Source organism: Saccostrea echinata, unplaced genomic scaffold (assembly GCF_033153115.1).
Source record: "Saccostrea echinata isolate AGI-Se365-2 ecotype Australia unplaced genomic scaffold, CSIRO_AGI_Sech_v1 ptg000001l, whole genome shotgun sequence".
Taxonomy (NCBI): domain Eukaryota; kingdom Metazoa; phylum Mollusca; class Bivalvia; order Ostreida; family Ostreidae; genus Saccostrea; species Saccostrea echinata.
Window position 1 is genome coordinate 34890992 of NW_026889750.1, and position 72089 is coordinate 34963080.

The following is a 72089-nucleotide window of genomic DNA, read 5'->3' on the forward strand; positions in this document are numbered from 1 at the left end:
TTTGGGATCAATTAGTTATGCTTCTAGAAACAGTATTGCAATTACAGCAATGCCCTCAGAACCTATGACAACTGATCAATCTGCTAGAACAAATAATGAATCATCTACACCAACCAGTAAACCAATTGGTACCATGACTGATTTTACTTCAATAACTGCTATATCTTTTACAGTGAGTCCTGAATCCACAATTACACCTCAACAACCAACAAGTACTTCTGTAATAATAACAACAACCATTGAACCTTCAATAACAATTTCTCAGTTAATTGGACCAACAAATGTACCTTCGATAAGAACTTCGGAATCTACAACATCAATATATGAATCATCAATACATTTTGAATCTGCAACATCAAATGCAAAATTTACTACAATCGCGGCTGAACCTTTTACAACTATTCAACCTACGTTAGCTACTTCTGAACTGAGATCAACGCTTTCAGAACTTTCCGCCTTAAGCATCAGAACTCCTATATATATGGCAACAACTTATGGATATACTACGATACCTTTCGAACCTATTTCAGCCACTACTGAAACTACTCTGTCAATTCTACCTCAGAATCTCAGAACTACTGTATCTACTGTCCATTCAACTAAACATACCACAGCCTCTACTGAAATTACATCAGTCTTAACACAAACTTCCACAGCGACTACTGGACCTTCAACGGATATAATTGAACAATGGTCAACTTTGAGACCTACCAAATCCTTTTTTAAAACTAATTTTTCTGTCAGGTCTACAAAATGCTTTGACAGTTTTCCATCGACAAGTGAACGTAACACACCTTCATCAAGATCTTCCATAATAGCTATTGATACTTTTAGAACATATAATGAACCTCCTACTAAAACTTCTGTGCTTCCAACATCTAGTATTGCAACCACTACTGAACCTACATCATCTACCTATGGACTAACGACTACCGCAAGCACTTTTGAAATTGTTACCACTAATGAAATTACCATAACAACTACTGAATCTACAACACTTCCTATAGAAATAACTGAACCCACAATCAAAATCAATATTACCTCTTCAAGGCCTACCACAGAAACAAATGAAACTATGATAACAACTGAACTGACTACACCGACTAGTAAAGACTTATCAACAGCTAATGTTGAAACAACAACACATTTGTTGTCTACAATAGACCATAATAAGTCTACTGCAAATACAAAAGAACATTTTTTAATCCTTACTGGTGTAAAAACCACCCCAGTGTCTCCTAAATCTGAAGGAAACCGAAATGGTGGAGTCTTTAATGGTATGTTTGATTTTCAATATCCTTCTAGGTTTTTCTTTTAGTCAAATGCTTGGGTATATTTTAAATAATGCTGCTGATAAAAGACAAGTGCTAGAAACTTGTAAATGTGTGTATTACTTTTGGATTTTTCTTCTGATTCGAATTTCTTTGCTAGAAAAAAATAAATGTAAAACAATTTAAAAATTTTGACATTGTATCAAGAATAAACTGTAAACAAGAATGTTTAAATATATTAAAATCACCTATAGAACATTACGCTGTCATTATCTCAATCTTGAAGTCTAACAATACAACTATTTACAAGAAACATACTGCACAGTGTATCAGTCGGTTCGATTCATTATAATCAAAGCTATCTTTTTGTTAAACGCTTACTAACTTAATTTTGTTTAAAACGCTAAGTACGAAGTTTATTAGATATGTAAAATAGTTTTCCATTTAATAAAAAATTCCAGTAAATAAGTTAAGAAATGAAAGATCGACGTATGTGGTCAACTTTATGCATATTTCCGTTATACATGTCTCTTTTTCTGAAAGTTTTATCCTAGGGTTAAAGAAGTACTGCATGACGTGTGTTGCCCCTTATCACTGATATATTCAGAGTCCAGAGCTTGTCTAGTTTTATTCCAAACAATTTGAACCAAGACCTTCGTGAAAATATCTAAGTTAAGCTTACGTACATAAGTGAACAGGTATACCGGATATCTATTGTGTTTTGCCCTTTATCACTGATATATTCAGAGTCCAGAGCTTGTCTAGTTTTATTCCAAACAATTTGAACCAAGACCTTCGTGAAAATATCTAAGTTAAGCTTACGTACATAAGTAAACAAGTATACCGGATATCTATTATGTTTTCTTTCTTCTGATCTCGGGGTCATGAAACATCTAAAGCTTAAGTCTAAATGTTTATAGCAATGAAATGTTTAAGAAGTCAAACAGTCCAAATTTAAAATGCTTTTCAACATTGCATCATAAAACTGCTATTGTATGCACAATAAGAGCTCGAGTTCATACATGTACGTAATAAACATCGCACAGATGATTGAAATCTTGACTTAAGCCTGTCTTTTTAATGATCTAGGGACAGACTTAGACTTTAGTCAAAATTTCAATCATACATAAAATGTTCTAAACTTAATTTACTTATGACAGAAGATTGATGATCCGAAATTGGAAATCATTTTCGTTTTGGACTGCTAAACTTTTAAATAATTTCAACGCCATATATATATATTTTTTTAATTATACTTAATATGATTCAAGATCCTGGGGCCAAGTCTCTCTTTTTTAGGTACAGAATGAAAGTACTTTATTTGTTACAATAACCACATACTATGTTATCTGTTCGGGTCATGTTTTAAAAGCATTTGCTTGCCCTCTCCCGACCCAGGGTAAAAAATTGGGTAGGTAGGTAGGGGATTTTTTTTTTTTTTTAAAATTCAGAAACACTTGTAAATATGTAGTAAAATAGTTACATGTATTAATGGGATGAGAATACTTTCGAATGAATGAAAAATAATAATTAGTTCCTGGAGGTTAAAAATAGTTTCGAGTCGGACCGTTTTAGTTACAGGTAGTCCGTCCGGAGAGGGCAAACAAACATTTTTTTAAAGATGACCTCGATGTTCAATTTATTTGGGACAATTTCATAACATTGGTCTTTACAGATGGAAGTGATGTGTATATATACACAGGAGTTGGAATTTCAGTTCCTTTCTTGTCCTTCTTTTGTTGTTTCATTTGCTTCTTTATCAAGAGAAGAAGACGCAGAAAAAATAAGGAGAAAGAGGTTTTACTAGATGGAAGCAGGTAGTTTTTTTTTACTTTTACTTCCCCCTAGTCACTTAATATCAAGAATTAGTGAAAATTTAAGTTGTTTTATGACATATTAAGTTGTCCCATATGGTGGGATTCATTTTTGTATGAATCCGATGTCAACTTCCTGTCTGTGCGTCTTTCTGTATAATATGCAACAAATTTTCGTAACAGTTTTTAGCAACTACTCTTTGCAGGTGCTTGAAATTTTAGCACACTCTTTGTTACTGCATGTCATATGTCGGGATTTATTTTTGTATGAATCCGATGTCAACTTCCTGTTTATCTGCCTGTCTGTCTGTACAATATGTAACAAATTTTGTTACAGTTTTTTCAGCCACTACTCATTGCAGATGCTTGAAATGTTAGAAAACTCTTTGTTTAGATATGCAAATTGGTGGGTTTCATTTTTGTACGAATCTGATGTCAACCTCCTGTTTGTCCCTGTGTTTGTCCGTAACTGAAATAATGTATATTCACGTCTGTGTGTGTATATTTACATCAGAGCGGGAGTATTAAACATTTTCGGAATCTAAGACACCTGAAAACGAACGACGTACAGCGGAACTGCAAACAATAGACGACTTGCAGGAACGTATTGAAATACGTTTTCAAACTTACTTACATGTAGTATGTACTGTACTGAGAACTTTCTCATCTTCTATATCTTTCAAAATTGAATGAGGATAAAATAATAAACAATATCGTAAATATAGAGATTTGTGGAAATAAAAAAAAATCGATTTTAGGGCATTTTACAAACAAAATAAATGCGTGAATTTATATATATATATATATATATATATATATATATATATATATATATATATATATATATATATATATATATATATATATATATATATATATATATATATATATATTTGTGTGTGTAAATGAACATTTTCAAAAAAGGTAGATGTGGTGAAAAAGAGAGACTTGTGTAAATGGAAACCGACCTTGTTCAGTCCAACGTTATGCAGTTGATAGAAAATTTCGATTTTTCTCAAGTGTACATGGAATATTGGGGAAAAAGTGATTTTTCAACATTTAATTCACATCGGCTCGGTTAAAATAAATTAAATATAGAAACCAGTCAAACATTTCTATTTGTTTAAAAAAAAAAAAGTGTTGAAAAATAGTTTTAGTATTGTATTATATATCTGGCTTGTTCAAGAACGAGGCGTTGAAAGCAAAACACTCGATCTGAAAGATAAAAAAGTGTATTGCTAGGCTGATTTAATTGAGTGATTTTAATTACTCGAAATGAAAAGAATCATGAAATATTTCTTCTCTTTTTTGAGATAGATAATATATATACGTGCAAAATATTGAATAACTTTAAGCATAATTAAGGCGATTTGTTGACTATGAACAGTTTTGTTGAATATGAACTATTATATTCATGTATATAAGACTGATAGTGTTCATGCAATTCCCTCGATAATTCAAATTGCATTATAATCATGGCAAAAGTCTAAATACAAATTCTTCATTGTAATACACCGATGCAAACTTAAAATAAATGCGTTTTGTATTAAAAAGTCTGTATTTCAAATCCCAGAATTTAAGAAGATTCCTGGATCCAGTGGAAGACACAAAGCGGCCCCAGATTTTAGATATTTGCCTAACAAGAAGCACACTTGGCTTTTCCAATGAGAATGTAAAATTCAGTTACTTTTTAAAAGAAAAAGTATTGTAAAATAGTTTTTAATTGGGTGTTATTCAAAGCTCTTTGCTTTGGTTTGTAAATGTTATTTTCTATTCACTCTTTCCTTTCAAGTATATCTGGATCCGCCTATGATATGTGGGGTATGAAAAAAGTTGTAGGTGATATGTATGTGGCATGGGGTAATGTTTTCTTTTTCCCCTAGACCAGGTATTTTTTCTTTAAATCAACAAAACATTTTTTCTAAGAGTATGCCACTTACTGCTTAGACAAAATTTTATTCTTTTTTATTACAAATTGTGCAGTCAGTAAGATTTTAGTCTTTTTTTAGTCCTAGACCTTGACCCACGGGTTTGATGGGAAAGGATGGTATATTAAAATTTATAAAATCGAACAATCTCTTAGGAAGAGAGCGCTACATTATTATTATAATTATCGGACAAGTGCCCCCCCCCCCCCCCACACACACACACTTCCTAAATGTGTTCACATTGTATAGTGGATTTAATCATACAAATATAAACGAAACGTAATTATCTATAATCAAGACTTCAAAAAAAAATATTCATTTTATCTAAATAATGTTTTTTACACTAAACCGAAAGTCCGAAGTCTGCTGTCGGGAATCTTGGATTCCAAAAATGTTTATTACTAGTGAGCAGTGGCTCACAAACTTCTTGTTTAAATAACTTCATGAAATACTTGTAGTTTTATTTGTAAAAATTCTTTATATTTGTTTGTAGAAATACCTTGCATCCGAATCAATGTTTAGTCTGTATCTGAATATTTGAGGTTCTTCCATAGACCTTAGTTCAAATTTTCTTATCATTTCTTTTTCCAAATACTACTCCTGCTTCAGATTTGGTCTGATTTCAATATAACTTGCATACAAGTAGACTACACTAGACTACATTAAGATACATAATTCTATTTATTGCCGCATGTTTCAAAGTTTTAAATCCAAGTGCTTCTTTTCCTTTGTTATTCGTACAGATCATTTGAGCTACAGTCTCACCAGAGACTTCTGGTTAATTGCTTTCACTGCTGAATTCTTAAAACATTATTCAATGATATCCTATGTTTGTAGGGATAAACAAGTTATAAAGTTTATACATTCAATTTTGGACAAATTTGTAAGAGGGTAAGGTTTCATCTGTCTGTTCCTTAGTGCCTCTGCGTACTTTATCAAACAAGAGGCCCATGGGCCACAATGCTCAACTGATTTACTATTGCCCTTTTAGTTCTTCGTAAGAAGATTCTTTTTCCTATATATTCCTATGTAAAACTTTGATCGCCAATTGTACCCCTACCCAACCCCTACCGCGGGTGTAATGATTTAAATAAACTTAAATCTACATTACGTTATGATACATCATTTTTTTAATATGACTATTTTTGGCTTTCCACTTCTTGACAAATTTTTTCCCCCTCTATATACCTATGTAAAACTAAGATTGCACATTTTGGCCCCACCCCATCTCAAAGGTCATGATTTGAACAAACTTCAATCTACACTAGCTGAGGATGCTTCCGTATAAATATGACTAATTATGACAATTGTTCGTTGGAAAAAAAAAAAATTAAAATTTTTCTTATGTATTTCCATGTAAAACTATGATTGCTCAAAGTGACAACCCTGCGCCCGGGGGTCATGATTTGAACAGACATGAATATACAGCTACCTGTGGATGCTTCCAAATAAATATGACTGATTATGCTTATGCTGCTTTTGAGAAAAAAAAGAGATCTTTTAAAGATTTAACCCCCCCCCCCCGAAAATTAGCGATTTACAATATCTACCTATGTTAAACATTAATTGCCCGTTGTAGCCCCACCGTACCCTCAGGGTCATGATTTGAACAAATTTAAATTTACATTACCTGTGGATGCTTCCATATAAATATGACTAATCATGGCTTAGGTGTTCTTGAGAGGTTTTTCCTATATAAATATGTAAAAATTTGGTTACCCATTGTAGCTCCACACTACCCTGGGGGTTTTGGCCCCAGGATCATGAAACAGACTTAGACTTAAGTCAAAATTTCAGTCGTCCATAAAATATTTATTGCTTGTGAATCAAAACTCGTAATTTGCATGCAATAGCAGTTTATTGCTGCAAAATGAAAAAAGCATTTTCATTTTGGACTGCTACATTTCTAAATTATTTTAGAGGAATATACATTTTTTGACTTAAGCTTAAGATGTTTCATGATCCTGGGGCCTGATTTAAACAACTTCGAATTAATATTCACTGAGGATCTTCCATATTAATATGACTAACATGGCTTAGTTGTTATTGAAAAGATTTTTTATACAGATTATTCTATGTAAAACTTTGCTTTCACATTGTGACCCCACATGCAACCTACCCCGGGGTCATGATTTGAAAAAAAATAAAATTACACTTGCTGAGGATGCTTCCACATAAATATGACTAATTATGACTTTGCTGTTCGTGAGGGAAAAGTTTAAAATACACTACATGAGGATGTTTCCATGTAAATTTTACTTATCATGCTTTCCTGTTCTTGGGAAGAAGATAATTAAAAGATTTTTTTCCCATTGTGTTCCTATGTAACATTTTGAACGCCCTTTGTGGCCCCACCCTACCCCGGGGTAATGATTTGAACAAACTTGAATCTACATTACCTATTGATGTTTTCATATACATGTAGATATGACTAATCATAGCTTTGCTGCTATTAAGAAGAAGATTTTAGAGATTTTCCTATGTATACCCATGTAAAAACTTTGCCCATGGTGGCTTCTCTATCTCCAGAGGTCATGATTTGAACAAACTTGAATTAACACTACGTCAGGAAACCTTCATGTCAGTTTTATATTTTCTTACCCAGTGGTTCTTGATAAGACGATTCTAAAGGAACCTACCAGATTTTACTTTATCTTAATTAGCTCCCAAGGGTGCTTGTTCCGTATATGGGGTCAGCCCCTTCTTTTTCTTTCCATAAGGTATCTAACTCTAATTCCTGGTACCCCGCTTCAAGCTCGTATTTCATTAATATATCAGTCATTTACCTACTTTAACATGACATGTTCGTTTCTCGAGATCTTTTTTCTTGTCAAATAAATCCTTTCAGATGTAACTCGTAGAGTCTTTATTGTAAACCACTCATTTATTCCCCGAAATTACATTTTAAGACTCTAGAGGAGATATTAGAACTTCCTTGTAGGATAAAACCAGAGACCAGAGAAGTCTTTTTTTTCGTACACTACAACCCTACCGGAAGTTTCTTTATCTCGTTTAGACTTATCCAAGTAATTTCCGAGGAACAAATGAGTCGTTTACAATGAAAGGGCTCGACCATAGATGTCTTAAACGATTTATTTGACAAGAAAAATGTCAAAGCGAAAAATATTATTTTGAAAAAGGTTAGTGATTGACACTAGTATATTTATAAAATACGACCTTGAAGCGGGGTGCCTGAAATTGCGTTAGGAACCTTGTGGAAACAACAAGAAGGGGGTGACCCCATACACGAAACCATCTGTAACATGACCCTTAAATTAGGTGCGGCGCTTCAATTGATAAATAAAACTAAGTCCCTTTACCCAGGAATACTCTGTGCCAAGTTTATTTGAAATTGACCACTTGTTCTGAGGAGGAAGAAGAAAAAGTTTACGACGATGACAACAACAACGACAGACAACAGAAAAATTTTGATCAGAAAAGCTTGAGCCTTCGGCTCAGGTGAGCTAAAACAAGAAAGAAAAATATGCTTTTGTTGCAAAAGAAACATTTAAAAAAAATGTTTACAATTTAGCCGTTCCAGTAATTTACAGTGGTATTCCAGCCCACTAGTGCGGAAGTTTGACAGCACAGGAAGAAGTGGGATATTTAGCTCACATACGATATATGAACCTGCAGGTACAATTTTAAGATTTTTTTCATTCTGAATGATTTATTCGTACATAGTTTTTTTATGTCGAATGTGCAGGCAAAACTGAAGCAACTTACTTCAAATTTCATTCAGTTTTTAATTTCAAAGACCCGCAGCCATTGGAATGGAATGATAATCACAAGGACTCGCTTTCACGGGTACGTGATGTTATTTAGCACGAATGAGAAGGGTGACTAAGTATAGCTTTTTTTCCCTATCTTTATTTCTGCTTCTTTACATAAAAATAGGCGTGTCATCTTTCTTTCCTTCATTGCAGTATTACATACCGAGACCTTTGATGATAAAGTCAGAAAACAATATGTCAGACAACGGTAAGAAAATATGATTACATACACATATACATGCATTTAGTCTTTGCCCTTATATTCTTTCGTAATTCATTTTTGTCTTAATTCCGTTCGATTTGGTGCAAGTTTTTTTTTCTACAATTTTAAACAGCAATACTGAGGTACTTATATCAATATTGTAAATCAAGGTGATTGATTAATTTTCATTTAAAAAATCACATTGTTTCATCAAATGACTGACTTTAAATAAAGTAAAATTATACTTGGAGAATTATGCATTATATTCGTCCTCAGACTCACTTAATTTATAGCTTTACTGATAAGGTACAAACCATTTTATCTAACCTTTAAACTGTTTTTCCTGTTTTTCTTTTTTTTTTTTTGAGTTTAAAAGTATAATGACCATTCACTTCTAAAAATGTCTCACTTGTCTCGTTTTTTTCTATACTCTTCGTGTAAATTTTTTATCCATTTTTTGCAGATCTGAAAGACGTGTGCATTGGAACGTGAAACAACTGGTCTTTTGTGATAATATTTATCGAACGTGTAAAAAGTTCCTTGTTGTGTAATCATTTACATGACTATTTTGTTTCTGATTTTATAAACTGTTTTTGTCACTCACTTATAATGGAATAGGTTCTAGATCTGTTTGTGTGTAACAATGACTGTGTTCTGTGTGTTTTATACGAGACAATGAATTTTATACTTGTGATTTTTAAAATTCTTATTCAATAATTATCTATATCATTAATATGAAAAAGTATTCCTTACAAATTAGAGGGAAATCAAGTCTAAATGCGGATATTTCAGGAAGCTCAGAGTAGCTAAACGTAACTTTTTAATAACACTGTTGAATTAAGTTCGTAGCACACAAGAAACACGGATTTTAAGTCATTCATCATTATATTTTATCAAAATTTAATGATTGAAAATCGCCAATATAACCGAAACAATTCCCCCTATATACACCCATTTTTTGACAGACGATTTTATGGTACGATTGGGATTGCCATCCGTCCGACTGTTTCTCTGTTCGTTACCTTTCTGGTGTCCAGGTCAATTATTCCACACACCGTGAAGCAAACGACCATAAATCCTGGGGAGGGTATATACATGTATACTGCAATCCAATAGTAAATCACCGTGATCTCATTATTTAATTTTAGGGCTATCCATTGTCAAATCGTATTTGGATCATTTCTTGCACACTGTTAGCCCTATAGGACAATCAAACTTGAATACATGTAGTTGATAAATCTAGGAATGGGTGGTGGGTGGGATTGTGTTGTGATTCAAAAGTAGGTCACGGTACACTCGTTCTGTAATTTTTATGGCCACCAAATAACAGAGAAATCTCTACACATTATAGAGAACATCGTGTATGTTACAGTAACTTTATTTTAATGTAAGAAAATACAGAATTGTTTTCGAAATTATCATTGGAGAAAGCACTCATTGATAATAAAAAGGGGCAGATCCATGTATGTGATATATTACTTTCACCATTTTCTGTAGATAGAGGACAGTGAACGATTATCTATTTGACAGAAGTACAAAATATACCGCATGTATGTAAAGGGTAAAGATAACGAACATCGATGGATTTCAAAAAATCAATACAAATATTTCAAGAGGGCATAAAACACGGACCCCTGGAAATTCAAAAGGCGGTATCAGGTGACTAGGAGGAGTAAGCATCCCCTGTTGACCGGTCATAACCGCCGTGAGCCCTATGTATTGATCAGGTAGACGGATCTATATGTAGTCAATTCAGTATGAAAACAAAGGCCTAACAATTGTTATGAAACAAATGAGCCAAAATTTGACCCTTTGCTAACAAGGTCATTATAACCACCAAAAAATTTACGAAATTCTGACTTAAAACGAGACTGTTGAAATTCCTTTAATATCAACTTTTCAGTGAGTAGCCTTTCTCGCTTTTAAAATTGATCGTACCAGAGCAAGCTCTTGAGTAGCGAATAAGTTGGGAGACATAAACACCATAAGCAGGTCATTGTTGAACATTACTACATAAATAAGGAAAGTTGATGATGGAAAAGCTGATGTCATCTCGTTTGTCATCCAATTTAGTTGTTAATTGACCTTTATCGTCAATAGTCAGTAAAACATCTAAATATGAAAAAGATATGCCAGACTCTTTGGTGACTTTCACTAGGATATATCGAGTCGACATACGAATGAAAATATCTATTATTAATCGATAAAACATCGTCGATATATCTGAATGTCGAACTGAAGGCCATAGCTAGTTTTTTACTCTTCGCGTAAAGAAGTTTTGAATAAATTCTGCTTCAGAGGAATATAAAAACATACCAGCTAATAAAGGAGCACAATTAGTGCCTACTGTAATGCCAACTTATGATATGATTATGCAGTATCTGTTTGAAGCATGTTTTATAAATTCATGATTTAAAACAACAGTCTTTTCATCTTCTGGTGCTTTTATCTTAACACTCAAAAAAATCGTTACTTAATTTCAAGCTTAAATTACTACAAAAGGCCCAAGGGTCTAAACAGTCACCTGAGTATAATACAACACTAAAAAAGGATCCACAGAATTTAAAAACAAAATTATCTGACAGATGAAGCTCTTTTGCCCATGTATTTAAAAAATCTGGTAAAAATACCTTGATCTTGGGATCGTATTTGGTTTTCCGAAGTCTTACAGGAATGTTAACGATGCTAAATATACAAATACAACTGACACTTTCCTAGTCTGTAAGATATTCATTATATACAGATTATATACAGATAAGTGTTTGTTACTTGACCAGTGCTACAATTAAGTACACAAAGAGAAACTTAGGTACATGTATACAACGTGGCTGTTTGCCAGTTTTACCTATCTACATGTCCCTCAGTCACCCTATCTCTCTGATATCTTGTTCACTTTGATAAAATATCGGAAGGTCGTGTATTCGAATCACGGCCACGACTAACGTAAGTCGATAAAAAATAGGTAGCAACTGTTCTTTAGTCAAGCGCTGTCCATTTTGAAGTGAACATTGCGGGTCCTTCGGATGAGACCTTAAAAGCCGAGGCCCCGTGTCACGGTAGGCGCTGGGACGATAAAGAACCCTCACTGCTCAATGACCCTAAGTGCCGAGTAAAGGTCTAAATATGAAGTCTTCACCGGTATATGGTGACGTCTCTATATGAGTGAAAAATTCTCGAATGGGACGTAAAGAACGTACAATCAATTCATCAATCGATAAAATATAAAACAACTTTATGCAGACTCTTGCCCACTAAATCTGATCTTTACCTGACAATAACTCATCATTAGTCAAGCAAGACACAACAGTATATGCAAAATAGATACAAATCTCCTTTTGCTACATACATAATCTTTATATGAAAAATTTATATTGCTTTCCAAGCAAAAATCCTACTTTGAGTTTGCTTTGCTTGCTTTGCTTCATTATTTATACTTTGTTTCTATATATTTAGTATTCTTTCCTGAATTCTCATTCAATCAAATAACCTGCTAATTAAATTATATACAAAGATTTCTTGCTTTAACACAATTTAGTAAAAAAGAGAAACTCTTATTTGCTTCACTTTTACAATTTTGTACTCTGTTTCAGTGTTTGCCTCCTAGATACACAGGGGCAGAGATAAGGTATAATAACTTATATCTAAAAATCTACCTTGGCAATAAAGCTTTCTTTAGTTTCCATTTTAAACAAATAATCACCAAGATCATCTCGGATTATGGAATTGGTTAGTTCACTGGTTTTACATTCCATTGCACATAAACATTATTTACTTTAAAGCTTGTCATAAACATGTAGATGGTTATAACAGTGCTTTAGCTGATTCTATTTCTCGCAAATAGTCGACCAGGTTTCGTATTCTCACCCCCAGTCTGTTCAACATCCGACATTTTTTTAAAAAAAATATCTTGGAGCTAAAACTAAACGCCTGACATTCGATTCGGTATCATTATATACCAGACAAGCATACTCAACCAGCCTAAAAGGTTTTGAGCAATTCAGAATGTAATTTCTTTAATTTGGCCTTCACCTGTTCCACACATTTGTATATTTATCGCTCATTTACGTGTATCAATGTAAGGTTTGGCTCATAATACATCATCCTGTATATCAGGAATCAGTCTCAAAGGCAAAATTTTGGCATTCTGTGACAACATAATTTTTTTTAATCAGGAATTTTTTAGAAGGAATCGATGGGTCAAATCATTCAAAATATTGTAGACTTCCTTTTGCACAAATTAGAATACGTTGCAATAATAAACTTGCAAAAAACATCATAAGTCTTACATTCCCTGACTCTCATGAACAAAAAATATTTTCTTTTACTTTGAAAATTATTTATAATTCCACAACTTGAACAAATGAAATTATGATTCCATGTTTTTGTTTAGATCTACAAAATTAATATTCTGACATGCTTAATTTTTTTTAATAGTCGTTACGCATTCATAGAACTTTACAGAAATACTTTTTTCGTGATAAATTTTCCTGATTAAAAGTTTAAAAGATTATGATGTATTTGTTAAGTTTCAACGATTATTTTCATTTCTGATTAAAACAATTCAAAATATTCTGGGGTTAACACAATGTGTATTGCCATTTTTTAAAACAATAATGATGTAAATCAATGTTCCAAAACATTTTCTAATTGTAAATAACGCCTTTTACATAGAATTAAAGATATGTGTCATCCTAATTTCTCTTAAGTATTCTCACTCTTTATCACAGTAGAAAAATACACTTCATTAAAGTTTACAAACGATACATTCAGATGCGTACATTTGCATCTTTAAAATAGACAGCTCAATATTAATATTTATTCTTAGCAATTGAAGCTTTTCAAACAAATATCTTGTTTAAAGAGAGAACAATATACATGTATATATAATTTATCTTTTTTTTTTATTTATATATATATATAAAGATTCATCGGTACTGTTGTCTAAATTATCCATAGTATTTTTTTTTTAATTTTTTGTTCGCGCAGCAAAATCATTCTTGTACATTGGATTTCAGTTCAATTATGAAATTTTGAGAACAATTAAGGTACCTTATCAATCAAAGGAAAGGAAATATTTTATTCAAAATATTGGGAAAGCTATGCGGATGTTTCTTCTTAAAAATAAAAATAAGAAAATTTTATTTCCAAAATAAATAACATATTCCTTCGAAGTAAAAAAAAATCCATCCAGGACGTAGAAATAAAATAAATCTTATTGAAGTTAACTAATTGCAGGATCTCTATAATGGAAAAACAGTATTTATTTTAGACCATCGTCAAACGGAATGGCTCAAAATATTCATTGTACTTATTGTATAGCAAAATATGTGTTTCAAAAATTCCAAATCAGGACAGTTTGGATTTGGTTGTTTGAACATTATATTTTTGCAATAATCGCGGTCTTTAATGGTAGCTGTTAGTGCTCACGATCTAGGGTAAGTTGTCATAGTATTTGAAATAAAGTTTTCTAATTATTTTTTTAATAAAACAAGCTAAAACCTAATAAAAAATTAAATGCTTCAAACAAAGCAGCTGTCTTTATTTCCTGATATTTTCTGATATTTTTTAGTGTTGCCTTTTGGGCAATTAGCGAATAATATTTAAAAAAAAAAACAGCAAGAAATATTCATTAACTTGACAGAAAAACGACGTATGCCATCCGAACGGAACAGCATACAATCGTAAAATTATATTTTATATGTTTTGAAACGATCTCAGAGGCAAACGAATTATTCAAACATCTTGGAAGTTTTGAAAGATAATTAGTTTATTGATTTGGCATTGCTACATACTATTTTTGAACTGCGTGTACAGTCTGAGGGACACCACCCCATGGAAAACTATTGATATATGATGTCCCTAAATTTAACGCAACATCAGATTGGACTGTGCAGCCGTCGGTAGTATGTATGATTACGACGCTCGTATTTTATCAAATATTGTTTAAATTTTAACAATTTACACATTCATGGTATATTTGTAAATATTATTTACACTCTCAGCAGTGTTTGCATATTAAATAACAAATGCCATTTTCAAAATCCCCATATTCCTGAAATTATCAGGAGACTTGCTTATACATGTACATGTACGCAGGCTGAGTCGTGAGGCTTGCGTACATTATAACGTTCCTTAATCGTTCGTATTGCTTTAATTTTTATACATATACTAATTTATGGTCTATATCAAAATAATATCGTTCACATTTGGAAGTGTGGTCATTATTAAAAGTCAGCGTAGCACAGTGGTAAAAGCGTTTACTCTGGAGTCGAGGAGTAGTTGATCAAAGTTGATGGTTACATCGTGGGTTCGAATCCCACTGTTTGACGTGGAGACGGGTCCTTCGGATAAGACCGTAAATTCCGAGTTCCCGTGTCGTAGTAAGTGCTGGCTCGAGAAAGATCAAGACCGTTTGTGCCGAAAACACGTCTAAACTTGAAGCACTCCACCGAAAAGCGGTCAAACATTCTTGAAGAGACAATAAAAACGAACAATCATAATTAAAAATTATAATACTCATCACAAACTTTATAGGCAAGCCTCAAATATGTTTTGTAAATTGAGTGGAGTATTTTATGTATTTTTGGATCTATCTAGTTCTTGTGTTCACCTCGAGGATTGATTGATTGCATGTCGTTTTACGTCCCATTCGAGAATTTTTCACTCATATAGAAACGTCACTATATACCAGAAAATTTGACCTTTACTCGGCACTCAGGGCCATTGAGCAGTGAGGGATCTTTATCGTGCCAACCCCTGTCGTGACACGGGGCCTCGGTTTTTAAGGTCTCATTCGAAGGACCCGCAACTTTCACTTCAAAGTGCCGAGCGCATGGCGAAGGAACAGTTGCTACCCATTTTTTATCGACTTAGGTCAGTCGCCGTGTCGAACTCACAACCTCTCGATCACGGAGCGAGCGCTTTACCGACTGAGCTATGTAGCAATCTTTCTAAAAGACGAATTCATAGGACTAATTTAGAAAACCGACAAATCCGAATACTTATATTTAAGAAGGCCTTAAATAAATATCAATCATCTTATTTCATGATTCTAGTAAAGATAAGTTTGAAAACAAGACAAAAGTTAACCAACTTATTGAACAAAATATTGTTTTTACTTAGAATGTAGGAAATTTTGAGAAAAGTATACACACAGTCTGTTTTTATTTTGCTGTTTTCATTGTATTTAATACTAAATGCTCGTTTTGCAATATTAAAGAAAGATCGAATGTGTGGTTAATATGAAACATTTAACGTCATATTTTGGCTCTTTTTTGCTCTGAGCAGAATTTATCATTTTATTCAGCTTGGCACTATGTTGATTTGCAGTTCGCGGTAATAGTAATAATTATTATGTTTACTTTAAAAAGAAATTGACAATTATTGACACTTTGAAGACACTAAGAAAGTTATGATAAATATGGTCTCCGTTGGACATTGACTGAATCTGACTAAATTTCGATCCGAGAAGATTATCATGTACAATATAATTGAAGGTATTACCTCCACCAGAGAAATTCACAATTAAATCATTTTGTAAGAAAGACAGAAAAAATACAGACATATCGAGAGAGAGAGAGAGAGAGAGAGAGAAAAGAGAGAGAGAGAAACTATACCCCCAATTTAACACCAGAACCTAATTAATTTTTGAATAGGAAGAGAATAGGAATATTTACCTTAAATAAACATTTTTCCTAACCTCCTGCTATCTTCCAGAAGGGACAACTCTGTTAACATCTAACTAGATTTGGCACTATCCTTTATAAATATTGTCATCGACAAGGAAGTTAATTAGGCCATCTATTGTGGTATCGACTTTTATCTAACCTTTCAAGGTTTTGTCCAATAACGTTTTAAAAGAAGTCAGATTTCTTCAAGATAACGGTCTCTAAGTGTGCATATACCTGTTTTCAAGGTCATTTGTTAAATTATCAATAATTACTAACATGCATATTTTCAAATATTTAAACAAAAGCCATTCTTACATCTTTGTCAAATAAGTTCATTTTAGCACAGCACGAACGGTCATATTTTTAGCTAGATGTGCTCTTTGTATATTTGTTCTATGTAAATTGTAGGTGTGCATTAATTTTTTCAATCAAGTAAATGCAAATTATTATTTTTTTGTTTAATGTCGCCGTTGTTTTATCTGCTTACTTTATTAGCTGAATTTTTTTTTATTTACTAGTCTGTGGTGTGTTTTTAAAGGGTTGTCCAATCTTTTTTGCCAATTTTTCTATTCATATCTGTATTTTTCATTATATTACCGTTCACGGTAGCTCAGTCGGTTGAGCGATCGCTTCGTGATCGGGAGGTCGTGAGTTCGAATCTCGGGCGCGACTGACCTAAGTCGATAAGAAATGGGTAGCAATTGTTCCTTTGCCATGCGATCGGCACTTTGAAGTGAAAGTTGCGGGCCCTTCGCATGAGACCTTAAAAACCGAGGCCCCGTGTCACGGTAGGAGTTGGCAGGATAAAGATCCCTCACTGCTCATTAAACCTGAGTGCCGAGTAAAAGTCAAGAATTAATTGAAACCCTTCACCGGTATATGGTGACGTCTCTATTTGAGTGAAAAAGTCTCTAATGGGACGTAAAACGACATGCAATCAATCAAACAATCATTATTATATTAATATCGTTATAATAAGGGATATATTAAAATACGGGCATGTGTAACTTTTGTACATTTTCGGTTAATTTGTTTGGTAATGAGTAATGAGTTGATGGTTACGTCGTGGGTTCGAATACCACTGCAGGACCTGGACGTGCAGGACGTATTGTAATAAATTCCCATTTACGACAATTAGTTTTATTTCATATTTTGAATTAAAAAACAAAATAAAAAAAAAAAAAAAAAAAAAAAAAAAAAAAAAAAAAAACATAAAAACAAAAAAAAACAGCAGACTCATGGAAGGAGATAATAAATTGTATTGAGGAGAGTCAAAGACGATGGAATAATTGATATTTATGTCTTCTAATGCTAGGCAAGCTCACCGCAACTAGTTTTTGCTAAATTTGTACAAATCAAATAAATTACATTATAGAGATGAATTAAAGTAATTAATACCATCTCTGTTAATCTTTTGTTACTAGAGTATTTTTCCGGAATTAACAATTTCAGAATTTTTGTTACTACCTGTAACTTGATCTAATCACGTGATCATTGTTTATCTCCAGGCCATGCATTATTTTGACCCACCTCATCCCCTGCAAACACTCCACGCTTTAGTCAGTTGTAACAATCTAACTTTGTTTTACGTTCAAACATTTTGTCATATATGCTTGTTACCTGAATTTAGCATATTAGGACTTCTTAGCTCCTGATCTTTCGCTTGGCGAAATTTACATTCCGGTAGAATGATCAAGAAATCAACTCAACTAACTTTCAAAGAGTTATCACAGAGAAAACAAAATTAATAGAAATGGAAATATATTAATATCATTATATGGGGTATATTTATTTAAATACGAACATGTGTAACTTCTGTACGTATTTGGTTAATTTGTTTTGTGTTGTAATAAATGCCCATTTTTGACAATTAGTTTTATGTTTTTTTTTTTTTTTTTTAAATTGCAAAAAAAGGATCAAAAGTAGACAATGATAATAATTGCAAAAAAATAATATCTCGCAAAAATATATTTGAAAAAAAAAAACAACTCTTATATTAGACCTAGAAAAAAATCGTCCGATGAACAATAAGATTAAAGGGCAAACATGTAACAAAAAATTAAAGGTTTAATTTTTTTCCGAAATGTTATATTCATTTTATTGACTAGTTGTATGTCAAATGGCACTTATCAGTGTAAAAGTATCTTTTACATAAATAAAAACGTAATTTTATTCCTGACTCTAACAATTCTTATTTGTCTTCTTCTATTCCTCAACTCAAATCATTGTCTTCCTCTTAGAAATACATATTCTAATTCTTTTTATGCGTGTATAAATCCTGAAAGTGAAGTCTGAAACACATATCATATTTCAAATTTATTTACATTTATCTATGAAAATAGAATATTGACAAAAATATTTTTTGATTGTTACATTATTTAAAGGTCTGTGTAAATTATACATTCACAGTAGTGAGATTATTTACTATTACATATAATATTTTACTTTATGTATTATAAAATTTAGTGTCATCCTAGATTTAAAATTATAATCAATCATTGGGATAATATAAATGCATTCATTCACTCAATTTATTCCTATTCAACATACTCTTTCAAGAATAAAGATTTTTTTAATAGCCCATAGACAATTTCTTTTGTTGTCGATTTTGAAATACGCAGTTCAAAACCAATACATACATATATATAGCAATAACATTAGAAAACGACAAAATCACGTATCAATAACATGAACCTTTTAAAGAGACGTAGTCCAATAAATGGTACGGAAATCGTGTCCTAGCTTTAAGGTTCATACACTGTATATCAATAATTATATAACAAATTTGAGAATATTGGAAAATTTCTGTCAAATTTTAAAATTTACATGCTCCTTTACCTGCTTAAGAAATTGGCTTAAATTGTTAAGTGACCGTATCGTTTTGTTTTGTTTTGTTTTGTTTTTTTTTGGGGGGGGGGGTCAAATCAGTACATCTTTAATGCTACATTTACATACATACAGTAGTCAAATTTCGGACAGTCTGAATATTATCAAGTTAGCAAAATTTATCTACAAATGTGAAATACATCAGTTAGCGGTCCGTGTATTTTTTTCTGCTATGCCTGTGACGTTAATTTATACACTCACAAACAAAGAGCTACATTTCATTCTTTATAGACTAGCCTGGAACATAGAGCAGAGGAAAGTCGGAATGAAATCTGTATATTCGTCAAGCAAATTTTCCTGTGCAACGTTCCTAGAATTCCTTCGCTACCAGGATCCCATGCAATAATGGCGAATATAACAGTCTCTCAGTTTTGTAAAGGTTTTATTTATTCAGGGAGCTTTAAAGAATAAAAAAAGTTGCATCTACTCTATGATATATAGCTATGCGACTTACAGTTATAAGTCATGTGACGTCAGTTTGTCTCGTGCAGTTTGAAGTTCAAAGATGCAAGTGTGACTTAACTGTGTGAATCTGCGCTCATCCAAACGATCACATCGTAAACATATTATTTATACCTGTATTAAAACATATAAGGAAAAAAAAGTACATTAAATATTGTATTATTAATATGTATGAAATTGTACATTTCATTGATGGAAAAGCCGCTGCTTAAGAAATTTATATGAGTGACTTGCTTATATCGGCGTTCACTGATTGATATACGACCTTGGTTTTTGTAAGAAATAAAGAAAATGATAAAAATAATATTCAGTGGAAGTAAATATTTTTTGGTTGATAAGGAAAATCTATGCAATTTATCAATACAATTTTTTTTAATTTCCGAACATGATAAAAAAAAAAACCCTTGACATTCTATGCTTTTGCATTTCATCACGTTTATCCAGATCAGGTATCATCCAAACAATTTTCGATACTTCCGAATTATTTTCCACTGGTAAAAATCACGTAGGTATAAAGAACTCCTTTTAAATCTCTTTCTTTTCTTCAGGGGGACAGTGAAATTCTTTGCATTCTTTCATCTTCAACTTCAAATTAATTCTGCGAAGATTATATATATATATATATATATATATATATATATATATATATATATATATATATATATATATATATATATATATATATATATATATATATAAAATAAAAATCCAAAAAATCACAAAATATTTTCTGCAAGCGCTTTCGCCATGTTAGGCTCTTCAGGCAGTTATACAAATGTCAGGTAGGTTACCTGGTAACGTCCAAAAGCAAAAGTTCATTGTGACGTCATAATAGATCAAGGTAGCGTAAAGTTGCCGTATTAGATAATGTACAAATATTGCATTAACTTGAACACATAATATGCATAAAATCTTACAATATGTTATATAATAATGTATCATTTTCGATTAAGCTTTGGTTTAAAGAGTTTGATAAAGTAGTCCTCTTTTGCCAAACGTAGATTTTCATTTTCATTGGGAAGTTTATAAAAAGGGAAAATCTTAAATATTCCTTAGCCGCATTTTGCAAAATGTTCACAACATGGTGTATTACGCACACTAGGGTCTTTAATTTGTTGCTTGTGTACACGAACCCGGGCATTTAGTTTCCCCGTTTGTCCAATATAGAATTCTTTGCATGTCGGTCAGATTGCACAGTAGATAACGTTTTCGGATTTACAGTTCATTGGTGAATTGGTTCTAATTTCCATTCCTGATTTAAGTTGGATTCTATTTCCCTCTTCTAAATATGTACACGTTCCGCATCTTGGATCTCCGCATTTTTTAATGGTTGGAATTTCCTCCTGTGTAGTAAAACGGGCCTTGGTTAACAATTTTTTAAGATTGGGTGCCTGTCGTCGACTATTGATAATATCATTTGGTTGTATTAAACTTTTCATATTTTCCGATTGTTCTAAAATTGGGTAGAATCTTTTAGCGTAGTAGAAGATTCTACCCAATTTTAGAACAATCGGAAAATATGAAAAGTTTAATACAACCAAATGATATTATCAATAGTCGACGACAGGCACCCAATCTTAAAAAATTGTTAACCAAGGCCCGTTTTACTACACAGGAGGAAATTCCAACCATTAAAAAATGCGGAGATCCAAGATGCGGAACGTGTACATATTTAGAAGAGGGAAATAGAATCCAACTTAAATCAGGAATGGAAATTAGAACCAATTCACCAATGAACTGTAAATCCGAAAACGTTATCTACTGTGCAATCTGACCGACATGCAAAGAATTCTATATTGGACAAACGGGGAAACTAAATGCCCGGGTTCGTGTACACAAGCAACAAATTAAAGACCCTAGTGTGCGTAATACACCATGTTGTGAACATTTTGCAAAATGCGGCTAAGGAATATTTAAGATTTTCCCTTTTTATAAACTTCCCAATGAAAATGAAAATCTACGTTTGGCAAAAGAGGACTACTTTATCAAACTCTTTAAACCAAAGCTTAATCGAAAATGATACATTATTATATAACATATTGTAAGATTTTATGCATATTATGTGTTCAAGTTAATGCAATATTTGTACATTATCTAATACGGCAACTTTACGCTACCTTGATCTATTATGACGTCACAATGAACTTTTGCTTTTGGACGTTACCAGGTAACCTACCTGACATTTGTATAACTGCCTGAAGAGCCTAACATGGCGAAAGCGCTTGCAGAAAATATTTTGTGATTTTTTGGATTTTTATTTTATATATATATATATATATATATATATATATATATATATATATATATATATATATATATATATATATATATATATATATATATATATATCTTCTCGCTATAATTGTTTTCTACATACTTACATGTATGCAGCAGTAACCAAAATTTTGGAAAATATTATTTTCATGACAGAACATTGCTTATTCAAAGAATATTCATTGTTTTAAAAAAAAATACACTGCATCTTCAATTCATTTTAGGTTTTCAATAACATATCATGTAATTACATATACTTGAAATTTGGTAAATTAATTACCTTTGCCTGATAAATTTCATTCGTTTGAAGTCATCCTTTCACAAGTTTTACGGTCGACACAATGACCTTGTCAGCACAAACAACCTATCATTAAGTCAAATGCTGACTAATGTTTTTCATACTAATTGTAAGGCCATTACTTATACACTGAAGTGTCTACGGATTTTTCCGGGTTTTTTTTTTTCGGTAAGGACAAGGAGCATACGGCGGGTGTGACCGGTCGGCAGGGGATGCTCACTCCATGGCACCTGATTCCACCTCTAAATTTTGAGGTCCGTGTTTGCTCCGCTTCAAATTTTTACTGTTTCATTGGACCTTCGAGATTCAATACTGTTCATTATCTTCATATTTCATTTATAAAAGTCAGCCTTTTAATTGTTCACTGTACATTGTTTTAACATAAATCTCCCAGTCAATATTTTGCATATATCATACTGAAGGCTCGTGTATGTTGATTAAATTCAGATTTCAACTGCTTTCATCGATTTGCTTTGCATCTCAATCATTTAACATGCCATATCTGGTAGAGAATTGACTGCGTATTTTGTTATACGTAATCCTGTTCCAGATTCGGTCAATATTTAGATATGTCAAATCAACACTTAGAGAATGTAAGCTAAATTTGCATTAAACATTACATTGCTGCTTACCACTTAAGGAAACTTTATGCCCTCTCAACTTTAATTAGTCTCATTTAAAGCCGTCATTTCGTACGTCTATGGTCGATACAATGACATTGTCAGCAAATACAATTTATCATTAAGTAAAATGCTGACACACGTTTTCATACTAATTGTGAGGCCATAATTTAAATACTGAACTGTCGACGGATTTTTCCGTTATTTCCCGATCATGACAAGGAGCACACGGCGGGTGTGACCTATCGGCAGGGGATGCTCACTCCTCCATGGCATCTGATCCCACCTTCGATGTTTTAGGGGTCCGTGTTTGCTCTGCTTCAAACTTTGTATTGTTTAATGGACTTTTGGTCGAATACTGTTCGTTATCTCCATATATTTCACTCTTACCGGAAGACCCTACTAAGAATGGGTCATTATTTTCTTCTTGCTAAAATACACAATTTGAAATAATAATAAAGAAATGAATTAACGATATTTAAAAGCAAATTATTATTATTGACTGGGGAAAATTCGCCAGTTTATAGAGAAAGTCATATATCACCTTTCTTGGTAAAATGGCTGTTTATTAATTAATTGGTAATTGGTACTTGGACTTTAAAACTCCCAGCTGCTTCATGTAAATAAATCAAAGGTAGCTAAGGTTCAAGATATGATGTCCTTATCATAAAATTCTGGGAAGGAAATGGCACCTCATGGCAAGTGATCCCATCTCTGATGTTTTAAGAGGTCATTAATGCTCTGCTCCCAATTTGTATTGCTTCAATAGACTTTAGAGCTTGATTACTGTTCGTTGATATGTCATGCTAAAAGCTGTGGATATTGATTATTAAATTATATAACGAATACAATACATTTGTTTATGCGTACTCAAACATTAAGGAATAAATATAGTGTATTTAAACATAATTGCTAAGTATTCAAAAAGGAACAATGTTTAAAGGAACAATCCTGACAGGGGATATTTTCCTTAAACCTTTAACAATCTATTTAAAAAACTCCACTTGAAAAAAATTGTATATAAGTGTGAAGTAAGTCGCATTCTCCTAATTCACACATCTTTTCCATTTACATTTTATATATTTAAAAAAAAAATATTATCAAGATTTAAATTTTTTAATTAGTACATGACATACATCTAAAAATACAGTATTAATATATATATGATTTCTTTTTTCTTCATTTTCTGTGTGAAAACTTGCTTTGCTGTAAAATATCTAATGTGCGCCAGCAGAGGATCGTTCACCTGTTGAAAATGTATCGTAAATAAAACAAGCTAATTCAGAGAATTTTTGTCCCATGCTTATAAGGGAAAAAGAAGAACATCCATAGATCTAGGGGGTAGGGTGGGGATGCGGGGTCAGACACCCCCCCCCCCCCCAGATTTGCAGAATCATTAAATGTATGCATGTATACTGAAGCAAAATTGATAAAAAAAAAATGTCAATATGGATATAAAGATTTGATTGCTTATTCTTTAATAAGTGTATAGAAGATTCTTTTTATACAGAATATTTATCACACTGTAATAGTGATTTTATGAGCAGTTTGTACACGCGAGACTTCATAACTTCTTTATTTGATATGTTGAATACTATCATTTAGTAAATCGATAAAAAAGCATTTCAAAAAATTCAGGGATCGTCTGGGATTTAAACCAGGGATCTCTCATATGCTAAGCAAGAATTTTTTTTTATCTTTTATTTGCTAAGCAAGAATCATACCCCTAGACCAACGAGAAGCTTGTTTGTCATGCAAATTAATGCAAACATTAGGTCACATATAGTATTTATGTTCACGTTCGATATTGTCAAAATTATACACAACACATGGTGTCTAATAACAGTTCTAATAGACGTAATTAGAATATAAAGTCCGCCGACAACATATATAATATGTATAACTCTGCACATGCTCCTGTTCTAAAAAGAGTGCCACGCCACTTTTAATACAATGAAAACAAACGGGTGGGACACTTTGAAAGGGGCGAGAGAGGCCATAGGGAGTTAAGGTATAAAATTGCATTACTAAAGCTCACAAGCTTTTTGAGATATCGCCCGGAAACGAAAGTGTTCAAACAGACCGAATTTATGACCTTGACCATTTGACCTCAAAATCAGTAACGTTCTTCTTTAGGCCATAGGGAGTCGCTATATAAAATATCATTGCAAAAGCTCAAAGGCTTCTCAAGAAATCATGCGGGAAACGAATTTCAAAGTGTAACAGACGGACAGAAATACAGACGGACGAACGGATAGACTGAAATTGATATTCCCCACTTTCAGTGAAAGCGGGGTTGGGGGACAAAAAACAAACAATGCAGGAGATTTTTTTTTTATTTTGATAATAGTAAGAAAACAGACACTACGAACTAATCGATAGAAAAGGGTGAATAACATAAGCAAAGTTTTAGTTTGTTTGTTTCTGGGAACATTTTCAATCGTATAAAATTTCCCAATTAGATTTCAATTGAAAGAGATATTGAAAAAATAGAAATATAACTCTTTAGTATGGAAGAGAAGAATTTTTTTTGTGCTATGTATCTTAAATTGTTCATAATTTATCCAAATAAACACAGAATCAAAAAAGTCAGCAAACGTATCAAGTAATCTTTGATAAACGTATACAAAGCAGCTGACATTTTTCAGAAAGTTTAAAAAGATATATACTGCATGTGCAAATCAAATTCATAAACGATTTAATTAAACTGTATTTTCTCTTGGTCATTTAAAGATGTCCTTATACAGAAATGTAAGCAAAAGTAAACGATTTAAGATTACATTAGATAAACACTGTCATTACTATTTAAGAAAGAAACTAGTACTAAATCTTTGTAGAATAAAGTCTTATTATCTTAAATACTAAATTTATCACACTTTATTATTTACAAATTCAGATTCTTAGCATCCTGGAAATAACAAAGGGAACAATATCGTTGCAAGATATAACAAGGAAAGTTGTTGAAGATACACATTTAGTTTTTCAAAATAATTTCCAAAAATTCTCACCAGCAAGTAAGCAAATATGTTTTACGTCAATTCGTTATTTTATCATAAAATTATATTATCTGAGTAAGTAACTACAATTTTCCCATAAAAATGTATATTTATAAAGGATTATAATCAAATATTAAAATTTTCTGCTAAAATCATTTCACTACAATTCAATGTCAAAAATACATAAATGATAAATAAATATCAAGCTTATTATTTTCTATACTAAAAGGCCAAAACAATCATTACTTCGATAAGGAAAGAACTTATTCTTACTTCTTTCTAACAATAATGCTTTCTAACAATGTTAAGGTCCAACACACAAGTGATGGAAGTATGTATTGAAACAATTCTTTAAAAGACCGCTCTTTACATATGAAGTTTTCTTCTTGTTACTAAAGGTAACAAATTTCTCTGCTCTTTATTACAGTTAATAAATTTCTATGCTGTAAATTACACCCATGTAAGAAATATAACGATTAAAGTCATTTATTTAATGCAAAAATACAGATATGATTAGTCAGTAGTGCGAAATGTTTAGTTATCGCAATTTAATCATTAAAACTTATTAAACAAAATCGCCAAAATGAAATTAAACTAACACTAAGTTAACTAGTAATATACTATCCACATGCGTGCATGGTGAAATATATGGAGATAACGAACAGTATTCAAGCTCAAAGGTCCATTATACAATACAAAATAGGAGCAGAGCAAACATTAGAGGTGGGATCAGGTACCATGAAGGAGTGAGCATCCCCTGCCGACCGGTCACACCCGCCGTGTGCTCCTTGTCATGATCGGGAAATAACGGAAAAATCCGTCGACAATTCAGTGTGTAATGGTTTAATTCTTCATCCTGATGTTTGGTCTCTGGATGCGAAACTATGAAACAAATACAAAAATGTTCAATACTCATACGGAATGATGAAAAAAGCTATTAATTTGAAGTAAAGTGTTAATGTTAATATTCACAATAACATGAATATCGTTTGTCAATAATGAAAGGTTTTTTTCTCTGTTTAAGAAAGATTAAAACAGAAATTTCTTAATCAAAGAATGTTTGTAAAGTACCTGTTCTGATGGTTTTAAAATGTCATACATTGGATTATGGTTAAAACTTGGATTCCTATAGTCTGCAAATTTGCAAACAAATTATCAATGCATTTCATATTAAAATTAATGCTCCTATGCGAATAAAATGAATCTCTATAATCTATTATGACACAGGTTTAATTTATTATTCAAAATTTCTTAAAAATTGTTGTTAAATCAAATACTTTGAACAAGACATTTCTTTACTTCATCAATATTTCTACATACCATCATAAATTCCTCCAGTAGAACCAATCGTGCAATACTCGTCGCTAAATCCATCCGTCCTAGCTCTTGGTAAATCATAATCATTATGTAAAACGTGACTGAAATAAAACCAATAATATGTTAAAGATGTGACATAAATGGGTGCAAATATTACCGGTTGAGAGCTTTTTGTTTGTTTGTTTATTGTTTAACGTCCCTCTCGAGAATTTTTCACTCATATGGAGGCGCCACCACTTGCCGGTGGAGAGCTGCAAATTTTGACCTATACTCTGCACACAGAGCCATTGAACAGTGAGGGATCTTTTTCGTGCCAGCACCTACTGCGACACGGGACCTCGGTTTATACGGTCTCATCCGAAGGACCGGTCTCCACGTCCCACAGTGGGACTCCCGGTAGAGAGCAAGGAATATTATAAATGATATCACTTGTTACCCAAAATAACATTTATCGAATGTAAATAAATGTATCTGTTGATTTGGTCAGTCAACATTTATTAAATATTTTCATATCAGATTCACATAACGCGGAGCTACAACTATGTCCTTGAAATAGTTCTGTTTTTTGCCAGCTAAAAAGATCTTAGCTTTGTCCTTCTGACTATGGAAAAGGTCCAAGGACACTCTGGGGTAATAAGCAATATCTATCTATCAAAGATAAAAAAGATATCCCTATAGGGGATGCTTACCATTTCAAGTGACCTGATCCCACCTCTGATGTTTTAGAGGTCCTTGATTGCTCTGATTTAAATTTGTAGTGTTTAATGGACTTTTGAGCTTGATTACGGTTCGCTATCTTCATATTTAATTTGAGCTTGTCTAAATGGCTAGGGTTGTTAAAGTCATACCAACTTAGAGTCATGCGATCTTTTGAGGAAAGTATGATTTTGATGATTTTCGATTACAAAGAAATAATACATATACGAATACAAAGACCGTAAAATAAAATATAAGTAAACACGGTGTTTTCAGTTTATATAATGAAAAAATATTTTCAAAGTAATTGTTCTTATTACTGAAATGGTGAATACAAAATGTAATTAATCCTAGCATTTTTTAAGCATCTAGAATACGTACAAAACGAAGGCGGAATATTAAGCCTTCCATGTTTAATTATTTCTTCTTTTTTGTTTTTGTTTTATTTTTTTGCTACTACCTTTGAATATCCCCGGAATCCTTCTTCGACTTCCTTTGGTGGCACACACATATTATGAGCAGAACAATCATTGTAATCAATAATGGAACACAGACTCCAACAAGAATGATGTAAATTGTCCAATCTGAAACAGAATTCGTAATTAAAGTGGACATTTTGTCAAACTTTGGCAAATTATGCGTAAAATAAAATATATTCCTTCTTAATCACAAAAATCAGTCCATAAAATTGATACTTAACCTTTTTGGACAGCTGGGATAATCCTAAAACAAAAAAGAGTTTGGTCTTAGAGGGGGATACGTAAATTTATGAAATAAACGAGAAAATTGCTTCCTAAAATGCTACACAGAAAATTCAAAATTATCTCAGACCATGATAAAAATACACATACACACAAACAACTACTCCGGAGTTGTCCGTACAGATCTCTCCACTAGTACAATACTCTTTTTGATCGAAAATTGTACAAGGACTGGATTCTGAATTAATATCTAAAAATAAAAGTATGAAATTGAAAAAAACACTCCTGCGTTAGACATGATTTATTCCATGATTTTCAAATAAAAGTAATAATAAATTAGGACAAGCATTGATATCAATCCATTATTTTAGCAAAAGCTTGTGACTCATTCAAATAAAGAAGCATTTAGCTGTTTCTTACGTTTATCATCTGTTCCATTCGAGTGCTTTAATACTATATCCTTCACTACCACGCTTTTGTTATAAAATGTCAGATTTGCTTCATTTCTTGCAAGATTCATCAGTCCATTAGCAATATCCTTTTTTACTGTCTTTGAAACAGTGTTATTTGCAATGATTTCGTGATCAGCTATTATGCTTCCAAACCTTTATAAAACAAAATAATTTGGCTATGTCTTTCACAAATGCAAATAATATTTTGTAATAAAGAGTACAAATTATCTAACAAGTACTTGCTAAATTACTTATAAGATAGGACGACACATTCCTAATATATCTGATTTTTTTTTATCTCTTTCAGACACACAATAAATATTTATAATTATTATAATCTTGTGCTTTCTAATATGTTTTCAAAATCTCCAACTCCTTAAAATTATAAAAAGCAAATTTTGTGGTATCAGCAATGCAAATTATTTCAACAGATTATATAGAATGTTCCATTCTCTAGTATCTTACACAGAGGCTTGGTAATGTAACTTTTTGTGAGAAAATTGTTAAAGTAGCAATATTCCAATCACTTGTTCTTGAGGGAAATACAGTATATAAATCAATGAGGAACGTGTCCACTGACGTTAAGAAAATTACCTACCGAATGGACAATACGAAAACTTTTTTGAATCCTTGAATACTTCTTTTGTAGAAATCTTCGAGCTAGTTTTTAATTAAAAAGTTCATAGCATATTAATTTGATTAAACCTCTGCAAAAAGACTAATTCTTTAATGCTAGCTTAAGCTGCTATTGAACATTTTCAGAATCTCAGACATCTGACACTGTACTTTGGACAGCAGAGTGCAAGCAAAACACGACTGCGGGGACGTATTGAGAAATGTTTTCAAACCAACTCTCTTCACTCTCTGATATGTATTTAAAATGAATAAGTTTTAAACAATATACATCAGATTCATAGAGATTAAAAATATTTCGATATGGCGCATTACAAACAAATCACCACAGGAATTTGGCTTAATTTACATGTATCTATACATGATGTGCAATGGCGGATCCAGAAGGGTGGGGCTAGGGGGGGGGGGCACATCCCCCTTACTTTAATTTGATTAAAAATAAAACATATAAATCAGCATTATAAAAAAGAAGGGGCGAGAGAGAGAGATTGTATATACATGTTATTGGAATTTTAGAATTTATCAGGCAATAATAAGACCTAATAATAGATTTACCTCATTCATTATTATGAGGTTCAAAAATATCGATTTCTCTCGAGCGAACTTGAATTAAGAAAATAAGTGATTGCTAAAATCATCACTTCATACACATCAGCTCGGTTAAGATAATATAACAAGAGGCCCATAGACACAACGCTTATCTGAGTAACTTTGGCTCTGCTGTTCTTCACTAGAGGATGCTTTGTACAAACTTTGGTTAAAATGTGCCCATTGGTTCTTGAGAAGAAGTTGAAAATGTGAAAAGTTTACAGACGGAGGGACGGACAGACGGACGGACGACGGACAACAGGTGATCAGAAAAACTCAAGGTCAGGTGAGCTAAAAACTAACCATTTCATTTTGTTTATAATAAATCCGATATATAAAACAGAATTTTTAAGAAATAGTTTCCATTTAGTGCATTGTAGCAGTTGTGGTTTTATTCTTCAAGAAAAGGACATTAACATCTGCTAGGCTATAAAATTTTCCCACTACCGAATGCATATGGAAGCCTCAAGGTGGCCCCAGATATTGAATATCCTGCCTAATTCGCAACACACTTTGGCAGGCTATTTCTATGAAAATGTAAGATTAAGTTCTTATATTCTAAAGGGAACGTGGTTTTGTTTGTTTATTTGTTTATTGTTTAACGTTCCTCTCGAGGATTTTTCACTCATATGGAGACGCCACTACTTGCAGGTGGAAAGCTACAAATTTTGACCTATACTCGGCACTCATGGCCATTGAGCAGTGAGGGATCTTTTTCGTTCCAGCACCTACTGCGACATGGGACCTCGGTTTATACGGTCTCATCCGAAGGACCGGTCTCCACGTCCCACAGTGGGATTCGAACCCGCGACGTAAGGCTCAACTCCTTACTATGCAACTCTAAAGCGAACGCTCTATTTTCTCCGCAACCTCCCCTTTCAAAAATATCTGGATCTGACCTGATATATCGAGTACGAGAAAAGTTAATTGTAGGTGATATGTTATACACGTTCAAGACACGGGTAATGTCATAGTATGTCCAAGGTGATTTTCCCCCGGAAGCGGAAGGTATTTTTTGTTTAAATAAATTTTGTATCTCTACAAACAATTCCTTAAACAATATATATCTAATCACAAAAATATTTTTTCTTGACTAACGCAACTGCTCTGTCAAACAGAATTTTATTCATTTTTATTTAAAGATCATGCGCTCAGCAAGATATCTACATAAAGTTTTTAGTTCTTCAAGATCCCTCGATCCTTTCTATCTGTGGTTGGGAAAACAATCTATCAGGAAAAAGGAGCTAAGTTAGGAAAAGTGTGGGGAGCCCTCTCATATAGGAGGATGTATACACATGTACAGAATAAAATACTTTAAATCATACAAATACGAATGTGATAATATATTCCTATTATTCAAATTACTTTTTGATACATTCCCGCACGTGAAAAGTCCGCAGTCCGAAGTCAGCTGTTAGGTGTCTAAGATTCCAAAAATGTTCAGCACAATAAAACCTTATGTCCTTCTTTTACTATTATCGGTATTCAATTTGCTGCATGAATAAACAAATGACAAGAAAATTGTTTGGCTTTTATAGAACACCTTGATTATTTAAACGTACTATACTTAACTATACTTGGTCACCGTGTTTCAAAATTTAGATTGAATTAATAAATAAATTACATATCAGATATGATCATCTGCCTCAAATCGTAATATCATTTTTGCTCAAAACGGAGCCATTGTTTGGAGCAAGGATACGCAGAGTCTGACACATTTGTTTCATATTTGGATATTTTACTTGAAAAGACGTTAATGGTAATCTAACAACCAAGCTTTATGATAAACGTGATGACTTTAACTTATGCAGCAATATACCTTCATCTCTCTATGTACAATTTCTAAATCGAGGTAAATTATTGACAAACAAGTCGATGAAACAAGAATATCAGCAGTCTTGTTTAAATCATCATTTCGTAAGTTCTATGGTCGATACAATGACCTTGTCAGCAAATACAATTTATCTTGGAGTCAAATGCTGACTGACGTTTTCATACTAATTGTTAGGCCATCATTTACACACTGAATTGTCGACGGATTTTTCCGTTATTTCCCGATCATGACAAGGAGCACACGGCGGGTGTAACCGATAGGCAGGGGATGCTCACTCCTCCATGGCACCTGATCCCACCTCTGATGTTTTGGAGGTCCGTGTTTTCTCTCCTCCTATTTTGTATTGTTTAATGGACTTTTGAGCTTGAATACTGTTCGTTATTTCCATATATTTCATAAATAAAGCAGCAGTTATTCAAATAAATGAACTTCCAAGAAAAGAAAAACAGTCGACACTCAAACAATATATAAGCTCTCTTATGTTTTGCCCAGTACAAATTATGAGATCAATTAAATACATAAAAATAATATTTTTAAGAAAATCAGAATGATTTAATATGAAAGTAGCTTTGTATACCTTTTCTTGAACATGTATCATCCATCCGTCAAAGTTCGTTAAGACCTCTTCTTTATCGTATTCGACTTCAAATGCAATTTCTACTTTCACTTTCGTTTCCCCGTCACCTGTTAGTTTATTTGTTCGTTTTGTTAACGCGTTAATGATGATCTGTTTGTTTGGATTTTTTGTCAATTGTATCATAAAATATAAATATATATAATTCATAATCTTGATGGGAAGAGTAAAACAATCGAACGTCTAAGATTAAAATGAAATAGATGTTGGGCAGTAGTGATTGATTATTTTTACCTGTAAGGCTCCATGAGGTTTTTGTTGTAACTTGATTATCGGACGATAATTTGGTTATGATGAAGAGGGAGGGGTGATCAATCGAACGGAATTGACCAAGTCAATAGTTTGGATAAATTATCCGCCAAGAATAAAAAATAAGGATTGTGTGTAAAAGTTAAGTAGAGATTTTAAAGTGAAAATACAAAATAGAGGATTGGAGGGCAGAACTATAAATGTGTAAAATTCAAATCAAAATTAAAGGTCATTGATGCAAATTTCGAGCAAATATATTACAAAGAATTTAGAAGCTCGAACGGAGGGTATAATTACTCCTCATTAGCACCTGATCCAACATCTGATATTTTTAGGGGTCCATATTTGCTTTGATCCCAATTTGTATTGTTTCAATGGACTTCTGAGCTTGATTATCATGCGGTTGGAATATGCACATCGTCTTATTAGTGGCCGAGACAAATGGAGTCTTTTTTTGATGCATTGATACAGAAAAGATATGTTTGAATACTTGCACGTTTATATAGGTTGGGTAAAACAGGGTAGCTCCTAATAACATGAAAAACGATCCAGAGGCCAAAGAAAATATTAAATTGTTCAGTCTGAAGTGTAATCTTTGCCATCATAATAAAAAGAAATACTGCTTAACTATTCCTGGTGTATTAATTAACTTTGGTTACATGTACCTTGATCAATCACAAATTGTAAGAGTGGTGTATAATCTCTCACTTGCAACTTGCATAAGCAAATATCCCGGGTTTTGGTCGAGTATCTTCAACTATCACATACCCAAAAGCTAACGATGTTTAATGGTATAAAGGTCTGAGTTTGAGAAGAAGTTTACCCGGTTATGATAATAGGGATATTTGTTTTTGAGTTTTTGCTATACTATACAGTCTAATGATTTTGGACCTTTATGTGACCGTTATTTATTGCAGTATTTTTCTTGGTTTCAGTACGGTTTCTTGAAACCAGATTTTTTGTACCTGTCGGACACAAATGTTTAAAAATTTCGCTAAAAATGCAATAATATTGAAACTTACTTTCATTCAATGGTGGCAAAGGAGCTATTTGAAAGAAAATAAAAGGTTTTAGTAAAGATTTTAAAAAGATGTAAAGTTAAGTTACACTGATCATAAAACCAAAGACTACGATTCGAGTACTCACCATTGCAGTCAGTTATATTCAATCCACCGTAAAGGCATTCACAGATAGCGGATCCTTCAGAGTTGAAACAAACCTGATTTAAGGTTTCGTTACAAACAATAATTTTTTCTTCGCACTCATTTACATCTTGTGAACAATCCTGACCCATCCACCCATTTTTACACAGACACGACCCATTCACGTGATTACAGATACCCGTATTGTTACGAAAACATGTGCAGACTCCGGAGCATTGAACACCAAAAGTAAAATCCTCACAAACTGTAATAATTTAATTAAGCTGTCAGGAGAACTTATTACCGATTGCAATTTTTATGAAAGGGTGTTAAGCTACTTCGTTATCTTAAGATTTGGAACGAATACATACACAAACTGTCATGTAGCAATCTTCATATGTACTTAATTTCTTTAATTAAGCAATGGAAACTCTTCGGGAGAATAAATTACTACTGAGTGGAATATTTTATGACTATTCTCTCTTAAAGTAACATGATAATTTAAAGATTTTTTTTCTTGCTGATCATTATGTTATTATTTAGGGGGGGGGGGGGGGGAGGGGGGGGTGTTGTTAATATGATTAATCTAATTTTCTTTCGTGGAAATGGACGATACGTATTAGAGAAGTTTCGTGGAAGTGAACGATACGTATTAGAGAAATATATCAAATGACTCAGCAAAATACTTGCAAATGTTTCCAATGATTTACCTGTCAGTATCTCAAATTATCAAGTTATCAAAAGTATGATGAACGTCACGCTATAAGACATTTTATTGTTAGTTATGAAAGAATAATATTCATATTGCAAAAAACACAAGTTTACGGGTGCTCATGAGCGTTTGAATTATGTTTTTGTGTTTTACTGCTTTTTAATATTGAACGATTGGAACCGAGGTGGAATTAACGTACCTGTGCAGCCTTCTCCATTTCCTTGAAATCCTTCCAAACATGTACAATTATATCCGCCATCTGTATCAAGACAGGTAGCATTACCTGCGCAGTTGTGAATACCTTCGTCGCATTCATCGATATCTAAAATCAGATTTTGTCGAAAACGTTTCTGAAAAACGTTGCCGGTTTTAATATGCTTTTGACTCCTAAACAGTTGATGATATATTTAAATCAAGCATAGGATCACTCTCGTTTTAGTATGTCATGATAATATTTTAAATCATCAAAGAAGGATAGAGAAAAGGAACTTACTATGACATGAAAAAGTTGATACGTTTAAGGAATAGCCGTCATTGCATGAACAATCAAAGCCTCCGGGCGAATTAGAGCAGTTGTGACATTTATACGCAAGACATTCGTCAATATCTGAGCAGTTACTAGAATCGACCAATTCGTATCCAACATGACAGGTACAGTTATAACCTCCATTAGTGTTTGTGCAGTTGTGAGCACATGGAGATTGGACTTCACACTCATTGATGTCTATACATTATATAAAAAGATAACATTTTCATATACATTTTGTCTGTTAAAATAATTCATTTCAATTAATTATTAGTAAAAAAGATTTTATGGAGAGGACTTGTTCCTTTGTTTTCAGAAAATGATTTGAGCAGTGCTATTTTAATCAGTAAAATGGTCTGTCTGGAATAAGTTGACAGAAAAACATCATTTTTTCCCAAACAAGTTTATCATCTAATAATATGTTTGATTACGTAAGTAGATGCATACTCCTATTACAAAAAGAACGGCTTTTCAAACATTATTTTCATATTTTTATGTGCAAACGTAATTGATAATTTAAACAGAAAAAGATCTTTACCTATACAAGCGTTGTTTGATTTCTCATATCCAGCCCTACATTTACACATGTAAGATCCGATTGTGTTGATACAGTCTTCGTTGGTGTCCACACAAGGACTACTACTACTGTTACATTCATCGATATCATTGTCACACAACACTCCCTCCCAACCCTGTTTACAGACACACCCAGTAACATGATCACATCCGTCAGATCCTATGCCACATTTACAGTCTTTTAAGCAATCTTCTCCATACCTTCCTTCTACACAGACTATGTGAAAAAATTGAAGGGGAAAAGTTATTAAAGTCTCGAAAGAAACTGTTATATACAGATTCAAAATTTAAAATTTTGCTATATAGGTGAAAGTGAGAATTTGACCCACCTTTACAGGACCTTCCATCGTTTTGCAGTACGTATCCAGTACTACATCCACATTCAAAGGAACCCTGGATATTGGTACAATTATGCTCACATATTGAAGAAGGTAGTCTACACTCATTAATATCTACAATACAACTGCTGCAGTTTGTCTTTGTTATCTTGTAAAAGTTCAAGAAAGTATGCATATTAAAAATCACTGGCTAACGAAATGAAAAGGAGTCAAATCTGAATAAATTAATATATATATAGTTGGATATCAGATATTTGATTTGACAGCACACAATATTTTATTAACAAGAAATGCTTGGAAACATTTATGCCCCACAGCGCATCTTCCCCACCCACCCAACCCCACGCCGTATCAATGTGGAATTTTTTTTTTAAATCTTGATAATATGTTGACGGTGCGACCTTAGGGCGAGCACAGATATTTATTCAGGTTTAATTTAGATCGGGCTCGTTCGTCAAACTGCACTTGATATTTGGTGCGTCTAGACTCTGACGTCACATGACGTCGTATTTAATAAGTTGCATTACCAAACCGAAGCCTGAACATTGTTGACTTTAATGAAGAACGTTTTATTTACTATTTGTCTGCAATATATCCATTAAATCAAGGAGAGTTTATTTTTTTTGTTAGTTAAACTGTTGTTGTTTTTCTTGCGAGAACGTAGCTTAAACAAGCGATGCATAATGGGTCCAAAAGTTACTGCGGAAAAAAAATTCGTTTGGATCAATGTGTAAGTCCGAATTTTCTCTTCGCCCAGGCGTTGTCGTTAGAGCTCGCATAGCGAGCGGCGCTTCGAGCCGCTCGCTGCGCTCGCTATAATCACAGCATGCTTAAAAACATGTCATTTTCTTCTTACATACATTGATAAGGGGTATTCACAATAAATTATATTTATATAAGATAAATCATTACAAGTGGGGCCCTGCTAAGTTTGTTCGAGAAACGAATACTCACAATATGCATATGTTTATATTTCAAATGAGTGGCTTTTACAGTCAGTAGTAAATACCTATGCAGGTGCTGTTGTCTTGATCAAGTTTGAATCCAGATTCACAGAAACAGACTCCTTTAAATGATTTATCCGCTTCCTCTTTCACTGCACAGCCGTAGCTACAGTTCAATTCCGGAAAGAGCTTACACATATCTACAACTAGATTGAGACAATTGGTTTATGGATATGGACATCCAAAGTTATATTGTTATACTACTACTTCTTCATTTTTTTTTCAATTTTTGTTACACTATAGGACTGAAGGTCACCTGGGTATCACGAGTTTCTCAGGTTATGTCAAATTTGGGCCCACTTGGAACTGGTCTGGAATTTTTTGACAGTTCCTTTACAGTTTGATGTGGACTCTGTAATGATTATCATATTAATGCAGCTTGCTTCCCAGATGTTCATAAGTAAACAAGGAGCACTAAATTCCATTTATGGCATATTTAGCTCTACCCTAAAACTGTTCCCTAGTTAATGTGTAATTAACTCTCAGTTTACCAATTTACCCAACTGTGGACCTGAAATATCGAAATGTGGCAATGACAATTTTAATTTGGTAGAGAGTTAATTGTTTGTCATAATCACGTAAACAGTCTACCAGTTGACCATGAGTATTAAGAAGATTTTCAAAGTTATCTTAATTTCAACACATGACCAACTTAGGCCAAGTTGGGGCCTGAACTCTGAACCGAAGGGCCGGGGGCATCAATTTTATTATTTTGGTAGAGTGTTCAGTACTCAGTATAATCATGTAAACAGTTTGCCTGATACATGTCTATGAGTAATGAAGAACTTTCCAAACTTGTGATGTATTTTTCAGTACACACATGTATGAATGACTGAGCCACACCTAAACCTTCAATTAAAGACAAGTTTGTCTTCAATCATATAAATTTTGTAAAGGACTGTGTTCATTTTACTCACAAACAGTTTGTTTGCTGGATGTCAAGGACTACAAAATATTTCATTTTTAAACAGTGTCAGTGTTTTCAATATATCACCAAATAAGCCCAATACTGCAGTCTGAAAGCTGAAACCAAAAGACATGAATTTTTCTTTGTAATCCAAAAATCAGTAAGCCCACTAACTTCTTTTAGAAAAGATATTCTAAGAAGATCTAATGTACATACATTTTCAATTCGTAACGAACTAAGCCCACCATGGTCCTAAACCATGAGCCCGGGGGTAATGAATTTCACAATTTTGAAAGAGAGATAATTAGTGTTATAATCAATATTAAATAGACGATTGTCAAGGATATAGTTTCAATATATGACCAAATAAGCCCTACTCTAGGATAAAGACTATCGACCAAAGAGGTATGACTTTCACAACTTTGGTGAAAATTTGAATAATCATTTCATTCATGCAAAACATTTTGTGTACTTGATTTATATGAATAAAGAAGATTTTACAAGGTTGCAGTTTTCATTATATGATCAACTTAGCCCTAGCCTTGAATGAACCCTGATCCGGGAGATCATGAATATAAATTTTGCTATATAATAATAGAAGTATGTATGATCAAGCCAACAATTTGACTGTTTGATGTTAAGTGGTAAAAGAAAGACTCTTAGATATTTTTATTTTTATGGAATGCCAGATGCTGAAAGCCCCACGGAGGCAGAGAGACTATGAAATTTGGTTGAAATTTGCTTCAGCGGTTTGATAGAAGACACTGAAAATATTCAAAAGTTCGCGTTAGAAGAACAACAAACGATGAACAATTTAGGACAAAAACAGATAATAATTGGTCATTTGAGTGACTCGGGTGACCTAAAATAGACTATGATAAATATACCTTATAAATCTATAACTTTATTTAATTTAATAAGAGGATGCAAAGTGAAATATACACCATAAACTTATTCCTTTAATAAAATAGCTTAATTTTCCATCATATTGTGATTTAATAACTCAGAGCTTCAAGGGAAAATATATAGATTTCTTGAACATGGTCCAATCTTAAAAAAAAGGCACTCTTTTGTTAAAAGTGTAATTTTATACTTTGCATAAAAATATGATTTTAGCCTACTTTACTTACGTTTTTCACAATTTCTTCTATCATTAGAGAGGTCATATCCAAATTCACAATCGCAATTAAATCCTCCCACGGTATTGATGCAAAGCTGAGGACAGTCATGATTACCACTAGTACATTCATCAACATCTAAAATATATTTAAATATTTGTTTATTTTATTCCGTCTGAAGTGAAAAACATAACATTTTACATTCTGTAAAGAACCTTACATGAGCTTCTACGTTATACAACAATTCTTAAATAATTAAATACAATAGGAACAGACATGACCGTGTTTCTGCGTATCGGTAGCTTTCCTAGAATACAATGAAATACATGTATGGAGATAACAAACAGTATTGAAGCTCAAAAGTTCAATGAAACAATACTAATCGGGAGCAGAGCAAACACGGACCTCTAAAACATCAGAAGTGGAATCAGGTGCCATGCAGAAGAAAGCATCACCTGTCGACTGGTCACACCCGCCGTGTGCTCCTTGTCATGATCGGACAAATGGAAAAAATAACTCAGAGTGTAAATAATGGCCTAACAATTAGTATGAAAAACGTCATTCAGCATCTACTGTATACAGGGAAATTTTTGCCCCGTTTAATTTTCGCCCCTTTCGCCCTACACATAAGCGGGCGAATTTAAAACAGGGCGAATTAAAAAAAAAAACAGTATAATTTGTTAAACAGAATTGTGACTGGGAGAATTTAAAACGGGGCAGAATTGTTTGCAAGTGTAAAAGGGCGAAAATAACACGGGGCGAAAATAACCCTGTATACAGTATCGTTGAACTCGACCATAGAACTTGCGAAATATTGATCAAACGAGATTGTTGATATCCTTGTTTCATCAACTTGGTTGGCAATAACTATAGCGTGCCTCTTTTTAGAAATTGTTCGTAGGTATGCTTTTGGGTATCGAATCAACTGGGAGACATAAAGTCCATATGCAGGTGATAGGGGTATATTTGCTACATAAATAAGGGAAGTTGACGATAAAAGAAGTTGAAGTCATCACGTTTATCATAAAGTTTTGTTTTTAGGTTATCATTAACGTCTTTCTCTAGTAAACTATCCAAATATAAATCAACTTAATTCATAAAGTGTATGAATGAGCCGTCTCAAAGAAGTGTAAGATAAGGACAAAACTGAGTTTCATTACATTTTGCATTTAAATCTATAATATCAATTCGACAATTCTTGAGTCGAAATCACTCATATCTCCATCAAAAAATCAGTTGACTTTCATATAAACTTTTTGTCACATTATTGTCGATATGATTAAAGCATGGATCATAGAGCCTCGGGAAATCCTACTCCGAGAAAGAAAGAGGGGGACATTTGGCTCTTGTGTGAGATTTCCCCATAAGGGGAAATCCTAGTCTAGAGAACATATTCCGGGGGGAAAGCTGGCAATTAGGGAAACCTTATTCTACAACACCAGGTCATCGCCCGGATGTCTGAAACAAATGTGCCAAGAGACATTATGTTATCAAAATTATAAAAATATAGGGCAACAAGAAATTCAAACATTGAGTGTAGTTTTGCAGCTTTTAAATATGTAAATTTAAATGTAAATTTAAGAAAATGAGGTTTTTTTAGTTTTGTGCGGGTGTTATTGGTGTGTTAATCACACAGACTTGCATGTAGGCATATTTTTCATGGAGTGCTAGCGCGCCTCATGAATGCCTATATGTACGTGACAATTAAGTCTGTGTGATTGACACACCAATAATTCACACAAAACTGGCCGTGTGTTTATTGAGAAAAAGAATTTTTTTTTAAAGATGTCATTAAATTTTCATTAATTATTCCTTAAAAGAGGGTGTGGCCCTTCAAATCCCTATCACCCAGAGATGCTTTGTTGCAAGTTGGTTTAAATTGGCCCTTTGGTTCTTGGGTAGAAGTCGAAAATGTGTGAAAAGTTTACAGACGATACACGACAAATGACAGTATGACACCGGACAACCCTCGATCAGGAAAAACCACTTTACAGTTAAGTAAACAAAATCTATTTAAAATAATACCTTTGCATACAGAATCTTTACTTTGAAATCCTTTCATGCAAGAGCAAGTGTAATTTCCATACAAGTTTTCACATCTTGTGTTTTCTGGACAGTTATATAAGCTATCGTCGGAACACTCATCAATGTCTGAAAAAAAGGAATTATCTGTGATATATCATAATTCTTTCTCCTATATTTTAATTCGTTTACACCAAAAACTGATTGTGCAGGGGGAAAAAATTGCGTGGACCCTGAGGTCGACACAGAAAATATAGAAGCGAGGTTTAACCGGATGCTTTTGGGAAAAGTCAGATTGCGCATGCAACATAATGCAAGACAGGTCGCCTCAAAGATAACTTGTTCTTAAGCCAGTGAACCCAGGCTAGAACTCCTCAACCGTGACAGTCGTCATATTCACAAAGACAACTCGCCCTAACTATTTTACGTGATCAACTTCCATGTAATCGCGCAGTTTTCATGTCTTTTAATTCGAATGATAACAATAATTATGAATACAGGACTGAGGTACATATTTATTAGATCTCTTCTTATACTTATATATCTTAATAAGTAAACTAAAAAAATATTTCTAGTTTTTTTTTTTTTTTACTATAGCTATACATGTATAAAGTATCATTAAGTACAAGCATTTATATCCACCAATTAAAATGGGAATGCCTATGGTACAAACTGAAGGGGTGTCATTTTTTCGGAGATGGGTGGGATTTGGGGGCTAGTTGTTCTGATTCCTGATGATCTTGTACAAAAGTTCAACAACTTTAAGCTTTAAGCTTGTCATGTATTATGATACGTGAAAACATGCATCTTCTAACTCTGAAATGAATGATCAAGGCTACATCACAATACATACATATCTGGATCAACATTAAATATTAAATTAAGGCATTGCTTTTATTTTATTTAATTTAGAATTAAAACGGTTTACTTAAAGTGAACAGGTTACATGTTTCAAGATAAAAGAAATCTATTTTATAATTGTTAATTCTGGTTGTAACGCACCATAAAATTGATTGGATAAAATATTTACTTTATATCGTATGAACTGTGTTGCCTACGTCACAGTACAGTGACGTGCGTCAAAAACTTATCTATTGCACAATTTAAAGTCAGTTTTAAGGGTATTCATCTTATTTTCTTACATTAATTGATGGAAAATTAAATTATAAGGGATGAATTTAATAGTTACCCAATTTATACAGGATTAACTGCATTGGAACAGTTTGCATCTTTTTACGCTTCGCGGTTTATAAAGCGTAAACTGTTCCAACCAAATCTATCCCGTATAAATTGGGTAGCTACATGTATTAATTTAATTCATTCCTTAAAAAATAATACATATTTTGAATGCAATTCAGAAACTTATCCTCAGATTTCTGTTCGAAACACATGCATTTAGTCTTGGTATGGCAGTCCTTCTTTAAGGACAGCAACTTGTTTTAAAAATATTTTTAGAATACCTTCACAGCTGGTTTTATTTCTCTGGAAACCTTCCTTACAGTTACACTGGTAGGACCCCTCCAGGTTTTTACACACCTCAGATCCGCAGATAGGTGGGTCGGTCTCACACTCATCAAAGTCTTCAGTACAATTCTCCCCTGTCCATCCTGACAGACAAACACATCCACTTACTGGGTCACACCTGTCCATACCGGGACCACATTGACATAGTTGGCTACAATTTTCTCCGTAATTTGGTTCTTCACACCCTAATAAACGAAAATAACATTCACCGAAGAATCTTTTTAATTACTTAAAATATTTATTTATTCATTAGTGTAAATATTGGTATTTAATTTTCTCCAGAATACAGATCAAATAAAACTACTATTAATACCTTTTTCACATGCCTATGATAGTAAAAAGTATTTTTCACCTGTGCATGATGTTTTATCCTCATTAAGAGTATACCCTGGCGAACAGGAACACAGGAAGGACCCATTTACATTTTTACAGTTTTGTTGACATACAGAAGGTTGTACTCTACACTCATCAATATCTGAATTTAAAATGACCTGAATTTAAAATAAGCTACATGTTGTTCGACATTTGACGAATATTTTTTTCTCTCTTTTATATTATATTTGTATTATTTGGAAGCAATTTCAACTGAAATATTTTTAAAATGAATTTTGGTCATACAAGTATTACGATTAACCTGTACAATTTTTCCCATTTTCATGAAGTTGATAACCAATAGGACAGATGCATTGTCCGGTCGAGTTACAGGTGTATTCACAATGTATGTCGAAATCTTTACATGGAGCTTCATCTGATTTATAAATGAATAAATTTTATGGAATATATAATAGCTGTGAATGCAGATCAAAATAAATTGATTATAATCATTATAATCCCAAAATAAAAACAAGAGACCCAAGGGCCTTGACGGTCACCTGAGTATAATACAACAACTTAGAGGATCCATAGAGTATAAAATAAACTGATAGATGAAACCGTGTTGTCCAAAAGCAGGAGAAGTAGAAAGATCAGGATCAACAAAATAATTAGTCTAATATTCAGTATCAACTCATAAATTAAGCTGTCCCCCACTTAGCACTATCACCATGCAGACTATTAATAAACTATTAGTGCTTCTTTACTATTTTTAACCCCATATTATAACCTCCTACATTGACCTCTATTGGTCTTTAAAGAAATAAGATAAGTTATTTTCATCTCATTTTTATTTCTTTATTATTTACAAGTTACCTGGTCATTAAAACTAAGAAAGTACTTTTTGTATTATACAATAAAAATTCTTGCATAGTTCATTTATTTTATTAATCTTTCAAATACATTATTTACAGTGATTTTTAAAATTATCAAAGGTGAATGGGAAAGGGGGAATAACTTCTCTCAGTAGAATACAAATTAAAAGAGCCTTGCTCAGGACCAGAACGCTTGACCAAATGGTCCAGATGTTCAGAAATCTGGTAAAAATATTCTTGCTTATTAGAACTTTTTGACTCAGTTTGCCTCCAATATGTCTAGAAGCAGAGCAGAATTTCACAGGTACAATACATTTTCACTACAGATTCAACACAACCCTACCCTAACACCAGAACCCACGACCAAGGGTCAAGAAATTTACAAATTTGGAAGAGTTACTCTCATCATCATACCTTTGCATTTCACAGAATTAACACATTTCCACTATATTATCAATAGCCCGTCATAAACCCCTGACCCTGGTACCACAAGTTAGAAGGACCCTTGTTCATCCTAACTATGCAATTATGTTTATCTGCTCAGGAGCAGTCATAATTAATTAATAGAAATTATCCATTTTCAGTATATTATCAATAGAGCCCCACCCTTACATGTACATCAGGACATCTGAACCAGGGGCCATGAAACTCACAATTCTGAAAGAAGCACTCTTGTTCATCATAACTATACATTTAGTTTCTATACTTTATATCCAGAAGCAGAAAAGAATACTTTCAAACATAGTATGCCTTTCCACTATATAATCATTCGAGCCCCCCCCCCCCTCTACCAGAACCCCCGATTCTGGAGCCTTGTATTTCACAATTTCGGAAGAGGCATCCTTGACTATCATAATCAAGCACTGAATTTGTTTAAATAATCTCCAGGAGAAGAGGAAGATTTTCAAAGTATTAATGCATTTCACTATTAAATCAATAGCGCCCCGCCCTAACACCTGACCCAGGGACCATGAAATAAACAATTCTGGAAGAGGCATCCTTGCTCATTATAACTATGTACTCATTTAGTCTGTTTAATATACAGGACCAGAGAAAATTTTTAATGCATTTTCACTATATAGTCAATAGAGCTCCACCCTAACACCAGAACCCCTAACCCAGGGGCCATGAAATTCACAAGTTTGGAAGAGACACACTTGCTTATCATAACTATGCATTTAGTTTGTTTAGTGAATACCCAGGAGCAGAGGATTTTTTTTTAAAGAATAATACATTTTCACTATATAGTCAACAGAGCCCCGCTCTAGCACCAGAACCCCTGACCATGGGACCATGAATTTAAAACTTTATTTAGAGGGCTCAATGCTTATTACAATCACGCCAACAGTTTAACTGCTTGATGTCCAGGAGTAAAGAAGAATATTTTTTAAAGATTGCATGAATTTTGATGGTTTTGGCCCCACCCCTCAGGCCCCCCCCGGGGGGGAGTAGGGTCCAAAAATTTCACAATTTTTGTTCCCCTTCACCCATAGATGCTACATGCCAAAATTGGTTGAAATTTGCTAACTGTCTCCAGAGAAGAAGCTGAAAATGTTCAAAAATTTAAGAACGACGACAGACGAAAAGAGATAGCAATAGGTCACCTGAGTGACTCATGTGACCTTGAAAAGGGCTACTGGTAATATTGTAAATATACATACAAAAACAGCAAATTTGTAAGCTTTAATTTGAAGATGCACGAAAATATTGGAAAATTTTCTCGCGTATGTATGATTAAGAATAAGAAAAAATATAAAGTTTTTATACGTAATTAATTGTCTACAGCTAAAGACTATTTTAACGTACATGTACTATATTTCATATAAGTGCTTATCTGAACATTTTCTGTGTGATTGCATCCTGGACAAAATAGCTGCTGTTGTCATGTATCTAGCGAAAATTCATGAGAATTTTACATGTGAGAAATCCCGGGGGGGGGGGGGCAAAATATATAACCATTCTTTATTATTACGTATTCACATATATAATCGATTTGATTGTAAAACGTAGGAATAATGTAATAATTCTACATTTGCTGTTACTGTAAAAAAAAAAGTTTCCCCATGAATGTTTAAGCATCAAAACTCGTTGCATTAAATTTGATAAAATCAAATAAACCAACAAAAAAGAAAAGAAAAATCAATATAGTAATCATGAACATTAATTTATTAGGCAATTTAAATAAGAGTTAAGAATATCTACCTGTTCTATTACATGTAGCATCGTCATCATTTAGTGAAAATCCCGGATGACATCGACATGTGAATGACCCTGGAGTGTTTTGACAAATACTCTCACATCCTGATATCCCAGTATCGCATTCGTCAACATCTTCATTGTAAAGTACATGTACATTTTTTATCAAATAAATTAAAAAATCTACCAATTCATCTAATAAGCAAAGGTTTAAAATTATAGCCCAAAAAGACAACTGACAATGGATGCTATCATGGTTGATAATATGTTCAAATTATTGAAAAAGTGTAATGGAAACAAACGATGCATTTTAAGGGTTTATTCGCATTTAAATTAATGTATAAACATTATATTGATTTATCTAAGATATTTAATACCACAGATCTGCGACCCGGTGCCTTTTTTAAAATATCTGAATTCAATGCAAAGAAAATTACCTGTACAGGTGTTATTTTCTTTTCTGTAACCTGTGATGCAGTTACATACAAAACTACCTTCCGTATTCTCACATACTTCCGATGCGGGATTGCAGATGTTTGCGCCATTGTTTCCACACTCATCAATATCTTTGAAAATAAATAGATGTATGTATTTGATTTTTTCCTTAAAATAGTTAAAACGAAAAAAAAAGAAGGTCAATTGATCTAACTAACATAAACCATTTTTAGTAAAGGTAAGAAAAGGATTGAAATTAAGTATTTGAAACTTCAATTTATTTAACTTCAACCTTCACATTTAGATCCAACATCCATAAAGCCAGGTGGGCACTCTGAGCAGTTGTATCCTCGGCCTAATGTGTCCTCGTCTTCCGGAGTCAGGTCAATGCATTCTCTTCCCAGAGGACACGGATCATTACGACAGCCATCTGCATCTGTTTCACATCTGTCCCCTACAATTCGTCTCATAATTATTTTTTGTTTATGGGGTGGGGCGATTGTGTTAGCAACAAACATTGGCTTAGTTTTTCCTTACTTACCAGAGTAACCCTTTTCGCAGACACACACTGCCTGAATAAATCGAACGTTTTCCGTCGATATAATGTTTTCGTAGTCGCAACGACCTTCATGCAAACAACCACCACATAAAACAATCGAGACATCCAGAGACGGTGACTCGGCTCCTAATTCATCTTCTACACTAATGCTTAAATTAAATAATTCCTTGGAAATAAAGACAGTTCATGAAATATTTTTTCTATATCAATTCATGAGTTTTAATACGCAATTTTAAGGTTAGATACCTTATTTCTGACATAGTTAAATTCCTTGGTGTCCATATGGCTTTTCCACTCGTTTGGTTGAAAAAAAAATCATCTGGTTGTTTTAAAATATTATATTTAGGTCTTTGATTGCCATCGTCGGAGTAATTAAACCATAGGTCCACAGACTTTCCAACCTCAGCATGAATGTATGTGTTCCCTGATATACTGGGAGTTTCATTCTCTTTAAAAAAAAATCGGTTAACAGTATTTAGCTTTAGTGTAAGTTACTATTTTAAAATCCTATAGATATAACTAGAGTGTTCCAAGGAACGCATGTGTCGCCTGCTTTGCAGCTTCATTAAAGATGTAAATAAATCTAAGTGTAGTTAGCTATTTATTTACTACTAGCATGATAGTTCATGGAGAAAAATGCATCCACCCATAGTATAAGACTGCGATAGCATCTGACGATAAAAGAAAATATGATTCCCAACCCTAAAATCAATAATAAAATTAAATTCATTAAAAATAATTATTTATCATTTTACATGTATAAATACGTGTTTCAAAGTCTTTACTCCAATTGTCAGTCTACACGATCCATTGTGGAATAGGATACTGATCCCGATGTATTTTCATAGTATTTAAATATAAGTTTGTGTGGTAACTGAATATCATCCAGTTTCAAAGTACAGTATCATGAGTCCATAAACATATATAAATGCTAATTATCAACACTCCGCCTCTCAAAACTCAAAAGACTTCAGTTAAATTAAACTGTCCGGGGTATATTTTACAAAGTAGGTCAAATGTCCAGGTCAAGTGAATTGTAACGCTGGTATTTTTCATGATGTTTTATCAGTGCACATGCTAAATAGCATAGACTTGCCTCTTTAATATAAAAAATATGCTGTATATTGGCACTTTCACTTTTTTGTAAAGTAGGTCAAAAGGTCAAGGGTCGCAAGGTCGGTAACCATGGCAATTCACAAAAGCCATAGTGCCAAGCAATATATGTGCAAAACATCCATAGTCCATATCTCTTATAGTTCTTGAGATACAAGGTGTGACAGACGGACAGACAGACAGCTAGACGGACAGACAGACAGACAGACAGACAGACGCCGGGTAAAGTGATCCCTTAATGCCATTCTGCTCTGCATGACACAAAAATTACTATGTTAATTATGCAATGTCTTAAAACCTTATAGCGGATGTGAAGCTTTACTTTCAGTTTTATTTTCAGGAAGATTCATAGTGAAAATGGTGAAGTTTATTCACTAACCAATAAGCTTGATATCAGCTTTCGATACCGTTTCCTCAGTTCCGGATGATTCGGCGAGTGCAATATCCCCAGTCGCAAGAAAATCAAATATACAGGCTTGTGATGGATTCTTTCCACATCTCTTTCTCGCTTCATCTAACTTTTCTTTATCTGTCTCGTCCAAAAATAGTGGTTCAAACTCAGGGTGAGAGAAATTCTTATAGGTTAATCCCTTTCCATAACTAAATAAAGAATCCTCACCGACAAGCCCTAAACGTAATCAAAAGAAAAGGTTATATGAATGTTGTCTTTAATTTATCATCCCATATTTTCATTATCAAAACAGTTACATGTATTGTATGCTTCAAAAGCAAGTCGGGAGGGGGGGGGTGTAATGATCTCTAAAAAACTTGTTGCATTCTTACTTGCATCTAAGATCAATTGAGCGAAAAAATATCGTTAAGAAAAAATTTGTTCATGTACTCGCCTATAAGTCGGTTGTATTTTTTAAGAGATTATAAGAGGGATTGACCCTTTAAAATATCAATCTATAACTCGCCTTTAAGTCGGACAAGGACTTTGGAACCATAGTTTAACTCCCAAATAAGAGGCCCATGAGCCATATCGCTCACCTGAACACAATGGCTAGGAAAAAGCACAAATCAATTCAGTATTGAAAAGCTTACAGGGGAGGCTTGAATTTTAAACTACCCGAGGATGCTTCCATATCAATATAACAAATGACCTTGCTGTTCTTGAGTAGAAGATTTTTAAAGATTTTTTTCCTATATATTGCTTTGTACAAATTTGATACCCCATTGTGGCCTCTCTCTATCTCCAGGGGGTAATCAGTGGAACAATATTTAATCTACACTATCTGATGATGCTTCCACATCAATATGACCAAACATGGCTTTGCTGTTCTTGAGACGAAGATATTTTCCTTTTTATTCGTATGTAAAACTTAGATCCCCCATTATGACCCCCAGGGGTCATGATTTGAACAAACTTGAATCTACAATACCTGAGAATGCTTCCATTTCAATATGACTAAACATGGCTTTGCTGTTCTTAAGAAGAATTTTTTTAAAGTTTTTTCCTATATATTCCTATGTAAAAATTTACCCCTATTGTGGCCCCACCCTAACCCCAGGGGTCATGATTTGAACAAAATTAAATCTACACTATCTGAGGATGCTTACATATCAGTTTGACTAAATAATGTTTCGCTGTTCCTGAGAAGAAGATTTTTAAAGATTTTTTTCCTTCATATTTCTATGCAAAACTTTGATCCACCATTGTGGCCCTACTCTACCCCCGGGGGTCATGATTTGAAGAAACTTGAATCTATACTATCTGAGGATACTTCCATATCAATATGACTAAACAAGGCTTTGCTGTTCTTGAGAAGAAGATTTTTAAAGTTTTTCCCTATATATTCCTATGTAAAACTTTGATCCCCGGGGGGTCACTCCCCATTGTGGCCCAACCCTAACCCCAGGGTTCATGATTTGAACAAACTTGAATCTACAATACCTGAGAATGCTTCCATATCAATATAACAAATCATGGCTTTGCTGTTCTTGAAAAGAAGATTTTTAAAGATATATTTCTATGTAAAACTTTGATCCCCCATTGTGACCCCACCCAACCCCCGGGGGTCATGATTTGAACAAACTTGAATCTACAATACCTGAGGATGCTTCCATATTAATATTACAAATCATGGCTTTGCTGTTCTTCAGAAGAAGATTTTTAAAGTTTTTTCCTATATATTCCTATAGAAAACTTTGATCCCCCATTGTGGCCCCACCCTAACCCCAGGGGTCATGATTTGAATAAACTTCAATCTACACTGTATAACAAAGGTTTCCTATAAGTTTCAACTTTTTTGAACCATTGGTTCTGGAGAAGATGATTTTTTTAAAATGCCACAAAATTTTCACTATATCTGAATTATCTCCCCTTGAATGAGGGCGTGGCCCTCCACTTGAACAAACTTGAATTCCCTTCACCCAAAGATGCTTTGTGGCAAGTTTGGTTAAAATTGGCCCAGTGGTTCTGGAGAAGAAGTTGGAAATGTGAAACGTTTACAGACGGACGAACAGACAGACAGAAGGACAGACAGACAGACAAACAGACGGACTACAGACAAAATGTGATCAGAAAAGCTCACTTGAGCTTTCAGCTCAGGTGAGCTAAATATCGACTTATAGGCGAGTTTATACGGTACATTAAAGTTAACCTTAGATACATAATGTTTTCTTAAAGGTATTCAATGTATAACGACCATATTTTGTATCTAATAAATGAACGGTCCTATATTTGTAATTATGGTATCATTTTGAAGGTGTTTTGAAATAAAAATACTCCACCAAAGAAAGTTACAAAATTTTGATTATTGTCAAATTAATTGCACGTTGAATTTTACATTGAAGTCTATGGGCAATGCATGTGTCATTAAGATATTGTAAAAAGTATTTTGAATTTCATAAAAAAAACCCTTGGTGAAAATATGCATACACTGTCTCTTTATTTAAATATGAAATAAAATTAATCATTCACCACAGATATTTTGACAAAATTAAAATTTTCTTCTTTGCATCAAGGGCAGATAACTCTTCAAAAACTTTTAAAGTGCAAAATGACCAGCTTCTTATATGTTATCAATCATGTGAATTTAGTTCATTTCCCTTTCATCGTTATACAGCAATACATTTTTAACTAGTTTAAAATGATTCAAAATTGTTCAAAAATCCCTTCATTATACATTGAATACCTTAAAATGAACATAAAATCTACAAGAAAGTGATATAAATCCTTTTATAAACTTTAAAATATCTCATATTTTTATATCATTGCCTTTTAAGAAAATTATCAACGAACCGATTGGTACACAGTAGCACAGAAATACAATCAATTTCAATCATCACGTTAGCTTTTGTCCATCGTTTACTAAATAATTATGAACTCACATTGCTGACCAAAGTTGTAGAAGATGTCTCTCTCTGTTTTTGTTGCATTTTCATCCAATTTAGTTTCATTAGGGAGAATAAATTCGTTGTTGAGATCTCCGTCGAAGTATCCCATTAAACCTCTCGTAGATCCCTTGTACGCATTATCTACAACTGTCTCCGAAATAAGGAAGCGTACACCCAAACTGACTTTTAATATAATTGCTGAAAATATAAGCTTATGAAATTACCTTTTCATTGAGAACTTGTTCCAATCCAATTTAATATATTTTATATATTTATTGCAATAGAATATGTTCATATCAAGCATATGGACAATTAAATGCCGCATATCTAACTCACGTAACTGCATATCAACATTGGGAATGATATGACTGAACTAATTGTTCATTAAGGTATTCCGATCTTCAGGTTCTGAAAATCAGCAGCGAAGTAGAATTTACAAATGTTTCAGGAAAAGATTTCAATTTCAAGTTTCATTTTGAGACTTTTTGAATTAAATATTAATTTTAAAAGTTATTGTTCCTGACTGAGGAGCGGATATCCCTACATTAACTGGTAAATAGTGGTTAAAGCAGATATTATACTTTCAGGTGAATTAGTTGTACCAGATTCAGAAATAAAAATAGTCTTGTTTAAAACACTATTACCCTTTGAATGTTAAAACCACGCCCTACAGCGTAATATAACGTAAGTGGACGACCATTTGATTCGGGAAGGGGGGGGGGTGGGTTGCTGGAAGATTTTGGAAATAGTCTGGCCTTGGATATGATGGAAATAAATCTGACCTATCTCATTCCCCCTCATTCATTGGCCTCTCTTCGTCTTTGAGGAATACATTAAGTATACGAAGATAAGGTACTTTTGCTCGTTTTTAATTCAATATTATTATTTATTAACAATTCTACTGACCTTTACAAACACTTTTTTATTACAAATAATAAAAATTCTTGTATAATTCTCTTGATATTAAATTGACCTTTCGTTACATTGATTACAGTGATTAATTTACATAGGTGAATAGTCGCCCGCGTGGCGCAGTGGTTAGAGCGTCTGCTCTAGAGTCGCGAAGTAAGGAGTTGATCCTTACGTCGCGGGTTCGAATCCCACTGTGGGACGTGGAGACCGGTCCTTCGGATGAGACCGTATAAACCGACGTCCCGTGTCGCAGTAGGTGCTGGCACGCAAAAGATCCCTCACTGCTCAATGGTTGTAAGTGCCGAGTATAGGACAAAATTTGCAGCTCTCCACCGGCAAGTGGTGGCGTCTCCATATGAGTGAAAAACTATCGAGAGGGACGTTAAACAACATACAAACAAACAAACAAACATAGGTGAATAGAAATGGGGAAGAATTCTCTCAGTAGAATACAATAGATACCTGCAAAGCACCAGAACACTTGACCAAGTGGTCCAAAATATCCAAAATCTGGTAAAAATATCCATGCTTTTTATAACGTTATACTCTGCTTGCCTTTTCTATGCCCAGGAGCAGAGAAGAAGCTTTTCAAAGAAACAATGTATTGTCACTATATATTCAAAACAGCCCCACCAACCCCCCTGATCCAGGAGTCATGAAATTGACAATTTTTGGAAGAGGCGCCTTGCTCAACATGACCATGCAATTAATATGTTTGCTAAGTAACCAGGGTCAGAGAAGAAGTGTTTTTTTTTTTAAATAGCATATTCATTAAATATTCAACAGAGCCCCTTTCTAACACCATTACCATGACACAAGGCCAATGAATTTCATAATTTTGGGAGAGACATACCTGCTTATAACCATGCAATTTGTTTATCTAAACACCAAGGAACAAAAAAAAAAAGATTTTCAAATAATTAATGCATATTCATTATATGTTAACAGAACTAACACAAAAAAACCTGACCCAGGGGCCATTAAATTCATAATTTTGGAAGAGACACCTTTGCTCATCATCACCATGCACTTATTTTTTCAAGCTTAATTGCAGGGATCAGAGAAGATATTCCCAAAATTAGTGTATTTTCACTACATACATGTACATTGTATATAACAGAGTCCCGCCCTGACCCATAACCCTTGACCCAGGGACAATGAATTTCATAACATTGGAAGAGAAATCTTTGCTCATGCAATTAGTTATCTCATAAATGCTCAAAAACAGAGAAGAAAATTTTCTAATACTGCATTTTTCACTATATATTTAACAGAATCCTGCCCTACATTGTAATACCAAAACACCTAACCTAGACCTAGGGATCATGAAATTCATAATTTTGGAAGAAATACTCTTTCTCTCCATAGTCATGCACTTAGTAAGTTTGCTTCATTCTCTGATATACTTGTGTTAAGGGGTCTCAGTTTTTAAGGTCTCATCCAAAAGATCCACAAGTTTCACTTCAAAGTGCCGAACGTTTGGCAAAGGAACGGTTGCTACCTATTGTTTTATGGACTTAGGTTTGTCGCGAGTTCGGCTTCAACCCACGATCTTCCGGTAACGGAGCTAGCTATCTTGACTGTTTGATCGTTGGAAACAATGTTTGCATGAATCAAATTCGGTGTATTTAAGTGAATGTGTGATTTTCCTCTGCTAACGCTTGTTCTAGTGTGAGATATACGGTCTTTGTAAATGTCTGACTGTTCAGTTTTTCGAAGATATTAGCACATAACAGCTTACTCAGAAAGATACATTATTTGCAAATCAAAGCTAAATGAGGATGGAAAATATTTCATGGCCAATAAAAGCAGGAAATTTATGTTTTAAAAAGATTCCAATGATAGATTTACGCTATGTACAATGAAGTAAATCATCATAAATGGCTTATTGCATACTTACATGACTGAAGAAAGGACGCTGATATTGTTTGGTTTTCCCAGCGAACAGATAGATTTTGTGTGAGAAATGTGTGGTTTGCATTTTCAAAGTCCCTTGTCAGATCATTTTCGTTAACTCTTATTATCATTTCTTAATAGAAAATACAGAAAAGTTATTAATGAGAAAAGACATTTATATTAAATGCAGTAATGTCGAATAACTTGTTACGAACTATCTTTAAATATATTTAATTCAATTACCTTGCTTATATGTGACTTTGGCTTATAAAACTTTGCAATAGCAGGTTTTACTTTTAATCTATATTTCAAATCATATTGGCATTGAGAAACATTTGTATTTCATTTTTTTTACTTTTTTTGTCCCGAGTCATGTCTATCTGAACTTTTGATCCAGTATGGTCCTGAGCAACGAATGCACTGAACACCGTTGCATTGATTGTCGTTCCGTTTGCTGTAGAAGCTAGTTCCGTTCTCGCCTGGAAATGAAATTGCGTTGATCCTTTATCTATTTTCAGCATTGTATACTCTCCAAATCCATTAAATGTATAGTTTTTACCGTCGAGTGTCAAAATGTGTGGGTCACCAAAATTTATTCCTAGGGGATGGAAAAGTGGTTAGAATATACAATTGATATAAAATACTCCATACACAATACAAGGAAATGCTTATTTCCTCAGCAGTGGAGGATAAGGAAAAGACGCTTAATTTTATTGATTACATACTATTGATTGATTGTACACGAGAGAAATTTCTGAAAATATTCTATTTTTTTCTGATCATTTCTTTTCAGAAAAAGAAGAAATTAAAACTCAGAAACTTTAAAAGAACATATAATCAAATAACTTGTGTGTACCAGGTTGAAATGGTGACCTCGAATAACAACGTGGGATTGGACGAACTTCATAGTACCAGTGGCAGTGTCCGGATCTACAACATGCCTCTCTAGGCTTCAAGTCAGATTTACTGTAAAGTTGTCGTTCAAAGAATGGGTTGTACTCCAAAAGAGTACCTGCGGCGGGTAGAAACCTCTCCAGAGTACTCAAATTATCAATTGATCCATGCATTCTGTAACAACAATCCTACAAAAACATAAATTCATTTATATACTTATATACAAGATTTACTTATAACGATTGAGATAAATGTTTTTTCTCAATTTCTAGTTCCATGTTTTACTGTCTTTTAAAATTCTTCCTTAAGATTCTTTTAATTCTTCAAATGCATTTAGAAAAGTAGATTCACTTTTCCAGTGCTTAGGAAAATTGCGTTAATGTTTAAATCATGCTGTCTGTTTTAACTGAAAGTGGGGATTGTAATAAAATTATATACTGTTGCAGATTTTAAAGTAACTGTTTTACATAAGTCATTTACTATGATTCAACAATCTGATTTTTTTTAATCCACACTGCTTTAAAGGATGAACAATAAAATACTATGGATCAACATAACTCCTACCCATGATTCATTTATGATTCATGCTTAAAATATCTTTAAAAATATTTGATACTAAATTGCTTACAGCATTCCTTCCAACTGTCATGGAGGCATAGCAAAGTACTCGGTTTGTTCTATCAAATCTACTTATAGCATAGCGTGGGTCGAATCTTAGCAGTCGACTATCGCATGGACATTCTATTAGATTCAGAATAGGAGACAAATTTGTATACGTGTCTCGCTCTTTGTTTTGTGTATACCATTCAAAGCATTCTCTTTCCTCTTTGTTAGGAGGAATTCCAGTTGTCATCTTATAAATCCAAAATCCTCGTGCTCCTAAATAATTGAATATATGCAGTATGGATATTGATCATTTAAAAACTATAATTTGCCTGGTTTATAAAATCGTTTAATAAATTTTTCTGTTTCCTGGATTTTAACTCATAAGAAAAGTTGCTTTTTTGTTTGAAAATGAGTTTTTACTATATGTTGTTTTATAAACAATTCTTTAATCGGTAATAAGACGGTGTAAAAAAAACCTCTGTTTCCTGGATTTTTGCTCATTCGGAAAGCTGCATTTTTGTTTGAAAAAGAGTTTTTTCTATATGCCTTTTTATACTGATATCCAATGGTAATTTGTTTCTTCTTGATTGGCTTTAGATTAACATCTATATAATTTATCACCGTAAAAGTACTCTGACCATCTGTTATTAACAGGTTTTGGAAAGTCACTCTCTGAAAGAAATGGTGAAGAAAGTGTTGTGTTCAACAATTAAAGTTGCAGATTATTGAACAATACTAACAATGTATAGAATAATAATATTTCAAAATCTCATTGATGGCATTAAAACTTAAAGATAATAATAATCATAATAATAATCATCCTCATAAAATATTGTATTCTGTAGCCACTGATTTAATACAGCTATTCCTTTAATACCTGTGACTTATCTCCAAACAATGTCATATTTTCCCAGGTCACCTTGACAAGCCATGTCGCCTCAAAATCTGGAAAATCACCAAACTGGTGCCGAACTATTTCATTTGCTTTTCCAATGAACAGGTCATTTTCGGAGTCCAATCCCCTGTACAATCAATTTCTTATACAAGTATGCAATCTTACTTAATTGCTGGACTGCACAAATGTCTAAAAATAAAATCAGAGAATTTTTTACCTTTGATATGTCTTGTAAAAAACATCTCCAGTGGAGTCTACTGTCAATAGATCTGTCCAAAATGGACATATTATTCTTCTATCTTTCATCTTGGCACTGTTTATATCATGTATTGTGATACTGTTGAATTCTTCTCCAAGTCCTATTATTCCATTAGTCCCAATCTTCAAAAATATATTCAAATCAATTAATAGGAATGAAATCTCTTCTAAAGATTTGAAATTTGATTATTGAAGCTATACCAGAAAATTTTACATTTTAGAAATGTAACTTACAACTATGTAATTAAATCCACCATCTGATCCATCCCCAACATACATTGTTGTTGGAGACTTAAGATGAGGCGTGATGACATCATCTCCTCTTAAAACATCGTCTCGGCCACCATAAGGCATGTAGGAATATGCATCTTCATGGGCTGATCATAAAATAGAACATTTTGAATATTAAAAAAGTAATTACGTCAATATGTCTCGTTAAAAGTCATCATTTCGTAAGTTCTATGGTCGATACAATGACCTTGTCAGCAAATACAATTTATCATTGAGTCAAATGCTGACTGACGTTCTTCATACTAATTGTTAGGCCATTATTTACACACTGAATTGTTGACGGATTTTTCAGTTATTTACCGATCATGACCAGGAGCACACGGCGGGTGTGACCTGTTGGCAGGGAATGCTCACTCCTCCATGGCACCTGATCCCACCTCTGATGTTTGGAGGTCCGTGTTTGCCCTACTCCTATTTTGTATTGTTTAATGGACTTTTGAGCTTGAATACTGTTCGTTATCTCCATATATTTCATGTACACAATCAAATCTTTCAATTGTAAATATTTTTCGTACCAGTATTTATAATCTTACCTTGATCTGTTTCGATCCAATCAATGTAGGCTTCGCTTCTCTTAGTTCCATGCCACGGACCACTTGAGCTATAACCATAACTTACAGCAATTATTGTTACGTTGTACATTGACCCCGGAGTTAATGATCTTGTCCAGTATATCTCAGGAAAACTTCCAAATGTCTGTTGTTGATAACCATTAATGGTGACGACATAGTGATTGAGGAAGGTGTTTTGACCAGCTTCCGCCCATCTCAAATATACGTTATTTGCAGAGAAATTACTCATTCTACGATTTATCTTCCCAGGAGGATAAAGATCTACCGATGTATAAAATCAATTTTTGATTCCTTTTTTAACATAAGACTTTGGAATTCCTACATTAATGCAAGATATTGCATTGTTGATACTATCATTTTGCATGTAACATTATTTCATCATTTCTGTTAATAATACGCTGAAAGAAGTCCAGGGCAGTGTTGTTAGTAATTTTAAAATGTTTGGATATAAAAACATTTACCAATTATACTAATTATAATTAACATATTAAAATTACAAATATAGATGCCATTTCATTCACTTCTAAAGGAAAAACATATTTGTGAAAGTTTTGGTATCTGTGCTCCATTAATGATGATTTTTTTTCCTTAAAGGTCAGAGTTTCAGCAATTAACTTTTGTTAAGAAATCAAATTTACGGAGATATATGATGCAAACTATCACGAGACTGCAATATTACATATGAAAAATTTGAATAGAAAATTTAATTGCGTTAATGTTCATACATTTCAAACTATGAATCTTGAAATTTATATACCGTTTTAATAACATTGTATAAAATGTTTTTGAAACAGATCCACACACAAACACATGACGAATTATGAAGTACTAGTATTAAGTATACACTTTAAGATAATTCATTATTCCAGGTAGGTTTGTTAGAAATGAACGCATAAAAAATTACCAAGTATAATAGAAGGTGAATCCACGTCCAAATTAAAAGTCTCTGTTGGATTAGTTAATGACACTTTAGCCCGAATTCTCCATATATAGGCTCGTCCAGGTTGGTATTTACACGATGTTGCATGTTCTGTGATGTTTCCAACATTAATGTTTTCTTCAAGGTACCACGACCATCTACTTTGAAGAGAATACAGGAAAACCTCAAAGCCTTCAATGAGATGACCGTCATTAAAGGGATGTCTCCATTTTACATCAGTTTCACATTTACTTCCCTCAACTCCCTGGATGCGTGGTAATAAGTTGTTTCCTATTCATATTATGAAAAAAGGAGATAAATGAAACATTATTTTGTAATGAGAACTGTATTGGTATGATCCTACTCATTAGTGTATTTGAAATACAAATAAATGTTCTTTTCTTCGCTTCATATGAATTAACCTTGAGCAATTGACTATCTGTTGTGTCAATAATCTACATATTTTTCTTTATAAATGTGTTTATAACCATCGCATTACAATGTTCCACTGGCGACTTTTTAAAAAAAAAATGTCATTGTCGAGTAAATTATTTTCATACTGAAATGATGATGATATAATTTTCTTCAGATAAATGCAGATTTTTTTTTGTTACAGAAATGTAATACTCACTTGAATAGCACTTAGTGTCCTTGTGATAATAAGATGATAAACAGAGACAACTTTGTGCGCGACACGTTAGGTACATATTTGGTTTACATTCTCTATTCAGGTTACACCGTTCCAGGAAATCGAGACCTAGAACAACAAGATTTTTAATCTCCTTCCAAGATTATGTGACATTCAAAAATATATATCATACAGTATCACTCCATGAAAGTAAGACGACATTAAACATAGATGATGTATTGATGTGACCAATTTTAATGCTCTGATTTCCCCTTCAATGATTTGAAAAATCTGGAAACCGTCATTACTCACGTTCTACATTAGATGTAGTTGAGAAAACTAACATTATCAATTGAGTTGTAATCATAATGTATATTTAACATTAGAAAAGAATTTCTAATAAGTTGTCCTAACATTGATTTGAAGAACAATAAAACCTTACTGTGATCATGCATTTCCTAAACCAGGACCTTTGATATCTATACAACACAAAATAACCCTTCCACTTTGACTACTTTGAAGCAACTCATACAAATCTACAATATGAATTAAGTTAAGTTGTAACGATAGTTTAAATCAACTTGTAATTTACTCACTTCCATAAAGTGACACATATGCACTATTGCTTGTCCCCCATCCTTCAGCGTTTAACGCTACACATTGAAAATATGAGTCGTCTTCGTTTAAAAAGTCGACCTTGTTAATCACTAGTATGGGATTATATAAATCAAGGGTACTGCCGTTGTATCTGTTGTCTGTTATCGTTATATTGGTCGCAATCCCAGAGCGAATTCTTTGCCATTTAACTTCATCTGTTGTTGGGAAATCAGAGAAATTTTTCACTGAAGCTCTGATTTTAATTGTAGAAAGGAATGGTATGTAAAATGAAGTTTGATTTACCTCTACTTTAGGTGTACCTAAACATAAATAAAAGAATGGAATGACATTACAGTAGTGCAATATGATAATCAAGAAGGTAGAGGTAATTCAGAAATACATACGCAGAGTTTCGATTTGTTCGACATATCCTGTGCTTTCTTTGGAAAAAGAGTACCCATTCCAGCTTATTGTTGATATTGTAACATTATAATATTCACCAGGTTCTAGTTTGTTTGACGAGGAGATAGAATTTGAATACGAATAAAACCAATTGTAATATCTGGTTCCTCTAATTCTGACTCTGTATCTGCTGACATATGTGTTATTCTTTGGAACATCCCATCTAAGATACAGCTTCTCGGGGTGAAAGTCGCTGGTATTTTTATCAATAGGACCAGGAGGAAGAGGATCTAAATAAAATTATATTTCAAGATTTATCATCCATTGCGTTAGGTTTTTATCAAAATTAATACAAATGTAAATATCAGAGAATTGTCTGTAATACATACCTACAACTAGTGGTATATTTGATGCCGTCACATTTATCATTTCCCTCGGATTACTAAGTAAAACTACTGAAGTGATGCCAAAATAATACAAGTAACCGGGTCTAAAATTGGATTCAAAAGTATAGTTAGTGTCCCTTTCGATTGATTCTGTAACATCAAGGGACCACCAGTTTTCTCTTAGTCTGACAGTGTACGACTGGATAAGATCGGAATCCCAGGACGGATGATCCCACCAGACAGTTATATAAGATGTTGTTATCTCTGAGGCTCTGTATATTGCCCTCAAATTTGTTCCTGTAAAAATTCAAATCATTTTTTTTTTTTGTAGAATACTGTCCGAAGAATACAATTTTCAATTCAATTACCTGGTATGTTTGTCCTGTTTGAACATATGGGCATTAAGTAGTATTTCATGGGCATTTTGCAGCAATTAAACAACATGTTAATACACTCTTTTTATATACGAATATAAACAGAATGGTACTTACTTCGATAACATGTGTAATTCTTGTGATAAAAGCTACTTCTACACATGCAGGCATTGTATTTGAATGAACACTCCAAAGAGTAGCTCTCATCACATTCCTTTGTCATGTTGCATGAATCATTAAACTGTAAAACTGTACACAATGGTCGTGATATAATTAAATGAAAACTAAAACTTGCCAAGTTGGCCACTTTTCATTAAAATGTGAAAAACATACATGCAATAATTGGAAATAAATATTGAGGTAAATTGTTGTCAGAAACATACTTCCCCTGACTTCTAGATTCACTGTGTTGCTTAGACACCACCCTCCGATCATTTGAACCTGAAGTTGATAGTTAACCTCGTCATCAAATGTGATGCTATTTATCATAAGTTTTGGTAAATTAGGCCAATTCACAGTTCCGGAATATTTATCTTTGGCTATGTCGATGATCTCAGTCCTGTCCCATCCTATTCTGACCCATCGTGACCTGATAGTAACATTGGAATTCGATTCAATGATGCCAGCGAATGATGTTGATGATCCGAAATCTTTTGAGATGAACTGAGGTGTGACAATTACAAATGGACACACTGTATCAGACAAATGAATAAAACAATATATATTTAACTGTGTAAAACAAGGGCTGCTACATATAAAACTTTTGATACTAATTTCTTTTGCATCTTGTGAATACAGTCAAAACTGATCTGATAATTTTTTGATGATCTTTAGAGATTTAATAATATTATTCGCTGCATTCCTTTGGTATCAATACTTGCTGTGGTAGAAGTAATGCTTTGTAGCTGAAATTTATTTCATAATTGAGACATGATTTCTTTTATATCTAAAAAAAAAATGAGAAGCACTAGTGAAAAGTTCAGTCTTATTTCATGATTTTACTTCATTAATTAATTGGAAAGGATTTATTAAAATATAAATATATGTTCTCATTTTCACAAGAGCAAAGCACGAATGAATATATCAAATAGCCCTGCCTCACAGGTAAAATAAATTCCATATCGAAGGACAACAGATTTAAAATATCTGGGTTTTTGTGTCGCTTGCAGAGCACAGAGACACTAATGTCTAGATCACATTTAATTAAGCCGATGGTCGGACGACCGAGTTTCGTCTGCTGATAAACATGATCGGCCAACACTGGAATCGGGCGACGCGGAGCAGTCACATTAATTCATAAGGACACCGATAATTTTCAAAAATTGAATAATTCTTAGTCGGCCAACAGTCACCAGATCACCATTCTTGCTAAGCCTCAGTTTGATTTTCACCGTCGGCCGACATTTACGAAAACCCAATTCCTAAATGTCGACCGACCGACTTAACGAACTGTCTGCCGATGGTCAGACAATGATCGAGGGTTGATCGACGGACTACTCAACGACTGCTTCAATCGAAGGAATCGGCCACCGACACAGAAATATATATAACATGACCGACAGACAAAAAATTAGTCATAAAAGAGGTCAAAATCGGGCAAGACAACGACGGATGAACAGTCGACTGTCGCCCGAATATACCTATTTTTGCCTCAAAAACCGTTGGCCGTTGGTCGTTTTTGGAAATGAGGTTTCAGGGATCACTTTACCTGGCGTCTAGCTGTCTGTCTGTCTATCTGATCGTCTGTCACACATTGTATCTCAAGAACTGTAAGAGATATAAATTTGATATTTTGCATATTGCCTGGCACTGTTACTTTTGTGATTTGTCATAGTTACCGACCTTGTAACCCTTGACCTTTGACCTACTTTACAAAATAGTTAAAAGTGCCAATATACAGCATATTTTTTACATTTAAAAGGTAAGTCTATTAAAGATGCTACTTAGCATGTGCACTGATCGTCATAAAACAGCATGAAAAATATCAGCGATAGAATCCACTTGACCTTTGACTTACTTTGCAAAAAAAAAACCCAAACAGTATAATTTTACTTATATCTGTATATCTTTTGAATTTGCGAGGCGGGGTGTTGATAATTAGCATTTATATATGTTTATGAGCTCGTGATAATGTTTTTTGAAATTATATGAAATTCAGTTAACATATGAACTGATATCTAGTAAATAATATGAAAATACATTGGATTAGGTATCCCACAATGGATCGTGTTGACTGAAAATTGGGGTGAAGACTTTGAAAACATGTAATAAGGACTTTGAATAGGTTCCTGGCTTTCGTATAGAATTTTTCAAGAACTCTTGAGAAGGTGTAAAGGTACTAAACATGTTATATTTTGGTACATTTAATTCAACAAGCCACCCTTCCTTTTCAGATTTTGTCAAATCAATGTTTTTAAAATTCTCAATGCAATTTCTATGTAAAATGTTGATCAAAACGACTTACATAATTTTTCACCATAAGATTCCCCCAGAACCCATTTATTTCATAAAGTTTATGTATTATATACATTATCATATCCTCATTTTCTATGAAAGCAAGATATTTTGGCTGAAAATGCAAATATAGAAACAAAATACAGATATGCCAGTACCGTTCTTTATTTTTGAGTTACTTCCCCTAGAAGCTATTATTATTCATGATGGTAGAGAGACTGATTGACTCTTTTTTTTAAAGTAATTTTCTTTATTGGAAAGACGATTGTTATAAAAAAAATATTAACATGGATTTGTTTTTAATTTTTGTTCGTATATTTACTAAATAGCGCCTCCTTCACAAGACCTAGAAACTGTTCTCAGCATTTGTCACATCTTTGCCCTTCCCAGAATACCTACGGTAAAAAAAACGATCTGTTGACTTTCTGTCCCTTGAGTACAATGTTCAACAAAGCCATCACTGCTTTTTTTTCTTTGTTGTAGAGAGGATTCTACCCGTTGAAGGAAGCACGCGTGCTTTTGTTTATCTCTGCAACATACCCTTTATTGGTTTTCACTGCGTAGCGAATTCTACACGGAAGATCACTCTCAATCAGTTTTACAAATGAAAAAACCATGAATAAAACGTTTTTTCACCGGATAACCGTGACTTGCTAATGTCCTTAATATATGATTATTTATAATAATATCGATTCAATTATTAATTTTGGGAATTGGGAATCATATTTTCTTTGATTGTCAGATTCTGGGTATGTTAGCTTACTGTACCATGTGGAATCATAAATATTCGTCGGGACGAATTTTCATGGATTGCCTAAATTGTACAGATTTGAGGGGGCGTAATTTAGTGCACTCATATCTACAAAAGGAAAATGACTCATAAATCCCTAATTATTAATTCGTTGAGAATGTGAACTCATGGATGCAGGGTACGCACTAAAGAATTCCACGAACATCGAGTCACCACGAAATCTAATGATTCCACCGTATTTTACAGAAAGCTATTTTAAATAATTTAAAATTTGATTGGAAGAGGTAAAGAGAGATGGGGACTTTTCATGTGCATGCTGCTTATCTCTATTCTTTTGATAGAAAACGTTATCTTCATATTAATTAATTTTTTTTATAATAGTTTTCGATAAAGGTTGTTTAAATTTTAACACTTCTGGTACATCGAGCAATTGATATTTTTGACATAGCAACACTCTCTCACTCTACATAAAACTTGAATTGGAAGTCTCGTATTACGTTAAGCGGGCAATTGTACATAAAATCCGACTCGTGGTGGAAGACAGTTTCATTTATGCGCATATGGCAATATAATTTAATCTTAAATCTTATACGATAAAGAAATGAGACGTTAACGAATATCAATCATACTCAAAAGCCAAACTAAGAATACAAATTATGAGCACTGCAAAAAATAGACCTCTGAAAACAATACATGTGAGATCAAGTGCAGTGGAGAAGAAGGCATCCCTTGTTGACCGTTCACATCTGCCATGTGTCTCTTTTCATTGGGTAAACAAACACTTCAGTATACAATTCATTATGTCAGTAGGTAAATTAATGATAATATCTCTTTAGATATTATTAAGATAATATCTTAATGATAAGTACTTTTTTGGTACATTTCTGGATGAAGGATGAAAAAAATCTTTTGAATATAAGCAATTAATAAGTATCAGTATAAGCTAGTAATATCTTCCTTCTTTGGTTGGGGTTAACAGTAAAATATGATGAAGATAGGAATCATTTTATAGTTTTTTTTTTTCATTTATACATTTTTCATCCTTCTTTACCGATTTAAAAATACTACCAAAATAATAGATAGGAAGACTGTTAGCTCTCAATTGATTGTATAAACTGTGTCTGGCCTTTGTTTATGAATAAATTGTGAATAGAGTATGCTCAGTTATATAACAGACATTCAATGAACTACATTTGAGAATATTAATATACTTGCCTGAACTATTGGCTGTGACCATCAGTTCTGTTGTTGTTGTGATTGGTGTAGTTGTAGATGTTTGCGTGAAATTACCATCGGTAACCTCGAGATCTGTGTTAAGGGTTGTATATTGAATATCAGAAGTAGGCACAGAGTTCGTAAAATGTGGGTCATCACTTTCTTCTGTTGATTCAATGGTACTACTGGAGGAAGGTTTAGTTGCAACAACAGACAATGCAGGTTCACTTGTATCTTCATCTGTTGTTAGGTCTTTTGTGGGGTAAACAGATTGTTCCTGATCAATAGACTCTAAAGTTGATCGAGCACTTGTTGAGACAAGAGAGTCTGAAAATGTTTGTGTCGTCTCCATATCTTTCGATGACGTGAGTTCTTTTGGACTCGAAGGTTGTGATGGATAAACAATCATGGTCACTGTTTGTGTGACAGATTCTTCAGTAGGATCTTTAGTAGTATCAGCACTTTTATTTGTAGAATTCATTTCTTCTAGTTGGCGAGGGAAAACAAGTTCGGCATGCAGACATACGTGTTTGAAGGATGTGAAAAGAATACATGACACAGTCAAGGATATGGTAAGACGACAAGTGATTTTCCTTAACATTTTTAAATTAGTCATAGTATCCTCAGTGTTGTAGTACTACATAGTGTACAAGTTTCTGAAAAATATATATTTGCACTATAAATGTTTGAATTAGTACTCATTTTAGCATTAACAACTGTATGCAGAATGGAGGATGAAAGCTCTTTTGAATATCTCTGCTCTTTTGAGAACTACAAAAAAAAAAGCATACCTTTAAATCATGAACGATACATATATGTTCATGCAATTGGTTTGAAATCTTTGTTTGGTTATTAGCCAACGTGTGTTATATATGCAGCTGAAACGTCATAAAATTGCAAGAAGTAAAATTTAATAGCCATATGTTATAGGTCTCAAGATAAAGTGATATTTACATTACAAGGAGACGTGTCTGTAATTTTTTTCTGTTCTAAACTTCCTTCTAGAGATCTTGCTATTTGTAACGAGAATATTTTTTACTGTTTTTGACAAATCCAAATCATATCCACAATTTCAATACCAATATGCAGTCCTTGAAGAAGTACCGCAACAAACCCTTTATCATTATAAATGTAGAAGCAGTTAAATTCCTATTTTCACAGTCATAAATTTCTATTTTTAAAACTCTTATTCATTAAAGATACATGCATTCTCGCAAAAAAATTCGCTTTTCATACCATTCAATGACCTTTCCAGGCCTTTCAGTGACCATTTAGTTGACTGAATGGTGTAGGTTCATCTCGTGTCTTTAAAATTAAATACAAATCTTAACAAAAGAATGTATGCTAAGCTTGGGTAATGGCTGACGAAAAATGGATTCTTATTTGATAGCCCAAAAGGGAGATCAACAACATAAAGTGGCATCAAAAAGTCTTCCTATTATTGCACTGAGAATCCAGGGCTCCGAACAGGTCTAATACAGTTTTTCTTTTCTTTTTTTTTTTATTGTTTTACAGAGCTTAGCTATTGTCCATATGCGCTAGGTCTCAGTTATTCTGACACACGACAACAAAGCCATTGAAGAAATACTACAATTCTAGGTGTCGCCCGCGTTGCGCAGTGGTTAGAGCGTCTGCTCGATCTAGAGTCGAGGAGTAGGGAGCTAATTCTCACATTGCGGGTTCGAATCAACTGCGGGACGTGAAGACGGGTCCTTTGGATGAGACCGTATAAACAGAGGTCCCGTGTCGCAGTAGGTGTTGGCACAAAAAAGATCCCTCACTGCTCAATGGCCCTAAGTGCCGAGTATAGGTATAAATTTGCAGCCTTCCACCGGCAAGTTGTGGCGTCTCCATGTGAGTAAAAAGAAAAAGAGAGAGAGGGATTTAAAACAAAAACAAACAAACAAACAAAACAATTATAGGTCTGTCCTGAGGAGTGCTTCAAGCTTCCCTAAAGATAATTATGCTAAAGTATTTTGATCAAAGGAACGGGAACTTTTAACAGAGAATACTTTATAAGGAATAGGCATATAAAGAATCTACTTTTTGCGTTTTTCAAAATAATTTTATGACCTTTTGCTTTATTCATTGAACACATTTCGTATCAAAGTTTATTAGTTTCATCTTTGGCTGCAAAATGACACAGCCACATGCATGAGTAGTACACAAGTAGACCCATTTTCATGAGCCTGAAGTTGGAACGACTCTCTGATAAGAGAGATAACTCCCCAAGAAAAAATCCTAAGTGTGGCTTACTAGAGTCTAGTATTGGAGACCATTATACAGTCAATCAATTCTAAACAAATATATTATGTAAACGTTTACTTCTGTTTTCTTTAGGCCATACTATGGTTTCAAAGGACTATGGAATAGAAACATTTCTAGGGCAAATCATAGTTTTTTTTTCTAAATTGAAGGGGGCAAGAGGAAACTGCCCTCCCTTTCCGAGTTATACACCTTGGTATCACAGTGTGTTGATCTTGTAATAGTAATGTGTTGATCTTGTAATAGATTTGAACCTTGAGTTAAGATGCTCACACTGATTAATTATTAGCATCAACATTTAAGTCATGATCTAAAGAGCATCCCCAAATCTTTTTTTTCTTAAATTAGCTTAATAAGTTTCATGTAAACATAACTACGCTGAAAAACTTGTTCTTGCATTGAACTTTGATCATGATCTCTGTTTATTTGATTAACTATATATTCATGCTTGTGGTAAGTTTTGACAACTAATTAAGACTCTTTGATTTAGCATTTGGAAGACATAAAACAGTAATTATGATTATAATTGAATTTATGTGTTAAATGCGTTGTATTTACTGTTTACATGTGTGAAATGGTTTATGTAATAGATATAGCATGCTGAGGATTCACGACGGTGGACTGCGAATTTTCCGGCCAATAATTAACGAGCTAGGGTCACGTGGTCAGCTGAGCGGATCAGTTGTATTTTGATACCCGCACGCTGACCACAGTATATTTTGAAACACCTATATTTCGAAGACCCACCACCGCCCCTGCAATCCTGCCTCTCGTATTTTTATAAATATATCATGGGGATTATTGTACTTATCAGGCCCATTTTGTTTGGAGGTGCCATCTTTTTGATATATTTTTCTTAACAGTTTTGATCTTATTGTTTTATAGGAAATTTTTCTAGTCATTTTTTGGGGGATCAAACATTTTTTATATTTTACGTAACTTTCAATCTGAGCTTGTGAGGCTGATCCCCCTTCTTTTGTGTAAAGTATTTTTTTTTACCGTCATTTAAATAAATGACATTATTCATCTCTGTGAATGTGTTTGAGTTAATCTTTATAAAAATAAGCGAAAACTAGCTGTGTTGAGCCTGCCGAGCATTTGAAGACATAAATTATGTATCAGTGATGATAAATTAGGCTTGAATATTTGAATTTGGAAGTAATATTACCCTTTAAATAAGGAAAAACACAATTTAATTTTAGATAAAAGGTAATATTATAAATAGCAATTTTCAAATTAAAAAATACTTCGAACTTAAGCCAATTTGTAAATATCTTTGAAAATATTATATTTATAGTGATTTGAAGTTTTAAACAAGATCAATTAAAACTTTTAGTCCTTGGTACCTATATTTCAATGCCATAACCACTTAGAGGTATCATTAAACGAGATGTGTTTTAGCCAATAACTATAAGTTATCTCAATTCCAGCAATTCAGGGAGTAATCTGAAGTTAAACTGATATATGGCAGCCAAATAACGCATATGAATTTAGTGGACAATAAGGAAGTAGGCTTTCTTCTACACGTACATGTATTTGAACACGACATGATCATAAGGGTAGACCGTGCCATTTCAAGCAAAGTTCCAGCATTATTGTACGACTTTATTGATTAACGAATGCTAAGATGCAATTTCCAACATTGAAAGCTAGGAGCAGTAAACCAAATATTAAAATTTGCCACAGTTACTGGCGTATTTGCATTGTAAACTTTAAAATAAAAAAAAATTTTTAGTTGAAAGTCTAATCCAGAAACACTTTTAGCCAATGTTTTGTAGCAGAGCAAATTGTGACGGACATGGAACTACTTTTGCTTGCGTATTAACATTTATTGCTTTTAGATTAAATCATTTAACTAAAATATGAATTCAAGTACTCTACATATTACAGAAACATTTAGTCCATAGCTAATTGTACTGAACCAGACTGTAAGAACAAAACAGCGTCAAACCCCAAATATATTCCAACAGTAGTCTTTTTAGTTTTTTTTTTAGCAAAGAGGAAACGTGACGTTGCTTCGGACACTTTGCAGTTATCATCCGTGCGCCATAAGGCGATACAACGCATAACATAAAATCTCATGTTTTGTTTATTTGAGCATATATCTATTTGAAATTTGCTATGTATATTGATGAAAAATGTACTAAAGAGTAGTGAACATTTTAGAACGCAGTGATGATTTTATTTTTTACTCTGGACAACTTGTCCACGATTTCACCGGACAACCTTCGTATATGAACATTTTATTTCGGGGGACTAAGACACTCTCTATGTATGTATCTGGTATATGACCCGACCCGTTAAAATTCGACACATTTTATGTTAATTAGTCACATCAAGTTAATTTTTAGTTGATTCCAAGCAAAGGCTCTAAACCTATGAACGAAACACAATGTCATTTTCACATTTTCATGATAATCTTTAATCAGGTCATGGACAAAGGCACACCAACAACAACTTCGCTTTCTTATGACTAAAGAGGGGAGGCTATCCATTTCTTTTCTATGAATCAGATATGAAAGGACTATATTCTGTAGTGGCCAGTATCTGCCCCCAAAATAAAACTTTGATGGAGAAATCTTTAATTATGTTCTAAACCAGGTGGATATTTGTAGACTTCAAAGCATTAAATATTTTTATCAACTATGACATCATTAGTTAGATATGACGTCAATAAAATGACGTAAATTCCAAATTGCAATGATTTTGAGAGAAAATAGTGTATTTTACGTCGGTATTTTGATTGGAAATTATCGAGCGCAGGTCTGCTCAGACTAGATCTTTTGATATAATGTGTAGAATGATAATATCAATGAAATATGTGAATATGGTACCTGAGCAAGCTTGCGCTCTATAAATACTATAGTCAAAATTGAACAAACTCTGTGCATTTTGGCCTCTTTTTTAAAAATAACGGAAATCCAAATAGTTTGTGACGTCACAGAGACAAGAAAAGCCAACTAATTTTTCCAATTTCATAATATATTGTCTTAATTTGGATTATTTTATACAATATATACACTTTTTCTCATTTCAAGAGATTTTCAAAATTTGACTATTATGGGGGCAGGAATACGCCCATACCGTATATAGTTCAAAGCTTAATTGTCTTGTCGAGATAGTGTTTTTATTACAACAGTACTTTGTACCTTTTGATTATTTTTAAGGTTTAGAATAATAGGTAAAATGGGAACTCACCAAGTTTATCCATGAGAAAGATATGGCTCGGACACGAATTATGAAGTTTTTTCTTTCAGTGACCTTGAACTTGCCCAAATGACCTTGGGTCAAGATCATGACATACCCTCAGGTCATGAACAATCTTTGTGTGAAGTGGTAGATTCTTATGTTCCTCTGTAAGAAAGATATTGACCGGACACGTTTGCACAGACAGACAGACGGACGGACGGACAGACGGACAAGGTGATTCCTATATACCCCCAAACTTCGTTTGCAGGGGGTATAAAAAATCATATCCAACCACAAACCATGGAAGATTCTTTTTATCACATGCTTTACAAAGCTATGTCATGTTTTATACTGTTTTATACATAAATCTACAATATTTGACTTGATCAAACCATTGTGACGTCCCAACTTCGGATATGAAAACGATATCCTATGAGCTATATCCACTGTATAAAGGAGTAAACATGTGATTAAAAAAACTACAATATGTCGACTCAATATATCCAAGTAAACTTTAAATAAAATATACCAAAGAGTCTGGCACAATTGTTTCATCGATATCTTACTAGAAAAAAGAAGCTAATGGTCA

The 72089-nt window shown here is 33.3% G+C and overlaps 2 protein-coding genes across 2 annotated transcripts in view; one reads left to right on the forward strand and one right to left on the reverse strand.

The window, feature by feature from the left end:
* The window catches only part of LOC133197080 (mucin-2-like), a 9170-nt gene extending 7852 nt beyond the window's left edge, over nt 1–1318 (forward strand). The window contains exon 5 of the mRNA XM_061332923.1: nt 1–1318. This exon is cut by the window's left edge and continues 4063 nt beyond it. Coding sequence (XP_061188907.1) covers nt 1–1318 — 1318 coding nt within the window.
* A 24890-nt stretch (nt 1319–26208) lies between these two features.
* On the reverse strand, nt 26209–59961 carry LOC133190606 (mucin-like protein). The gene is made up of 39 exons (XM_061326299.1): nt 59871–59961; nt 59225–59530; nt 58282–58581; nt 57692–57834; nt 57417–57580; nt 57182–57326; nt 56781–56976; nt 56327–56577; nt 55661–55886; nt 55160–55402; nt 54809–54937; nt 51991–52194; nt 49037–49285; nt 47791–47992; nt 47527–47693; nt 47278–47439; nt 46988–47116; nt 46557–46685; nt 43802–43915; nt 43520–43642; nt 43104–43352; nt 41647–41772; nt 39634–39759; nt 37602–37742; nt 36584–36706; nt 36217–36471; nt 35646–35876; nt 35352–35474; nt 34445–34705; nt 34321–34344; nt 32993–33099; nt 29959–30020; nt 29329–29513; nt 29059–29158; nt 28908–28930; nt 28668–28791; nt 27515–27579; nt 27266–27327; nt 26209–27076 (listed from the first exon to the last, which is right to left on the reverse strand). The coding sequence occupies exons 1-39, from the start codon at nt 59944–59946 to the stop codon at nt 27038–27040; spliced, it is 6084 nt and encodes a 2027-aa protein (XP_061182283.1). The 5' UTR covers nt 59947–59961; the 3' UTR covers nt 26209–27037.
* Between the last annotated feature and the right edge of the window lie 12128 nt (nt 59962–72089).

Coding starts and splice junctions, on each gene's coding strand:
- LOC133190606 (XM_061326299.1), bottom strand. CDS start 59,946: ATGTACCTAACGTGTCGCGCACAAAGTTGTCTCTGTTTATCATCTTAT. Junction 47,993..49,036: donor AGCTGATATCAAGCTTATTG/GTTAGTGAATAA, acceptor TTTTTTTTAAAG/AGAATGAAACTCCCAGTATA. Junction 47,694..47,790: donor TTAACTATGTCAGAAATAAG/GTATCTAACCTT, acceptor ATTTAATTTAAG/CATTAGTGTAGAAGATGAAT.